Here is a 72089-nt window from a genome sequence, read left to right as displayed (position 1 = left end):
CAAACCACACAGAACTGAGAGATACTGTAGCCACAGATTTGTGTTGTAAAAAAAATAAAAGAAAGCACGGGAATAATAAACATTGCAGGAAAGTCGCTTCTTGAGGTAGAGAATAATGGGTTGGAAGAGGATTCAAAGCAAACATCAAAAGTTCAAGTGATGTTCTAGTGTTTAAGCTGACTGGTTGGTAATGTGGTGTATTTATTTTGTTGTTATTACTTTTAGCCAATACTTATGTTTATTATAGTATTATTTATGAATTCAATATTTAAAACAAATAACTTTCTTAAAAATAGAAAGATACACATAAGACGAAAGTCTTGACCCTTGTCAAATTACATGTTAATGTAGCTGGGACCTACATGAGTTGGACCATGTTCTACACATATGTACACACATATACACATACATAATCACAAGATAGAAAGCTACTTTTAGAAGTAAATATATTAAAATGGGAGTGTGTGTTGATAACAAAATAAGGGTCAGAGTTATGTGCTGGGTAGACAAGCTACAATTCACAGCAGCGATCTTTGGAACTATGCTGGCTTTCTTAGGGGACACCCTGAACTGCATTTGACATGGAACCCCTTCAACTAGGGTTGAGTGTTGGTTGGATCAAGGGGTCAGACAAGAGAAGAGACTCTGCTTGAGAGGGAGGAGTAGTTTTAGTGCCTTCCTGATAAAAGAAATAGGAAGAGTAAAAAAAGAGTGGGTGGGAGAGAGAAGAAGCCAGAGAATGGTAGAAAACCTACTTCTCAATAAATCCTTTCCCTGTGACCACTGAACCTTCAACAATAGCTTCCAAACTCCTGTGATACTTACTGTAATTTATTTTTTTAATAGAGAAATGAGTAAAGGGACTGAGTTTGTGTTTGTTTGACAGTGATAAAAACACATTCTACTGGAGCATAGATAGGATTTCAAGAGCATAAACCCAGAGATTAGTTAACAGAAATTGTGGGGAGGGCTGTGGACTTCCAAAGGCATGAAATTGGCAGTCTGAAATAAGTAACCATATATCTGAGGGGCAGGAAAGTTCCAGCTGGCATCCAGTGGGCAGGCATGTTACATGTTATTAAATGTTAATACGCAGTGAAATAGGCTTACATTGTGACACATTACTGAGATAAAAAGCTGAAATATTCAGCCAATTTAGTGGCATATTTAGATGCCCCACACTAATGATGCAGATTCCAGGGCCTCTCAGCTTGCTGACTTCAGTGCTGAATTTCCAGTGTGACTCCCCAAATCTTTTGTGAGTGTAGATTTGTTTGTGATCTACATGGCATCCCAGCCCGGTTCTTACTCACACAGAGGCAAATTATGAGTCTTAACAAAATTCACTATTTTTCCCTAACTGAGATTTGAGTGGCTGAAGGGCAGCCCAGTCCCAACACCAGTTATACATCCTCCAACCGTGAAGGCCATGGTGAGAATCCCACTCAGGCAGCAGGAGACAGAGTACCGGGCAGGGGGAATGGGTTGGTGTCTAGAGATAGGGCAGGACCAGCCACAGGGCACACAAATGGTCCTCTGATTCCTGGGATGGGGCTGTGTCAGAGGATGCAGGACAAAACTCAGACACTAGAGAAAAGGTTGCATCACAGGTCACGAGAGAAGATGTCAAAGGCACAATCACTAAAACTGGGTAAGAGGTCAGACCCAGCTAGGGTAAGATGAGCTAGCTGTCACTGAGCCTGGGCCCTCTTGTTCCTGGCATACTCTGTGCTCAAGTCCTGGAAGGCCCAGAATCTGAGGAACCCAGAGGTGCAGGTTAAGGGATCCAAATTTTGAAAGTCAGAAATTCCTGAAGACAAGCTGCCAGGTGAATCATCACAGGTGAGCAATTCAGTAAAGGCCAAGACAGCTGGCTCCTATCCAGTCCATGCAGAGAGAAATTAACACTGTCACAAATGTTTTAAAAATGCAAACACTACAGAATCTATCAAATTTCTAATTGAGGGAAAAAGTTATATTTTAACTCAAAGTGCAGCAGCTCACTGTGAAAGACTCAATTTATCAAGGACAAGACAAGGTCTCTGAGGTTGACACTATTTTTTGCTTTGAGCTAGTGTTCTTTTGCTAAGGTCAAGGTCAGATTTCAAAAATTAATTAAAAGTCCATATCAATAAGTCTCAAAATGAAGCTCTAAATCCCACTAATTAAGCTTGGAGAACACTTACAATACTCAGAGTCGGAGTTTTTCTCCAAAATTCTGGGAAGAAATTTAGACATTCAAATAATTAACTACTGGAGGTTTTATCATTGCAAAATTACATAAAAATGCTGTCCGTAAGAGCCTTTACACTAATTTGTGACAATTTAAACCAACTTCTACTGCGCTCAAATCAGTATTACTTTAAGCTCCTCTTATTAAGTCTAGCCAATGCTCAAAATTTTATCCTCACAATGTGGCAATGTTGACACATACTTTCCACTTCAAGAAAGAAATCTTTTTTCTTACCCCAGTTTTCCTTTCTTCTGTCTCTCAACTCAATTTTAATTCTGAAGTGTTGCATATTTAATCAGTCTTGTTATATTCTTCTGGGGCTCAGGATTTGGACTAAAAGCCAGGTAGTTAGGACTATAATCTGAACATTGTTTTATTCTCAAAATTGTCCAAAAATGTTAAACATACTTTAGGTTTCACAGGCTTCAGAAATCAAAAGTGTGCACTGAATGCACTTAAATATCAAGTCTTTTTTCATACTTTGGGCTAGCTAAAATAATGCCAGTGAGGATGCTAATGATGGATGATAGACAGATGAACAACTAGCTGCTTTCTACTCATCCCAACCATCCAACAATTATTTAGCACAATTATTCAGCCAGCATAAAGAAATGAAAAGTACTTTTTTCTTCGTGTTGACTTTTATTTGGTCTCCAAGGATCAGTTCCCTCATAATCGTAATTTCAGATATTCTTGTCTCAGGTACTTGGTTAAGTAAAGGCTGCATTGATTCCTCATAAGCATCTCATTAGCAAAGTTCATGCTTTCAGCTTCTCTGAGGGGGAAGGTGCTTCATTTAAAGGGAAATCTGAGAGATTCATAGAGAAACAGTGCTTCCCATTGCACAGCTGCTCTCAGAGACATTGGCTTCATCCATCCTAAGCACTATACTAATCTGTTATTATGTCCATGACAATCATGGGGCTATCTAATAAGATTCTCAGCAATGCCCTTTAGTTAGAAAAATTCAATTTAAAGACCAGAAAGATGTAAATTGTGAGAATTATATTTTGGCTAATAATTACATGTTTCAAAAAATGGGATGAAAATATTATAAACCAACATAAAAATGGTCAGTTTGTTACATCACTGTAGGATTATTCTGGTGCTATTTTTTGAACAAAACCAAGCAGGAAGGAAGAAGGAGGGAAGAGGAAGAGAAAGAAAAAAAAGGAAAGAAAAGATATGAATTCTTATGATGATATATATTCAAGTGAAAAATATTGTTTTCCACATGCTCAGAAATGGTTTATTTTTAGACTTGGGCACTGTTAATCCCTGCACCACTGTAAAGCTGTTCTTCCAAGTCACAGCTTACTGCAGGCACCCAGGTGGAAAGGAGACTGGCAACGCACTGAGTAATCCATGGCAACTTGGAGAAAGCCCATTTACTCTAATGGATTCTAAATGGAAACAAATATTGAGAATTACAAATCAGAAGCTGGCCTGGTGGCACAGTGGTTAAGTTCAGGTGCTCCACTTTGGTGGCCCAGGGTTCACAGGTTCGGATCCTTGGCACAGACCTAGCACCACTGGTCAAGCCACGCTGTGGTGGCATCCCACAGAAAATAGAGGAAGATTGGCACAGATGTTAGCTCAGCAACAGTCTTCCTCAAGTAAAAGAGGAAGGTTGGCAACAGATGGTAACTCAAGGCCAATCTTCCTCACAAAAAAATGAAAGAATTAGGCATCATTCTTTTATTCCTAGGTCTGTCAAATCTCTTTCTTTTATTACTTAAGGAAATCCTCAACTCCTATCTCCTTGGTGAAGGTTTATTTAAAGAGAAGTGATAACTGATACCACAACCAGACAAAGACATCTGAAGAAAAGAACACTACAAATATCTCTTATGAATATAGACATAAAAATCCTCAACAAATGCTAGCAACCAAATACAGCAACATAGAAAAAGTATTATGCACCATGACCAAGTGTGATTTATCCAAGGAAAGCAAGGTAGGTGTAACATCTAACAGTTAATTAATGTAATGTGTTATATCAATAGAAATACAGACAATAAAAACATGATCATATCCATTGATACAGAAAAATTATTTGATGTAATCCAACAGTCTTTCATGATAAAAACACTCAGCAAACTAGAAATAGAAGGAAACTTCCTCAATCTTATAAAGAGTATTTATGAAAAAAAAACAGATTAATATCAGATTTAATGGTGAAAGACTGATGTTTTCCCACTAAGATCAGGAACAAGACAAGGGTGTCTACACTCATTACCTTTACTCAGCATTGTAGTGGAGCTCTAGCAGGGCAATTAGATGGGAAAATTAAGTAAAAGTTGTCCAAACTGGAAAGGAAGGAGAAAAAATATCTCTGTTTGCAGATGACAGGATTTCATACATGGAAACCCCTAAAGCATTGACTAAAAAACTATTAGAACTAACAAAAGAGTTCAACATGTTTGCAGATACAAGCTCAAAATTATATTTCTATACATTTGCAATGAACAATCTGAAAATGAAATTGAGAAAAGTTCTATTTATAATAGCATCAAACAGTATAAAAGTCTTAGAAACAGGACAAAACCTACACTCTGCAAACTAGAAAATATTGTTGAAAGAAAACAAAGAAGATTCGAATAAATGGAAAGCTATCCCATGTTCACGGATCAGAAGACTTAATAACATTAAGATGCAATACTACCCAAACTGATCTGGAGAGTCAGTGCAATCCCTACCAAAATTCTAACTGAAATCTTTGCAGAAATTGATAAGCTGAACCTAAAATTCATATAGAAATGCACAGGACCCTGAACAGACAAATAATATTGAAAAAGAAGAGCAAAGTTGAAGGATTCACACTTTCCAATTTAAAAACTTACTATAAAGCTATATTAATCAAGATGGTGTGGCTTTGGCATAAGAATAGACATATAGATCAATGGTTAGAATTAAGAGAATAGAAATAAACTCTCAAAATCACACTCAATTTACTTTTTATAAAGGTGCCAAGACAATTCAAGAGGGAAAGAATAATATTTTCAACAAATGGTACTGAGACCTCTGCATATCCATATACAAAAGAATGAAGTTGGATCACTACCTCACATCATATTAAAAAATAACTTGAGGCTGGCCCGGCAGCAGAGTGGTTAAGTTCATGTGCTCTGTTTCAGTGGCCCAGGGTTCACTGGTTCAGATCCTGGGCATGGACCTATCCACCATTTATCAACCCATGATGTGGCAGGAGTCTCACATAGAAAATAGAGGAAGATGGATACAGACGTTAGCTCAGGGCTAATCTTCCTCAAAAAAAATAAATAACTCAAAATGGTGGATCAACCACCTAAATTAAGAGCTAAAAGTATAAAATTCTTAAAGAAAACAGGTATCAATTTTCATGACTTTGCACTAGGCAATGGTTTCTTAGGTATCACACTAGGTACAAGCAACTGAAGAAAAAATACGTATATTGGACATCATCAACAGTAATCATTTGCACTTCAAAGGACATCGTCGGAAAAATGAAAGACAACCCATAAATGGGAGAAAACATTTGCAGATCATTTATTTGATAAGGCACTTGTTTGATTTCATTTATGAGGAATGTCCAGAATAGGCAAATCTACAGAGACAAAATAGATTAGCAGTTGCCTAGGTCTGGGGAAGAGGGGTTGGGAGGAAACGCAGGCAGTTGCTAAAGGCTGTGGGGTTTCTTTTTGAGGTCATTAAATATTCTAAAATTGGTCCTGGTGATGATTGCACAACTCTGTGAACATATTTTAAAAAATTGAATTTTATACTTTAAATGAGTAAATTTGATGTTATTTAAATTATATTACAATAGTTTAAAAAAGTGCTAGATTTTTTCTCTTTTCACTGATTTCTGATGTGCACCATCTTCTAGAGGAAAGTTCATATTCAAGGTAATTGTTCTTTGTTTAAGGTGTATTATCACACGAGAGTCACAAAAAAGTGGGCAATAATTATTATTCCAGAAGAAATGCAGACACTGCTATCTCGGCCTTTAAATCATTGAGCCATTGCCACTGATGGCAACTGTCAAATACCTCAAATATGTTGTTTAAGAAGTGGACAATGGTTCAGTAAAAATGGAAATTTATACTGAAATTTAGGCTTTTAAAATTAGCTACTACTAATAATAACTTAGTAGCAGTTTTCGTGTTTGTATGTGTGTGTGCGTGTGGGTACTGCTAACTCTATATCAGACTCTGTTAAAAACATTTTTTTTTCCCTTTTTCCCACATATCTGCCCAAACTTCTTTCTAGTCTCTTTTTGATAATATTCATTCTAACAGGTGTGAGGTGGTATCTCATTGTGGTTTTGATTTGCATTTCCCTGATGATTAATGACGTAGGCATCTTTTCATGTACCTCTTGGCCATCCATATGTCTTCTTTGGAAAAATGTCTATTCAGATCTTCTGCCCATTTTCAATCAGATTCTTTGCTTTTTGCTATTAAGTTGTATGAGTTCTTTATATATCTTGGACATTAGCCCCTTATCAGATATATGATTTACAAATATTTTCTCCATTCAGTAGGCTGCCTTTTCATTTTGTTGATGGTTTCCTTTGCTTTGCAGAAGCTTTTTAGTTTAAGCCAGTCTCATTGTTTATTTTTGCTTGTATTTATTCATAAAACGCTCGCATTAACTCTAAGATGCAGATCCTGTTATTGCTAACCTCCTTTTTATAGATGAGAAAACCGAGCTTCAGGAAGCTTGTGTCATTTGCCCAAAGTAAAGATGCTAATAAGATGCAGGGCACAGGCTAAATATAGCCCTTGAAATTTTTAAAATATCAAGGCTAAGAAATGAGTGTTTGATGTGTTAAGGTTGTAGACTTTTACAGATGTGCTCGATCTAAAGTTAATAACAATGAGAACGATAAGAAGTTCCATTTCTACTCAGGCTCAGTGCTATATCACTTTTGGAAGTTGCTGACCCCACTCTTTCTCCATTTCTCCCAACATCCATGGAATAATCTATAAGAACAGGCTCTCTCTGATTCAAAGAACTGAGTCCATTATTTTTTAACGCAATGTCTCTGCCAACACTTAATACTCAGTTCTCAGCTACAGGCGGTAATGACAGTCACAGTCCAGTCCATGCTTACATGGGCCATTTCATGGGCAAGTCATCATTCTACACTAGCTGAGTTGGTTATGGGATGGAACACTTCTGTGCCTATAAATTTCAGCTAAAAAAGCAGCAAGAGGTTTTTTTTTAGACACATGAATAGTTTTATTTTCTCCTTCACTTACTAGTTTCAACTGGGGAGCAGCTGCCTTGCCCCACTAAAGTGTATATCGATATGTTAGCCACAATTTAGCTGAAATGCCTAGACAGAGAGATGAAACAGACCAGAGGGCTCATGGACACTTTGATGCTGTCCAGACCCTGTGGACTCCACGGTGTTGGCTGTAGAAATGCTCTGGGAGAGACTGAATGATTTGCAGGGAAGAAAACATTGACAAGAAACTGGCTATTCACTAGAAAAACACTGAGACTCAAATTTTGAAGTGTGTTATTTCTAGGTCTGTTTTGATGCTATTGTCCTTCCCAGAAAATGCTTGTCAGAGCCCCCACAACTCAGAGCCAATAGATTAATTATTAAAAATGTGGGAGAGGAAGAATAATTTTCCCTCTACCCCACTAGGTTCTTAGCTGAGGTACCCCCTGTAATAAAAGACACATTAACAGGAGAAAAACAAACAGAAGTTTAATAAGAGGAGCCAGCTTGGTGGTGTAGTGGTTAAGTTTGCACATTCTGCTTTGGTGGCCTGGGGTTCACCAGTTCTGATCCTGGGTAGGGACCAAGCACAGCTCATCAGGCCATGCTGAGGTGGTGTCCCACACAGAAGAACTAGAAGGACCTACAACTAGGATATACAACTATGTACTGGGAGGTTTGGGGGAGAAAAAAAAGAGGAAGATTGGGAACAGATGTTAGAGCCAATCTTCCTCACCAAAGAAAGAAAAAGAATCTGCATTAAAAAAAATAAAAGAAGAATTTTAATAACATGCATGCCTCCTGTACACAAGGGAGATACCCAGGAGAATTGAGTAACTCCCAAAATGGGTCAAGCCACCACCTTAAATACCATCTCAAACTAAAGACAAAAGAAAGATGTTTGGGGTGGGGTGCAGTTCAGGGAGATGACCAGGAAAAGCACAGGAAACAAGGGTAAGGTTCTTATTCAGATTTAGGTCATTGCCTTCTCCATTATTGATAAGAGTTTCTAGAGATTTAGTCATCCTTCTCTTCCTGTTACAGAGAGGGAGACACACTTGCAAAGGGAGATTTCCCTGATAAATGTAAATGTCTCTTACAAAAGGGTAACTTCTACTAGGTTTTCAGAGCTTGTGGGCTCTTTCTTAAAAATAACCAGCCTAAAACCATCTTTATGCCAAAGAGGCATATTTTGGGGTAGCAAATTCTACTCCCTTTCAAAAGTATATCAAATCATCACGTTGTACATCCTTGATGGTGTCTTCTAAATCATCAAAATGATGTTGAAATGATTTTCCCCAAAATCAAATAGAAGATACTTGGAGAAAGTGAAAATTAAGAGTAGTTTGATAAAAAAAAAAAAAGTTAATCTTCTTTCTTAGAAGTCACAGATGTTTTGTAAGGACAATAAAAGAAAACGATTTCACATGATTCAGGAGTTGATGTGGAGATAAAGCTAAGGAACAGTTCTTCTCCCTACCAAATTAGCCCTCATCAGTCACTTCTGGGTTGGGAGAGATGAGAGAGAGAACTGAAAGGAAGAAGTGACAGATATTTGACATTTTACACATTCCGGAGTTGGAGGTAATGAAATTAAAGATGGCAAAAGAGCCTCTGCACATTTCCACCTTGCTCTACTCTTCCAAGCTAAGTTCAAATAACCTCACCCCATTTAGTTTTCTGACAGCAGATATGCATCCTGAGCACTCAGAGTAGGGGAGACAGCCCTTGCCATTGAACAGTGCAAGGTGTACCCCTTCTATCTAGAGATGACAGGCCTCAGTAACACAAGCCTGTCTGCATTATCAGCATCCCCTCTGGCTGCCCTGCCTAGCTTTTAATGTGGGACAATTAACCACAGTGGTTAGGAACTGGAGCTGGGCAGTCCCATTGCTTGGTGTTGAGACTTGGCTTTGCCACTGACTAGCTGACCGATATTTGCAGGTAACTTAATCGCTTCTGGTCTCAGTTTCCTCACTTGTAACTTGGAGATTATAATAGTGCTGTAGGGAAGGAAGAACTATTCCTCTACCTTCTAGGTTCTTCTGAGTGGTCTAAGAATTAAATTCACATGAGACAGAATACCAGGAGAAAATCAAGCAAAGTTTAATAACATGTATCCCTGGGAGAAACCCAGGAAAACTGAGTAACTCTCATCGAAATGGCTGAAGCCACCTTGTATACTATCTTCAGCTAAAGACAAAAGAGGATGTTGGGGGTAGTGGATTGGAACTTTTCAAAGGGGAGGAAGACAATTTACATGGGGATGGAAAAGCAAATGCTTGGTAAACAAATGTTTATCATGCCTTGCACAGACAAAGGGACATGGAGAGGACTTGGATCAAATAGGTCTTGCTAGTTTTCTCCCTGTCTATCACACCTAAATCATTTAAACTATTGTTATCTATGATGATAGCTCCTCAATGAAACAGACCTCTATCTTAAATTCTTTTAGGCAGTTAGGGGGAAAGTCAAAGTTTCTTCCTGAGTCTTTTGTCTTTGAAAATCATCAAGACAAAGAGACATATTTTGGGCTAGCAAATTCTTCTCCCCTATATAAGTTGAGTAGCTTATAAGCTATTTTCTATTCCAAGTTGTGTCAGCTATTACACGCATTTAGAAAATGGAAGTGGCTCTCTATAATTTTAAATCTGTTAAAAAAATTAATGTGAATATATTTTTATGAATATGTCCAACTTTGTTTGACTCTTTCAACATGCCAAATTTAGTAATAAATCAGCCAAAATCACAGTGGGAAGGGTAATAGGTGAAGCAAATAATGGAACAAGCTACAATAAAAAAGAACTAATTTGATTTTCATTTAATGGTCAGGATATACATTTCCCCATTTCCTTCCATAGATTTCCCCAACTCTGCAGCATGTGAGAAGTCCTGAAGCCTATTTAATCTCAGCACTACAAAGTTCTAAACAGCAAAGAGAGTGATGAAATGATAAGGAAAGACTGTGCTCTTATTTCCAAGAAGTTTGCAGAGTCAAAGCTTTGCTGAGACTGATCAACACTCAAGCCCCCCGAGACATTTCATTTAAACCATGAATGGATGCCACCTCCCTCCCTCACTTCATGGCCTCATTTTATTTCTTTTGCTTTATTTTCCGTATGGTTTAACTAGCCTTCTGCATCATATTATTTTAAATTAACACAATGGAGTCCATCTCCTGATAGTTACGACAAAACCTTTAGACTGAAAGGATAGCCAGAGTTTCCAAGTGCACCACAACTTTAATTTAAACATTTATTGTATGCATAAAGTATGCTGCCACAGTGCAGAGACATGCATTCAGGGTCACTGCATAATTGTGACCTTTTTTACTCTATTAATTAAACTTCCTTCTGGAGTTCAGGCAACTACATCTTAGGCTAATCTCTACTGCAAAGTAAATGCTTCTGGACTGAAGTGTCCTTAGCAGCCAAAGTGTGGAATGGTAGAATTGAAAAAGCTTTATGATGTTATATTTTAAGATGTAGAACTTTGTGTGTCAAAGTAAAATAATATTGCATGATTATTTATTAAAGCTCTTCATATGAAGCAAAGTCTACCATAATTCATATCCTTTTTGATTGGGTATAATAGAGTTAAAAAAAAATGATTGTCCCTGTTCTTGAAGCTATCTATCCCAGCACAATCACATAATTATACTTACATCCAAATAGACATCAATATGGACAAGATGGCAATGAATGGTGAGTGGGGACAAAAGGCAACTTGGAATCTCTATTACTCACTGATATCTGGTTGCTGTCTGGTTGACAGGCAGTCAGATGAGGTTAAATCAGCAAAAGAATAACCACAGAGGTAGGAGAAGAGCCAGAAGACATGGTGTTCTGCAAGCCAGGTGAGGAAACAATTTCCAGAATACATGGATAGTCAATGGTCAGGGTGGGGGAAAATCCCCTTTCTTCCCTTCTTGTGTTCTTATGGCTGGACCAATAATAAAACTGACACGAGATCAGGTCAATAGGAGAAAAACCCAGTTTAATATGTACGTTTTGGAGATCATAAAGAAATGATGCTCGGAGAGTGAACAGAGCGGGCAGTATACAAATCTTTTACACAAAGAAACAAGAAATTTGTGCAGAATTGACAGGACAAAGAATCTTAGGTTTGGGGTAAGTAAATAGTGAGGAATTTAAGCAGAGTTTAGGCTTCAGGTGGCAAATGAGCAAGGTTTGTTTATGCAGGATTCTCGGCCCTGAATCCCCTAGCTCTGGTGATAAGATTGTGGGGAGAGCAGCTTTCACATGGGAGATGGATTTCCTGCTTTCAGGAGAACAGAGACAGGAGGGTCAGAATGGCCTTTTTGCTTCTCAAGTAATTTTAACTCAAAATAATCAATATGCTATTGTGGGATATTTTGGGGTGGCCTGCCCTGGGCCCCAACACAACACAACGTTAATTTTATGTTTGTAGAGAGGAACTGAGCAGCAATTTGGATACACAGCTCAGTCATTTATAGAACTGCAGTCATCAACATTCTAGAGGAGTTCCCATTTACTATTTTGCCTTAGTTCTAACTGAGAAGACCTTCAAAGCAGTTGCAAAAATATCTACACAGACAGGGCCCAGATAATGTGTCCAAACCTGGCTGGATTCCCAGCAGTAGAGAGACATGGGTGCAGCAAGACAATGGACCCAGAATGTACCAAGGAAAGACCATTCGACCCAGCCCAAGGGTCGGCAGTGGGGAAATGCCACATGAGCCACGAGATGCACTGTGAACTGCACTACAGCAGGGGTCTATTTCACTCCGACTGTTCAGTAATACTGACAAATAAAATAGACCAACTCTTTAAATGGCCATTGGTAAGTTTTCTCCAATTTGTGCTTGTTCAAGTAAAATCAAAGTGTGAGAAAATAAACTTATCTCCAAACCTGGATTCCTTTTCTAAAGTCCAAAACCAAGATTTCAAACTGATTCTTATAAAAGATGACATCTCCTTCAAAATGCATTAAAAATGCAATGATAATTCAAATGAAGATCCAGGACTTAGTTCAAACATGAAACTTGTAATTTATAGAGGTGATGTAGTTAGAATTGTCAACCTACTCTAAATTAAGGGCTGTCTGGGAATTCAGCTAGTAGAACTGTTTATGCACCTGGCCTGAACCGCTGCATATGGTCAGGAGCAGGGATCTAACTTGAGGACCCCGTGTATCCAGTGTTTTCCTGCTGGAAGGGACCTTCACCGACTGCAAATGCCTCTTCCCCTTGAATTGAACAAACAACCTGACCAGTGAGAAACAAACTGCAGAAGCGTTCCATGCATGCATAGGCATCTTCACTGACAAGCCTAACCTTCGAATTGGATTAGCAGCATCTTGGTTATGTGTGCCACACAATTTCAATTTGTAAATAGCTGTGAATTGAAAGCAAATAAACAAACAAAAACAAGCCTGGGGAAGAGTCCATTGCTGCCGCTGACATGATCAGACAGCCTGGGATCCTCACCACAGAGACCTGAGCTCATCCCCTCACTACAGTGTGCAGGAGGAAGAGTGGTCCAGTCAAGAAATCACTCAAAACGGACTCTGCAGTCAAGATTCTACATGGCTGTCCTGTTTAAAAAGCAACCAATATTGATGATAATTTCACTTAGGAGTCTATAATTTAGGTAAGTTGTTCTGTTTGACTAGATTTGGATTCTGTTCAAAAATATTATGTGGAATAAAAATCTTCATATAGGGGCTGGCCCCGTGGCCGAGCGGTTAAGTTCGCGCGCTCCGCTGCAGGCGGCCCAGTGTTTCGTTGGTTCGAATCCTGGGCGCGGACATGACACTGCTCATCCAACCACGCTGAGGCAGCGTCCCACATGCCACAACTAGAAGGACCCACAACGAAGAATATGCAACTATGTACCAGGGGGCTTTGGGGAGAAAAAGGAAAAAATAAAATCTTTAAAAAAAAAAAAATCTTCATATATATTACCTCGCTTATAGGGATGTTTTGAATAGAGATTGAACAAGTTGACTCTCCCAGAATTAGACTACAAACCCAGTTTCATTAGAAATCAGAAGTTTCCAAAATCATGTCATTATAAACACGATGGAAGCAAATATCGCCTTCAAATGGCCACTGTCAGGGAGAGTGTCATTGGTTGTTTATTATCTGCCATCCCCATTAGAAAGGAAGCTCCAGGGGAGCAGGGCACTGCTAGTCTGTTCACCATCTTACTCATCAGTGCTAGATGAACCATAAAATAGGAACAATTCAACAAACCTTAGTGACTTCATAAAAAAATAAACAAACTAATTAATGCACAACTACAAAATGAGAAGAAAATGTTAAGTTATTATTACGATAAATAATGGATACTTTGTCTCCTTCGAAAGTGCCAGTCATACTGAACCTGAAGAGTGAATAGGTTGTTTACTGGACAGAGAGCAGGTGGGGCTGGGAAGGGTGTCGGTACAACTGCAGGTCAGGAGTTCAGTATGGGAGGATCAGAGGCAGGGAAAAGCTGGACGAGAGTGTGGAATTGAAACGAGGCCCCTGAAGCTGACCTCCAGTACCCTGCGTGCATGTGCAATTAACAAAGAGATGGCACATTCCTGCATTACTTAATTATTACTTAATTAATTACTACTTAATGTGCTACTGAATTAAGTTACTTTGGAAATTGAACAGATCTAGTTGTCATATTCGATCAGTATTTTTCCCTAGATTTTTCATAAAATGTCTGTTATTTGTCCCTAAGGGAGTAGTTCTAAGAATGCTTCCATGTACCATCCTGCAACAAAAATATTTTGCTGTATTATCTTTGAACCAGTCCGAAATTACCAGGACAAACACAGGATTATATTCTGTTTAAAACTGTCATCTAACAAAATGCTCTATTGTCTTAAATTACTCAAATTAAAACAGTCCTGGCAAGAAACGTTATTATGAAAAGTTAGTACCTTACAATAGCAAAGGTACTAAGTATGTCTTTTCAATTATAGTGAACAAAGAATAAAAAAAAGAGAGAAAATTAAGAAGCACAAGATGACGACAAAGATAAGGGAGTATTGTGGGTTTTGCTTCTTGTGAGGAAAGTGACAGACCCAAAGCTTGACGTTGAAATTGCATGTTTAGAACTTAAAACACAAAAGCAGAAGATGGTAGAAAAGTCTTCAAGGAGAGTTCCTACCTGTGGCCTAATAGATGATGTGGACGAGCACGTCCCTGCCCTGCACCACGTCGATGGCCATGTGCGAAAAGCGGCTGTTGTCCTCCATGAAGGAGGGCACTGCAGTCACTGGCTGCACCACCTCATGCATCAGGATGAGCTTCTGAGCATCCTGCACGCTCCTTTCCGTCAGGTTCACGTACAGACCTTGGTCCAACGTGCCGCACTGCAAGGGAACAGAGGCCATTAATGGAACCAGCCATCTGGGCACCTACAGTTGATCCTGGCCACCCAGACGGAGGCAGACTTGGAAACTGAGTACCTGAAAGGTGCAAACATGCCAACTTCTCCATTTTCCTCAAAGTCCCCTCCTAGTGTCCCCCTCACTTTAAATTTGAACTCATCATATTTGGGGAGTCTCTCAGCTCCACCATAAAATGAATGATCAGAGTAGAAAAAGAGTGGAAGTTATTGCTGACTTTAATTTGAACAGCATAAGTATAAAAACTCCTCTGCACATTTTAAGTCACTTGGGAGCTGTCTGTCTAAGTACATATTATTATATCTGTCTGATAAAGCAGGTGCCCAAATTAAAAATGCAGTAATCAAGAACATCACACAGATTTATTACTTTCCCTGTTGGAGCAATGGGCCTATGAGGCCATGAAAAGAGAATTATGCCAGTTTCATCTGGAGAGCATATAATATTGTTGTAACATCATTCACACGGGCTATAAAAAAATCTATGCTTGCCTTATTGCCTTACACTGTTATTCCGAGTTATAAGAACTAAGAAACTCAGAGAATAATAAACTTACTAGAAATCTGAAAAATACGCCAAATTTTTCATAGTGAGAAGGAGGAGGGAAGGAGAGAGATAAGGGAGGGAAAAAGCAAGGAAGGAGGAAAAAGAGGAATAAAGGAAGAGAGAGATTTTCAAGTAGAGGAAAAACAAAAAATGATATGTATATGGGAAGGAAAGACCTGGAAATTGCTGAGATTAATTCAGAGCTGCATTGCAGAAAGGCTGGGAGCGTATCATGTGTGATGAGTATCCGCAAGGAGGGACTAAAACAGTACAGAGAAGAAGGTTAAGCTTTCCTGGAGCAGAGGACTGAATCAGGAAACCACAACAGTTTTTAAATTTGTTCTCATAAACTTTAAAACCTGACGTAAATACTGAGTGATACTCATCAGAATTTCATACAAGTTGGTTTGATAGAAATGAATTTCCTTGTCTATAACAATATGAAACTACTATTTATAACATGCCATTCTAATAGTTGCTTTTATAATACATTATAGGTACATGAGTATAATCCTTTTAAAAAATAAACAATATAGGGGCTGGCCCTGTAGCACAGTGGTTAAGTTCGCACGTTCCGCTTCGGTGGCCCGGGGTTCGCCAGTTCGGATCCTGGGTGCAGACATGGCACTGCTTGGCATGCCATGCTGTGGTAGGCGTCCCACATATAAAGTAGAGGAAGATAGGCATGGAAGTTAGCTCAGGGCCTGTCTTCCTCAGCAAAAAGAGGAGGATTGGCAGCAGTTAGCTCAGGGCCAATCTTCCTCAAAAACAAAACAAAACAAAACAAAAAACCCCCCAATATATATGTAGCATATGATACATTGTCCTGGGCTGTAAAATAACAGAAAAGAAACTGAAGAATTTTAAAATGTTGGAGCTGAATGGGTTTTACCTGCCAGGTCCAATAGCTGATTCAATTTCAAAACCTTCCTGTGGCATCCCACTGGTCAGGTGAAGAGGCTTCATGAGGTCAGATGAAAGGACCTGCCTTGGACATAGTTCTGCTGATCATCAAGCTACAGGTCATATTCTAGGGCACTCGGTTGTGTCTCAGGGATTATGTCCTAAGCAAAAGGACAAAAGAAACTCTTCAACAACTGCGCCCATGTTGCTTAAAACTCCTAATTGTTGATGTGATAACACCTCTTAAAGCAATAAAGTTGTTAATACCTAGTATTCACTGAATAAGGTAAGAGTTTTATTTAGTTCATTTGTTTCTACATACATAAGATGCATCCCGGTTCTAGTATTGCTAGATTTGGCAAAGTCCACGTTCCACTGAGTGAGTCCGCAATCACCCAACTCTATACTTCAGGATTGACCGATGTTAATCATACCCTTTGCTTACTGGCTTCCTTACTTCCTCCTCAAACATCTTGCCTCAATCATACACTGAGTCCTGATCAAAAACATCCACTCCCTTCTGTTAGACCCCCAACAATGGCCCACTCATATGCTTGATCCTTTCAGTTGCCTAATCGGGCCATGTCACCTCCATCACTTAGGATTTGTGATACCTAGGACTGCACAGACTATCCCACATGCAGGCATTCTATGGTTGGGTCTGAACTTTCAAACAATTTTTAAATTTGTAAAAACTTCTTTTTTCTGATATATTTTATAATGAAGCTCATTGTTTGTACTACTATTGTACTACTGCAGCCTCAAATTTGGCACAGTTTTAAGGTGCTGTCTACAATAATTCTTAACTTGCAACTGATACATAGGGGGAATAGTTCATAATGGTTTAATTGAGATGTCTGTACTTACATAACGAAAGAAAGTAAAGCATCTCCCCTAACTATTCTTTTTTTCTATACTTGAATCCCTTTTCTATGTCTCTAATGATTTTGGAAATTCTAGTGTATAAATGTTAGGAAATTTGGAAATTCTAGTGTATAAACAAAGGAGAAGAAAAATCTAATCACTTATTAATGCTGATTATTGCCAAAACAAGCACTTTATACATTTCTGATGGAGGGATCCTTAGATTAAAACTTATTACTATATATTAGTCAAGATGATATCCTGAATGTAAGTGCATGTACGTACATATTCTAACATAACTAGCACAGAGTGGTAAACCAAAAGAAAAGACTAGACACATTTTATATCGATTTTCCCACCAATAGCTGATACAAAATCCATCATAACCAATCTGTCTCTTATCAGAAATTGAGGTGATAATGTGGCCTTGACTTTTTAATTATATTTTTAATGTTCAGGTCATCATAAAACATGCAGTTCTAAGAAATAATACAGAGAGATTCCATGTACCTTTACCCAGTGGTAACATCTTGTGAAACTATAGTATGATGCCACTACCATAGTATTGATGTTGATACAGTCCAGACACAGAACAGTCCCATCACCACAAGAATCCCTCCATTTGACCTTTGATAGTCACGCCTATCTCCCTCCCTCTGCCTACCCCAATCCCTGGCAACACGAATCTGTTCTCCATTTCTATAATTTTGTCATTTCAAGAATGTTATATAAAAGGAACGGAGCAGTATATAACCTTCTGGGATTGGCTTTTTTCACTTAAGATAATTCCCTGCAGATCCATGTTGTCGAATATATCAGCAGTTCATGCCTTTTTATTGCAGAGTAGTATTCATGGGATAAATGCCCAAGCATGCAATTGCTGAGCTATACGAAAGTTAGATGTTTAGTTTCATATGAATCTGCCAAACTGCTTTCCAGAGTGACTACACTATTTTAGATTCCTACCAGCAAGGTATGTATGATTCAGCTTCTTTGCATCCTCGTAAACATTTGATCTTGTCATTGCTTTTCATTTTAGCCATTCTGATAGGTGTGTAGCATTATTCATTGTGGTTTTAATTTGCATTTCCCTAACAGCTAAAGATGTTGGACATCATTTTGTGTACTTATTTGCCGTTGGTTTAGCCTCTTTGGTGAAATATCTCTTCATGACTTTTGTCCATTTGCAAATTGAATTCTTTTTTGCTTTTGTGTCTTTTTGAACTGTTGCATATTGAAACTTGTGTATACATTCTACATACTAGTCCTTTATTGGATGCGTGGTTCATGAATATTTTCTCCTTTCATTCTCTTAATGGGTCTTTTGAGAGTAAACATTTTTAATTTTGATGAAGTACAATTTTCAATTTTTCCTCTTATGGATTATGTTTTTAATGTCAAGTCTAAGAAGTTTTTGCCTAGCCCTATATCATGAAACTTTTCTGTTCTTTTTTTTTACTAAAAGTTTTATAGTTTTACATTTAAGTATGTGATCCATTTCAAGTTCATTTTTGTATAAGGTGTGAAATCTAGGTTGAGGATGTCTTTTTTTGTTTGCTTTTTGTGTTTTTTTGCCTATGGATGTCAATTGCTCCAGGAACATTTGTTGAAAATGTTATCCTTCCTCCACTCAATTGCTTTTGTACCTTTGTCAAAATTCAGTTGGGTAAATGGAGACTTTTGATTTAGACAAGATGTTGTAGACCCATTTATCCCTGTTCCACCTCACCAAACACAACTGTAAACCCTGAGAGTAGTGCAAGAGACAACCAGAGGAGAACTCTGAAAGGTGGCAAGAAGATGAACTGATCTGGGACACCAGGACTGGAGAAAAGCACTGTGGCAAGATTCTTACAACCTTCCATTCAACAGAAGAAGGCAATTCAGGCTTGGCATTTCCTCCCCTCTAACCAAGCAACAGAAGGTCCATTCCTCCCCCAGATTGAATAGGAGTCGCCCTGGCAAGATCAGGTGCGTTCAATACCACTGGCAATAGGGTGATAAGGACCCTCACCGACAGTAAGCAGTCAGGGGAAGCTCTCTTCTGCTGTGAGTGAGATTCCTCTCCTCTACTGAGAATACTGAGGTGTGCAGGCAGAATCAGAAAGGGGAACCCGGCCACAACAAGAAGCCTGGCCCAGGAAAACTCTTTGATTCTACTGAATTGAGACCCCACCCCTACACCAGAGACACTGGGGCAACAAGGAACACCAGTAAGGGGATCCCAGCACAATTACTACCCAGCTTGTGAAGCCCTCTCCACCCCCAAGAGGTTGTGGCAACTTTCCACAGCAAGTGCCTACCCAGGCAAGCCTCCTGGTCCCTGCGGGCCTGAGACTCCTCTCCCCCATGGAAAGACATCCTATGTCTGGTCTGAGGAAACCCCTTACACGTCATCAGGCAGCACTAGCAAGGAATAGGGGGGCTCAGATAGCACCACATAAATCAAACAGATCAAAGTAACACCATTAGTACAATAAAAAGTAAACTATCATTGGAAACTCAACCCTCAAAAGTAGTTCAGGACCTGTGTGCTACATCTAAACAGAGTGACTGCCTACCAAACTAAAAAATCTAACCGGAGTCTCCTCACATGACAGGCAAAATGTCTAGGATACAATCAAAATTCACCTGGCAAACAAGAACCAAGAAAATCACAACTTGAATGGAAAAAATCCATCAGCTAACAGCACTAAGGTAAACACATGACGGAATTATCCAACAAGGATTTTAAAGCAGCCATCATAACAATACTTCCAAAATCTATTATACATTCTCTGGAAATGATGGAAAAGATAGAAATCTCATCAAAGAAATAGAAGTCATAAAAAAGAAGAAAATGGAAACTATAGAACTGAAAAACGCAATAACATAAATTAAGAAAACAACTCACTGGATGGGGTCAATAGAATAGAGATGACAGAGAATGAACTTGAGGACAGATCAATAGAATTCATCCAATCAGAACAACAGAAGAAAACAGACTGAAAAAAAAAAAGGGAACAGAGCCTCAGGGACCTGTGGGACAATAACAAAAGACCCAACACATTTATTTTCCGAACCTCTGAAAGAAAGCGGAAGGACGGTGAGACTAACAGAGTATTTGAAGAAACAATGGCTGAAATCTTCCCAAATACGTCAACAAATATGCAATCACAGATTCAAGAAGTTGAGAAAATCCAAATAGCAAAAACCCAAAGAAATCTAGACCAAGACACACCATAACCAAACTTCGGAAAACTAAAGACAAAGAAAAATTTTGAAAGCAGTCAGAGGCTTTTCCCCAAAAGTGGGAAGAAAGAGCCGAAAAAATTGTGTCAAGTGTTTACCTTAATCGAGAAAACTCAAGAGGAATTTGGGAATTAAATAGACCTCCAATCAAATTTTATTTTTAACATTTAAACAAAGCCAAATATTACCAGGAACACATGTGTAGTTGAATAAGTTGTGTTTATTGCTTGTTGCAGCAAGGGCCAGCACATACACTCGAGAATGGTGGGTGGCTCAGTAAGAAACTATTAAAATGAGGCTCTTACAATATGACAGTATATAGCTATTGGTTAAGTAATTCAAGGTAGAGTCTAAAGGCTTTACGATAGAGTGGATGCTGTCAGAAAGCTGGGGCAATTTTATGATTAAGTAAAGAAGTAACAGTCACTCAGCAAGAAGGGGTAGTGTTTGGTATTCTGTGACTGTCTTTGTCAGTTCTGGCTACTATAATAGAATACCACAGACATGGTGGCTTATAAATAGTAGAAATTTATTTCTCACAGTTCTAGAGGCTGGGAGTCCAAGATTAGGGTGTCAGAATGGTTGGGATCTGGTGAGAGCCCTCTTCTGGGTTGTAGACTGCCAACTTCTCATTGTGTCCACACGTGGTGGAAAGAGATTGAGAGCTCTCTTGAGGTCTCCTTGTAAGGGCATTAATCCCATTCATGAGGGCTCTACTCTCATGCCCTAAAAATCTCCCAAAGACCCACCTCCTAGTACCATCACACTGGGGATTAGAATTCAACATATGAATTTTTGCGGCGGGGGGAAACATAAACATTCAGTACATAACAGGGACCTTGTTTTTGTCTGTGTTTAGACAAAATTATAAAGTGGCCTTGCTTTGTCTCATTTCATCACAGCTTCAGAGTAAGTCAGTTCCTTATGAGATCATGTATATCCAACAGGAGAATAACATGGCCTAGCTGTGAGTGCCAGGCCAGCTTCCAGATGTCAGAGGCTGCTCTTTTTCTTTCTTTCTTTCTTTCTCAAATGTTATTTGCATAATATTATGTTGGATAGGATATGCATGGAACCTATCTATGCCATTACAAGCACAGTTGTTTCTTAGATTTTTGAAAATTGTAACAACTAGATTTGATTCTTATTGTTTTCTCTATTTCTAAGAGCTTTCCATTTAATAAGCAACTGATTGAATTTTACAGGGCAATTAGGATAATTATAGCAACAACCTTTTGTTTTCAAAATGACTGGAAAGGTGCAGACAACAACTATATCTGTTAGAGCATATTTTCAGGGATAATTAGATGTCTGTTGGGGCAATTGAATTAGCCATCTGCTCTGGTAGGTTGTAGTGAATTATACCAATTGATATATAATTAATAGAACAATTAAAACACATTGGACTGCAAAAAAAGCCTGCAATGTTAGAGTAAGACACTCAGAAATACTCACCTAAAGACTGAAACACAGAACTGGGCTTCACCATTGTCTGAATCCACACCATCTGACCCAGAGCCCCTGCATCTAAAAACGCTCAGAAAAGCCTCTCAAACAAAGAGGATTTCAATATGCTAACAATACTCAAGGACAGATGTGGATTTCTTTCCAACGGCTTACGTCACCAAATTGGCAAGTTCTAAGATGAGGAGTCCCTAAATTACACGTGGTGTGGTGAGCAGGTTTTTATAGGGATCAGCTGTGAAGATTTGTAGGACACCCCCACCCCCAACTGCAGAGGGATAAAAATGTGCAGATAGAACTGAATCTCACTGCTCTAAGGGCTCCAGGGAATGCCACAGAAAAATCTAGGGGGGAGGAAGGAGCAATCACTCAAGACCTTATTAAACAAGAATATTGTTGGAGAGCGTGTGACTTGGCTCCAGGCAAGGTGTTCCAAATGACGCCCACTGTGACCTCGGTATGATGAGTATTTCATGTGTCTGTGCACTTTTGTCATCCACTATGCTAAACAATCTCTCAGATTTTGCTGGTAGCTTTGCCCCACATTATCCTCCTTCCATAGCAAAGCTTCTTCTGACAGTTCCAAACCTCCCTGATCTTGCTGTCTCCAGAAATTGTTTTTATGATGTTGTAACTAAGGATGTTTTTAACAGAAATACTCAAATAAATTTAAACCTACTAAGTAAACAAAAAAAGAGTTTGTTTTAGTATATACTGGCCATTTAGTCAAGGAGCCAAATGATATTTGGGAAGGCCTATGCTGCCCTGCATCGTGAGCTTGCAGGACAGGGATGGGCCTCTGACTGCATGATCTGCTGTGGAATTGGGAAGCCCCCCTTCTTAGAAGCAGAACCTCCTGAAACTAAGCCAGCAGCATCTTATCCTTTTTCAAAGACATCAAGGAAGAGGAGCAATATTTAAAGCCACCACTGTACCATGGAGCCTTCAGATAGCAAGCATCTCCAGAGGCCTACATTTACAGATACAATCTGGTGGGGGGGTGGAAGGTGAGGGGGCACGTTGATGCACGTTGTTTCCCCCATTTATTTAAATATTCAATCTGTTTCTTGCTAAAGTGCAATTTGCCACAAATCTAATTTGTGTCACTTCTGAGTTAATCAAAGAAATCATAAAGCAGGCATCACCTAATTTACAACGAATGTGAGTGAAAAATCTGAGGGGACTTTGTACATAATTCTTATGGCTATTCATGAATAGATGGGCAAACTAAGCAAGGCTGAAAATAGGCATGAGAATATGGCAGCCTGCAGGATGGTTTCATGTGCTTGTGTGAGCCTGGATATATGGATGGAAATGCGGATTTTATCACACGACCTTGGATAGCAAATTTACATACAAATTAAACAGTTTCCTATAAAAATTCATTTCCTATAAAAATTCATGTGCAGAAAAGGAATTATATATAATTTAAGAATTTGTTTTACTGCTTTGTTTCCAAAATGGTCATATAAAATAAGGTCTATGAGATTACTCAAAAAATATCACAAATTTACAGAAATATGTGGCATTGAGAAGATGAACAAACATACAAAACATGGAAGAGAATCCAGTATTATTTGCTGCCTGGTTATATATGTAAGTTTCTCTGCAACGTGCATTTATGAATATTTTATAAATTCATTTTATTTAGTATGACCTAAATTTCCTGATTTTATTTTTAAAATTATAAATGAATGTTGTTGTTGTCATTGTTTTTTATAAGTTAACCTGCAGGATCATAAACAACAGCACTTAAAAATATAGAAAACATTTATAAGTGAAAGATTACAAAAAATAATTTTGAAAACATTAACTTAGATTCAAGGGTTCTGAAAGTATTTTGTAAATATCATTATAGTTCAAAAGTCTAAATTTTTTTAAAAAGTAAAGTTTAACTGAAAGAATATATTGGACAACAACATTATTTGGTTTTTATCAAATGCCCTCTTCAGCATTCAACAAGAAAATAATCCATTTCATCGCTCAGGCCTTGATTCCTAGCTCTTTGAGAAAGAAACTGATTTTGAGAAACTAGGTGGTTGATCTAGGCCAGGGTAAAGAGAAGGTAGAAGCAGGTAGAGATACTTTCCCCAAATACAAGGTTGAATGGTTGTTTCATGACGTTTACTAGAAAACAAATACTGAAACAATTTGGAAGAATTTTACTGAAACACTTACATCTTAACATTTATAAGTAGAGTGAAAGCATAATATATGATCCAAACTGGCACACTTTTGAGAGGGAAACAAGATGCTGTAATTATGCCAGGACAATTAAAAGCATAAACTAGACCTATTATTTTTATGACCTATTGTTTAAAATAGATTAATCTGTTATTTCATTCTTGGACATAAGTAATGGAGCTTTTTCCTATTCTTGTTTAACAACATTTTTACTATTTCTGTTGATTCTCAAGATAATTTGTTTCTCTCTTACTTATTCAAAAGTTATTGATTGACTCTGGACTATGTTTTAGGCTATGAGTAAGGTGTGGGCACGGAAATGAATAAGATGTCACCCTGGACCTCAAGGAGTTCATAAAACAGTCATTAATTAATTAATTCAAAAATTAGGGCCAAAAAGTAGACAACTCTTACTTTTACCATCTTTTGTACCCTTGTTTTAATCAGTTATTTACTGAAGGCAGTAGAATTATCCAGATAAATCACTAAGGAAAACAAGAACATCAAGTTATTTGTTTGGTAATAAATCTGAATCTCAAAACCAGATCCCTTCTCTTTACCAAAATCACTCTTAAAATCAGATGTATGTGCTTAAGGACTTACCTACACGGCTTCAATGCCTTAAAATATTGATCAGTTAATAACCCTCTTTAAACGATTCTGTAAGGCAGGATTACTAAAAAGAAGTCAATGTTTAATGAGTAATACCTAAAATTGAGATGCTGTAGAACTTGCCTTCAAGTAAACGGGAATTGAGGAACCAAGAATGGCATTTCCAAGTCAGAATGTAAAGTTGAGCTCCTGAGTTCAGAATGAACTACATGCTTGTCAACAGAGTGAAAAATCAGTGGAAACTTAGAAAAACTGCTTCACAAGTCTGTAATAGCTCAACATGGACATCAGTTTTGTCTGCGCTAAATGATCCTAATTTGTCTTCCATTTGTGGAAAAATCATTATTATTCTGTCCACAGTAGTCACAATGAACTCCACTGTTTTCTTCCTTCTTAGGGTCATGATCTCATACGGAAATGATCTTATGTGAAATCCACTTCCTTATTACCTATCTACAAGCATTCTTATTTTGACAAGATCGTGTTTTAGTTTGGTTTTGATTCATTGCCATAGTTAACAGGCTCAATCTAGATCTTCTGGTGCTGAGACAATCTTCTTTCCACAACTGTGAAGGGTAGGACAAACTGAATGTATTTGTTTGCTACAGTTGCCAAAATAGAGTGCCACAGAATGGGTGGCTTGAACAATAGAGATTTATTTGTTCACAATTTTGGAGGCTGTAAGTCTGAGATCAAAGTGTCGGCAAGGTTGCTTTTCACTGAGGCCTCTCTCCTTGGCTTATAGATGGCCGTCTTCTTTCTGTTTCTTCACATGGTCTTCCCTCTGTGTGTATCTGTATCCTAATTTCCTCTTCTTATAAGGACACCATATTGGATTAGAGCCTACCCTAATAACCTCATTTGTACCTTAATTACCTCTTTTAAGGCCCTAACCCCAAATCAAGTCACAGTCTGAGCTATTGGGGATTAGGACTTAAATGTATGAATATGAGGGAACACATTTCAGCATATAACACTGGATAATTCCCAAGACAAGGAATTTTGTTCCTCACAATTTATAATCAGCCATTACGATGATGAGTGATAGCCTCCCAGAGGCTCTGAGTTCTGCTAAAAGTCTAGACAAGGGTGAGCAGTGATGCGCATTGTGCTAAATGCGATTTGTGGGGGCCTGGGTGTGGCTCACAACAGGCCAGGAAAGCCAGGAGAAGTCAGCACCCAAGGCCGCTTAGCCAGAGAGGCAGCAAATCACACAGCAGGGAGAGCACAACAGCATGCAGAGAGGAGACCCTAAGTGTCAGTAATTCAGGAACCAGAGCTCAGGATGGTCATTCGCTCACCCATTGAACAAATGCTTATTAACTGCCTACTATGCATCAAAAATTGCATCAGATATCGGGCAATTGATAATCACCTTCATTTAATGAGTACCTACTGTGTGCGAACCACTGCATATACACTCTCTTAGTATTTATCACTGAAGTAAAGATGAGGAAACTGAGACTCAGTGAGCAAATCACCTTATCTAAGTGGCTGCGGTGATTAAACTCCAAAGACTCTATTTTTTACCTCTAAGCTGTGCTGTCCCCAAAGAGAACTCAATTCCTGGAATAAGTGGTCTATGCGATACAAGTGATGGAGAGGTGGGATAAAAGCTAAAGAGAGAGATGGACAAGGAGTTACGGAATCGATGAGGAGAAAAGACACAAAGAGGTTTAGGAAGCTTTCTCACAAGCGTCATTTGCATTTTGAAGGCTGTGAAGGGATTAAAAGAAGGATAGAGGAAGGAGACAGGCAGGGTGCATAGTAGAAGAGGCTGTAACTTTGAGTCACCTACAACCAAAAGCATTTTAACAGATATGACAGTATCTACAAATTTCATTAAAAACGTTGCTTATTTTCCTTCCCTGAGATGAAACAAGGGGGAGAAAGGGACATAGATAAACAGATGATAGATATCCTTGGCACAACCTTGAATTTCACATGCTTCAAGATATATATGTATTATATAAGAGTTTAAAAGATGAGACCTGTGTAGGAAGAAATAGAACTTTAATCTATGATTAACATTTAAACTCTAACCCATTAAAATTTCCAATGCCTTCAGTTCTATGCTATTGGACATTGGACATAGGTTGTATTCCTTCTGCAAAAGAGCCATACATAACTTCCCAGTATTAAATATGTAACACTTTGATTTCTTTAGTCTTTTTTTCTTTAGAAATTTGAAAATCTGCCTCTAAGCACTAGGAGCTGGCATCATAGAAAAATAGGAGGGGTAACTGGAAAAGTCTTATTATTGAGTCATTGTGCAGTTGTGTTGCATGGTGCAGAAAGGTGGTAAGGTGCCCAGAATTCAGGAAATGTAGGAGCTTGTGCCAGGAAATCCAGGGCCTTTGAAGCATAGAGCTCCCTGCTCAACATAAGGAGAGCCATGGAATTGTAGCGGGCATCTCGGTCAAGTTACTCAACTGCAGAATGGGATAAGAAACCAAAAATTTATTCCTCACTGGAAACCCCTTTAATGATGTTAGTAAGTTACATCTATCAGTATCCTAATTGAAGAATTTACAATAAGCTCTCCAGAGGTCATGAAATAAGTGAAAGACATTTTTTACTCTCACTTTGATGGAAATAATTGCTTATAGTCATGGATAGACAATGACCCTCTCTGTGTGTGCATGTGTATGGGAATCTTTTTGCAGTTACTGAACTCCATGGCATTAAACTGCATAATACCCACACAACATGAAACTAATACCATTCACTGAAATAAGATTATTGTATATGCTTTTCGATTACAAAGGCCCAAATTATCATTATAGATTTTTCTTCTTTAATAAAGAAATCAACTTAAATATTAACAGAAATAAAAACCAATATAGAGGATTGGTATTATTATTTTCTGTTAAAATAAATCTCAAATATAGTAAGTAGTCCAAAATAATGTGTGTTATGTGAAAATATATGGATATTTTAGAACTATGTGATCTAAGTATTTTCAGGCAGACATCTTGGTGTCATGTAGATATCTGTTGTGAATCCAGCATCCCAAACACAACCTGTCATTGAGCTGGAAAAGCTCTTTTGAGGGGCAGGAAAATCTTTATTAGTTATGTCACCAATAGGTAATATGGCATTGTGGTTAGAACCAAAAACTTCAGGAAATTTCAGAACCAAATTGTTTGAGTTTATGCCTTGGATCTACCACTTACTATATATGTAAACTTAAGCAACTCACTTTCCTGTGTTTCTGGGTTTCTTTTGTAAAGTGGGGCTAATAGTATTATCTATGAATCAATAAACTTAAAGTACTTGAAACAGTGCCTGGCAAATAATAAATGTTCCATAAGAGTTAGCTACTATCATTATAATTATTAATTTCCAATAACTGAATATTAATTTGAAAATAATAAACAGAAAACAGCAGTTCATAAATAATAGATCCGAGATTAGTTGAATAATCAGGAATTTTACAATATTTCTTTATTATGTTTATCTAAAAAAATCAATTAGTACTATTGAGTTACTTTCCCAGGGGTGCTGTAACATATCACAGACTGGGTGTCTTAAGCGACAGAAGTTTATTGTCTCGTAGTTCTAGAAGCTAGGGTTCCAAGATCAACATGTTGGCAGGGTTGGTTCTTTCTGAGGGCTGTGAAGAAGAATCTCTTCCATGCTTCTCTCCTAGCTCCTTGTGATTCTTGACAATCTTTGGCATTCCTTGGCTTGTAGAAGTGTCATCCTGATCTCTGCTTTTATTTTAGGGTGTCTATATGCATGTCTGTCTCCAATGTGTGTCTGCCTTTTCATAAGGAAATAATCTCCAAGGTTACATTCTGAAGTACTCTGGCTAGGATTTCAACATGTGAATTTTTATGGGACACAATTTGATCCATAACGACTATAAATTTGTATAATTATACGTTTTGTTATGATAATACTACCTTATTTTTGCAATATATGTATTCCATATTATTATTCATAGTCTGCGTCCCCAATTTGAAGAAAGTTTCTTCTCTTGTATGATTATTTGCTATTTTAATACTTATTAGTACCTCAAAAATAAAGTAAATTAGGAGAAAATCAATTTGCTATTGCCTCCATATTTTCCATTGGTCAAATTTAATGGACATAATTAAATTCTCATTGTATGTCTCTATTTTGATGAATGTAGGTTAATTTTTATCAGCCTAATTTATTTATAAGCCTAAATTATCTTTATAAAACACAGGCACAATTTCTGGGTTAAAGATTGTTTTTAAAAAGTCACATCTAGCCTCATCTCCTGTAACTACCCTGCATGCATTAAATCACGTCTTCCAGTCGTGGTAAACTACTCGCAGTTTGCCAAATGAGTAATATCTGAAACGCTGCCTGAAATGTTCCCCTCTTGCCCCCATCACCTTTCCTCCTTCTAAAATTCAGCTCATAAATCACTCACTAACCATCCTTGTCTAATTCCCCTGGAGTCCTAAATTCTTCTTCTGTACTACCACAGTGTTTTGCACAAAGCTGTGGGAATAGGCACATCCCATTAAACTGTAATCAAATGCACACTTATTTATCTCTTGCTGGACTGTGCTGTTTCAACTTGGCTAAGGTGGTGAATTACATTTCCCAGAATCCCATTACTTGAGTAGCTCAGTTAGAGTCCAAAGGAAGAACTTGAGAAAGATTTGGAAAATGGAAGCCTACTAAATTCTTAACTTATTTTTTATGTCTAGTGAATAGATGTTTCACTTGAATCACCACAATATAGAGTCCACAGCCCCTCCACTGGTTCTAGAATCGAGTCAGTTCACAGACCTCGGGCCTTTCGAATGAAACAGAGGCCTGATCTTGAGGAGGGACTGTGCAACACTGCTAGAAACTAGTCCTGTAACTCTTCCTCTTCCTCATCTCCAAAGGGACCTGCAGCTATTACCAGAGTGACTGTGCATTATGGAAGGGAAATTACACTTTCTAGAGATTAATGGACACTGGTTCTAAAGTGATACTCATTCCTGGGGATGTATAATATCATTATGGTCCACTAGTCAAAGGAGTTTATAGATGTGATTAATGTAGTTTTGGCTCAGTTCCATTTCACAGTGAGCCTACTGGGTCCCCAAATTTATTCTATGGTTGTTTTTCCGATTCCAAAATGCAAAGTTAGAAGAAAAATACTCAAGTTCTGGTAGTATTTCTATATTGGTTCCTGACCTGTGGAGTGAGGACTATTATAGTAGGAAAGCTAAAGTTGAACTGGCTCTACCTCCAAAATAATAAACTAAAAGCAATATAACACTCTTGGAGGAAATGCGAAATTTAGGGCCTCCACCAAGGACCTAAAGGATGTAGTGGTTGTACAGGACAGTTGAATCTTGCAAAATGACAATGGAGTACCATAAACTTAATCATATGGTAACTCCAATTGCAGATGCCAATCCAGTTGTGGGTTTTTTCACTGAAGCAATGAACACATGCCTTGTTAAAAGGTATTAATGTGGTGAATGCTTTTATGGCTGTGCCTTTTAATAAAGGATGCTAAAAGCAGTTTGCTTTCACCTGGCAAGATCAGCAAAACTGTATCAACTCTCCAGCCTTATGTAATAATCTAGTTCACAGGGGTCTTGATAGCCTCTATATTCCACGATATATCATGCTGGCCTTTTACATTGATGATATCATGCTGATCTTATCTGGTGAGCAAAAAAATAGCAGATATCCTAGATACCTTGACTAGATACATACATGCCAGAGATGAGAAACAAACACCTCAAAACACAAGGCCCTACTATTTTGGTAAAATGTCTAGGGTCCAATGTTCTGGAGGTATGTTGAGATATATTTTCCAAGGTGAAGGGTTCTTCGGATTTGCAGTGTGCAGCTTTGGCTTATTTAATAAGAGACCTAAAGCCTATCAGTTTTGAATGAGGACCAGATCAAAACAATGCTCTGTAATAGGTCCAAGCTGCCGTACAAATTGATCTGCCACTGGAGCCTGATAACCCAGGAGATCCAAAACTGTTTGAAGTGGTTGCAGCAGATGGAAATGCTGTACAAAGCCTTTGACAACTCTTTATAGAATCACATTGCAAACCTTCAGAATTTTGGAGCAAAGCTCAGTCATCATCTGAAGATGTGTTCTCTTTTGATAGCTTCTGGCTCGCTACTGCACCCCAATAAAGACAGAACATCTGACTATGAGCCACTAGGTAACCATTCAACTTGATCTGCCCTCGAAGAACTGGGAGACGTCTAAGCCACCAAGTAATAAAGTTGTGTGTGCATAGCAGCACTCTATCATCCAGGTGAAGTTTTATATACGAGATTTACCTGGAGGTAAAATTAAGATAACACAAGCAACTTAGACTTGCATGGCTCCTTCTCCTGCGGCATTGCCTCTGTTCTCTCAACCCGAACATGGCTACATAGGGACTTTCTTGACAGAGGAAGAAAAATTCTAGTCTAGTTTATAGATAGTTCTGCATAATATACTGGCATCACCTGAAAGTAGACAGCTACAGCACTACATCCCTACTCTAGGGGACCCTTCGGCAGCGCCATTTTTCAGGAACCATGAAGGACTGTGATGAAGGGAAACCCTTTCAGTGGGCAAAACTTCAAGCGATGCCCTAGTTGTTCATTTTACCTGGAGGCGGAGATGATCAGAAGCACATATCCATACTGACTCATAAGCAGTGGCCAATAGATTGGCTGGGTGATTATGAACTTCAAAGGAACAGAATTGGAAAATGGGTGACAAAGAGGTCTGGGGAAGAGGTGTGTGGTCAGAACTCTCTGACTGGTCACAGTATGAAGATATTTTTGTCCCATCGTAAATGCTAAGAAAGAAATGCAGGAGGATAGGATGGAATATGTAGAAGGGTTTAAATCAGTAATTCTCAGGTTTTAAGGGGTAGTCACAGACGCTTTTAAAAACTTCATGGTAGACAGATCTTCTCTCCAGAAAAAAACACATACAGTACATACTGTACACTTTCTGGAGGTTCGTAAATCTTCTAAACATATCTACAACCTTCTTTGACTCAAGGTCAAGAAAATCTCTTTTAAATAATACAGATATATGAACAATTGGAAATCAACTAATTACAAGATTTCAAACGGAAGTTAAAATCCTTTGAAGCCTAGCCCCCAAATAAGCAGCATGTTAACTGGATACATTTACAAACCAGAATCTATTCAGTCTCTTTCCCACTCAGTCTCTTTATTTTATTCTCTTTGCCTTGTTCACTCTCTTTAACTAAACAACCACAAAATTTTGTAAATGCTCTTAGAGATCAACTAACCTAACTTCCTTTGCCTTGGGTTTTATTGATGAAGAAACAAATCCAAAAGGTGAGTTACAAGCATGATACGATAGAAAATAAGACATAAAAATAAAAATTATGACTAATATTTACAGTGCACTTACTTTCTTTGTGCCAGACACTGTTCTAAGTGCTTTACAAGTATTGTCATTTAATTCTCACCCAACCCTGTCATTATCATCTAAGCAAACTGAAGCTTGAGAAGTAAATTAATTTGTCACAAGTCACACGGCTGGGATGTGATGAAAGTTGATACAGGGTCTGACATAGATAGAAGTTAGGTGCATAATTAATAGCAGTTTCTTTTCTTTTTCTTTCTCAATAGAACTGTTTCATGAAGGAGGGACTAGAACTCAATTTTCCCAACTCCAAAGCCTTTTCTACTCATAAGCCCTCAGTCTTGCCTTCTCCTCTACTGCCCTCAACCTGAACATAGTTAATAAAGCATCTATATTTGACTAAATGAAATTTGCTTCCTTTTTTTGACTTAAAAGTCAGAAGTTTCCCTTGAGTCCACCCCTACAAAAAAAGCTTAACTGAATCAAGTTGCTTTCTCCTTCTTTGTATTTTTTATCTGCCCTTCCTCATATTTCACAATAATATGAAAATTCTTCTGGTACTAGTGAAAAGAACTTTCTGAATATTTCAATAATCATAAATATTAACTCACATATTTTTATAAATTTATATTAATATACATACAAACCTCCAAATTATTATAGTCTGTTTTTATTATCACTATACACACCCCTTACCTGAGATCTAGCCATCTGACATATTTGGGTAGACTTGAGTTGATAAGAAAAAATAAACTAATCCTCTCAAAAAAAAAAAAAAGTGGTATTTGCTCTTTCACCAGATTCTAACATCTGTTACTGAGGTTAATATCACCACCACCATCCCTAAGACAATACTGCAATTCTTCAACTAGGTCAGTTAAGAGCCTGCCCTTCCACAAGCTGCCAGATTCCCTTTCTATGAGATGGTTTAGTTTGCCAAACCATTTTCTTATACCTCAAGCAATGTGCCTCTTCATGATCTCTTCCTTAAATCATTATGGAAAAGAGGCAAAACATCGCTCAACATAAAGACTTCCTAGACCCTCAAACATCAAAATTTCACATGTTTTTCTAGTCTTAGAAATTACAACCAGCTCACCTAATGAAGAAAATAAGGGATAAATATGTTTAGCAAAAAGTCAAATAGATGGCATGTGATCAGCAAATATGAATTAAGAAATTTCAATAATGCCCGGGCAAAAAAAGAATTGAAATGAGGAAATAACAAGTTTTCTAGTTTTCCAAACAAAGTACTCCTCTTGGTAGCGAGTAACTGACTTTTCCAAGTGGTTTGATTAACTCAGAAACCTGACTGGGTGAAAGTTTTTGTTTGGCAAGGGAGAAAAACAACTTCCTGCTATTGCATCCAAAATGGGTTTTGAAGGAATGTTTCCTACCGGAGTATCACATGACTCTGCTCACCACATACAGCAACATGTTGCTCTTGGACTTTGTAAGGAAATGATTCTTGTGTCCAAAGTATCTGAAAGATTCTGAACTACACTGTTGGGTGTAGTTCTTCATTTCTGAAGGACCCTGTCGGGCATAGTTCTTCATTAGAAAAAATGAGGGACTTGCTTTATAGCACATTTACACATTTTTATAATCACAGGGAGTGCCTGATCAAGAACCACTGGGACATTGCACTCTTGGCTTTTTAATTTAGGACTCAGGTTAGAACTTATCAACTGAGACATTTATCTTATTTAAAAAAGTCGATTGTATATCCATTTTTTCAGCCCAGAATATTCTATAAAATCTTTTGTGGCAAATTCTTCAATTTTTCACCTTGTATTCCCAGTGCTGCACTACTAGACCTTGGGAGTTTAATCATACTTTCTCCTGTACGAAGATTGTGAATATCCACGAGTCCTTTTAAGACAATTTTGGGATTCGGTCATCAGGCTTATTAACAAGTTACTTTAGGGATCCACAAGCAACAGAGGTAAAGCTTACAAAACAGTCACCAATCCAGTATTTGACAGTTTTTAGGATTCAAAATGAGATGACAATGCACCAAAGATGTTACTCAGTAGTAGCTCTTTTTCTTCCATTTCAAAGATTTGTTGCAAAACTCCTGCTGCAGGATATCAGGCAGTTCCTCTGAGGAAATGATTGTTTTTTAGTGTACAGTAAAACATCTATTCATCCACGTCTTCCTTCTGTTGTTCACTATATCCCAATCGTGTACTTGTGCAAAAGTAGCACACTAACTAGAAAAGCTCATTTCCATTTTCCGGACTTGAACTTTTCACAGCAGGGATGAAAAACCTGAGCCTGACAGATGTTGTGGGTGTAGAGAAAATAACCACTGACACAGGTGTGCCTTTCGAATAGGATTCATTGGTTGATTTTTTCAGAGCAGCCAGAGGTCCACATGTGGCAAGACCAGAAGAATGAAAACGATTTCTCTGTAACGTTATCGAAACCATGTCATTCTCACTTTGCCTTGAACAGTACCTAAATTTAAAAAAGAATACAAGTGTGGTTAAATACTGGGAAAGATCCTCATTTGAGAGCATACCTGACTCAACAAAAATTATCAGTGCTTACAAAAGCGTAACTTAAAAACGTGTCAGTGTCCACAGTATATTATAAGCAGCAGGACAGGACACCAGGGAGTTTTGATCCCTATACCCTAAAGCCTAGAAAAGGGGCTGGTACCTGATAATGATGCTACCTTCCGAGCATTTACAACGTGCCAGACACGTTGTAATTCTTTGGAGAAAATTTTGGCTAAGTCAAGGCAGGGGTGGCCTCTGAGGTACCGTAGAAATTAGGGGTCATGTTCGAGGAAGAACGAGGTCTGCCTTCGTAAATAGGAAAAAGAGACAGAAAGAAAAGCAAAAATAGATGGGCAAAGAGTGGGGAAGAGGCAGCGGCCCTTCCAGGCCCAAACGCCCGCTGGGGGATGTGGAGCACGACGCCGAGTTCCACGTGGAGGGAGCCCCAGCGGCCGCACCCCTGGCTGGAAGGAAGGGACCCGGACACCACTGGGACCTGCCTTCGCCCTCCTGGGCGAGGACGCCCGGGCCTGAGGAACAGACGACGCCACTCTTCAAGTGCGGAAGCGGGACGGCCGCCGTCCCAGGAACGCGGCGGACAGGGCTGCCGCCCAGGCACCGCCCACTTGCCACGCGTGTTGTGATTGGCCCCAGCTCCCCTCTGGGGCCACGGCCCGAGCTTCCTATTGGTCACGACACCGAGCACGCGCCCTCCGACGTGCGCGCGGGCGCAGGGTTGGCGGAGTTGGCGTTCTCGGGGAGCATCCTCGGCCAGGTACCCGCAGGTGAGGATGCGGCTGGGGCTTTCCCGGGTTTGGGCCGCCTGGCCAGCACAGGCCCGAGGGGAGACGGGCCGGAGGGGAGGCGGCCCAGGGTCGGCGAGGGCACCGGCCTCCGCGCTCCTGCGTCCCTCCCCGGGCCGGGGCTGGGAGCGCGCGGCTGGGTCAGGAGCCCGGCCCCGCGGGGCTGCGGGCGGAGGGCGGGTGCGCCGGGCACTCGGGCGGGGCCTCCCGCAGCGGGTCCGCGGCGGCGCCGGTCCCGCAGGCCGCTGTGGGCCCCTCCTTCGTCGGCGTGTGTGTTCCAAACACTCTTGTAGACGGGGTTAAAGGGCACATCGGGGCGCGGGGAAGCGTGGGGTGTCGGGAAGGGGCTGGAAACGCGGGAGTGTTCGGAGCGTGCGCGGGGGTCCTGCCCCAGCGCTTCTCCGCCTGACCTTGGCCCTGCGGTGTCGGGGAACCGCCTCTGGGAAACGTGGGGCAGCAGTACCTGCTTTGTAAGGTGGTGGTGGGACTAAGGGGTCGGTCCTCTGAAGCACCGAGAGCTGTGCATGGCTCCCAGAAGGGATGTAATTGTTAGCTGTGATAAGAAAGGTTGTCATCATTAGTTTCAAAATACTGGGTCATGCCTAATTGTATATTGGCTTTTCTATATTATTTTTGGGAGTTAGAGCGTCATTTATGCATTTAAGAAATATGTGTTGACATTTAACGTCACTCATTCATTTAAGAAACATGTACCTGCTGTTGGCCAGGTGCTGGTCTGATGCCTAAGAATAGAGTTGAATTAGATATATTCAGTGAATTTATTTTTTAATGTGTTGGCTAACGTGGTTATTTTACGTTTGTTTAAGGCTTAATTTGCTTTTAGTCGGGTGTAATTGTCTAGAGGAGCATAAACTTAATTTTAACTCTTAGTCGCAGTCCAAAAGCCTAAATTATGGTTTGAGTTTCATTTTAAATCCCTCTTTACAAATCTTTGCTGCCTGTTCCCCTAGATTTAGACAGTGTAATGAGTATGAAAATTCCGTGAATGAGTTTATTTTACTCTTGATCTGTGGAAAAGCATAAATTTTGAGAGTTTTTGAAATGTTTTTCAATGATAATATACTCTTTTTCAGAGTACAGGCAAGTTCACTTGTGTACTATGGGTACTTTGCTCAGCATTAGAATGAAAGATCCATCAAGAAACATGCAATTGTAATTGAATTTTTTTCGTTCCTGAAAAGAGCAACAACAACAAAAAAGCCCCTTTTGTGAGTGCTGCTGTCTTTCAGTCACTGTCTAATTGCATTTTTTGGATAGATATTCTTAATATCTCCACTTTAGAGGTAAAGAATCCAAAATCAGGTCAGTTTAGTAGCTTGCTCAAAGTTACACATCTCATAAATGGCACATTTCGGGATTCCGACCTATGTAGTCTGACTCTAGATTCTGACTTTGAACTGCTGTTTTTCTGAATTAGGGATTGACTTCTCTATTACCCCTAGTTTAATTGTGAATATTCTCTCTTTTTTAAGTACATTGAGTGTTAATGCCATTAACTCCAGTCCAAAAGCTAATTTAGCCTATCTCTGGTAGAGTAGGTACAGATTCATCCTCCTCTAGAATTTTTGTGCTATATTATCTGTCTTCTTTAGTAAATGAGGGACATTTTCCTGTTAGCATAGGAGTGTATTGTAGAATCTTTGAAGGGCCAAAAGCATTTCAGAGAAGAGATAGATAAATCTAGTATTTTTATTAAAACAATTTTTTGTTTGTATTTTTGTGTGGATGTTGTTGCGGTCTTAAAGATTTGAGGGACTTGGTATCTTGCAAGTCTGTTACTGTGTAATATATATTTTTTCTATTTTCAATACTGTGTGGCTTATAGCAATCAAAGTTTCCTCGTCATTGTACAGACATGCTACAACTATGGCAGTTTTAAACCTTTCTTGAAGGAATGGCCATATGTGGTTTTGTGTTTACAGGCACACCTTGTTTTATGGCACTTTGTTTTATTGCTCTTTGCAGATATTACATTTCTTACAAGAACTTCCACCAGCAAAGAGGTTATGACTCGCTGAAGGCTCAGATGATAGTTAGCCTTTTTTTAGCAATAAAGTATTTTTTGGTTAAGATGTGTATGTTGTTTTTTTAGACATAACGCTATTGCCCACTTAATAGACTATGGTATACTGTAAACGTAACTTTTATATGTACTGGGAAACCAAAACATTTGTATGACTTTGTTGCGATATTTGCTTTGTTGCCGTGGTCTGGATCAAACCTGCAATATCTCTGAGGCATGCCTGTATATCCATTCCTGGAGAGGAATTGTTTTTCCAGTCCTTGGAACACCCTCACCTAGCCCAGTGTAGAATCACAGACACCTTCATCTGATGCCTGGTTCTTAACTAGGGCAACTCATCAGAATCTCCGTGGGAGTCTTTACAGACTGTCTGTGTCTAAGTCTTACCTTCCTAGAGAGTCTGATTCGGTAACTTTACTGAGAGACTCAAGCCCCCTGGCTTAATTTGATAAGGATTTTGGGTTGAGGACCGTTGGTGTGAGTTGGCACAGGGAATTTGCCTCATCCTCTTTCTTGCTAATCACGTAACTTTGAATCCATGCTTAAGTTTGCATGTGATATAAGGTGGCATTAATAAGATACTGGCCCATTAGGGATCATCAGAGTGGGAGCTAGTATTGTTTATGAATTTACAAGGTTATTGCTGAAGGAGTTAGTGTTAAAATGCTCTGAAGGAGAGAGAGAATGGTAGTAAATTCAGGTTTGAAAGTAGATGTACATGTACTACTGTGGTGGTCTGGTGGCCCCCCTACACTATGGGCCCGTCAAGCCTCTGCAAAAGTTACTACCCAGGACTACATAGGACCTGTAGCAGTTTCATGGTCTAAGTTGAGCTATTTCTCTTTAGACCTCCATGTTAAATACTGTTTCAGACAGTTCAGGCTGCAATAGGCTTTTATCCCACAAGACGTGAGCCACTAGATTATCAACCATGGTACTTCAAAACTCATCCCACTAGTACTCCTACAACGTGGAATCTACGAGAAGCATGCCTCAGAAGGAGGAGAGTGGTCAGGTGGGTTGCATGCTGCCAAGACATTGGATTTGGCAACGGGGAGGCACTGGTGACCTTGAGAAGGCCAGTTTCAGTGGAGCAGGGATAGAACCTCAGAGGGGCTGAGGAGAAGGTGAACAATACAAAGAACTTCTTCAGAGTATTTGGTGAGAGGTGCCAGGCTGAAATCAAATCCATTTATTCATTGCGTACAAATGTGAGGTACCCTTAGGATGTGGGGAGATACAGGGATAAACGTGATACATGCCCTACCCTCAGGGAGTTTACTACCTATTGGGAAAGTCACAGAAGCACTTAGATAGTAAGTGTTTTGTATGGGGCTGCCAGAGCGCACAGGATGGGCACTTCACCATGCCTTAGGTTAGATGACTTAAGACATATAAAAGCACCAGAAAGGGGCCAGCACACAGTGAGTGCTCAAAATGTCTGTTAGTAATAATAGCAACATTTACATAGCACATGTTATATAGTAAGCATAATTTAACTCATTTAATTTTTACACCATTAGTGACTAGTTATTATTGCCACTTACAGATGAAGAAACTGAGGCATACAGGGTAATGTGCCACCAGAGGTCTCACAGCCCTTAAGTGGCAAAGCCAGGATTTGTATCCATGCAGTCTGGTTTACCTGTAAGCTATATCGGCTCTTTTTTTATGTGAAAGTGTGTGTGTAAAGGTAATAGCTAATGGCTTTTCTTTGAGATGTGTCCAAGCTGAGAGCTAAAGCCAGGGCAAATGGCTGAGGCTGGGAGATGTTCCAAGCTGAGGGGCAAGAGTGAAAAAAGGCTTAGAGGTGTAAAAAAGAGCTTGGCGCTTTGAGGATATGTCCCAAAGTGTGCCTTGAGAGACGAGAGACAAAGATGCGCTGACAGGTTAACAGGACCCAGGTCCTGGAATCCCTTAGACTCTTATTAAAGAATTTACTTTCACCCTGTGGGCAGTAAGTAGGAAGCTTTTTTTTTTTAATTTATTTTTTTGAGGAAGACTAGCCCTGAGCTAACATCTATGCTTATCTTCCTCTGTTATGTGGGACACCTGCCACAGCATGGCTTGACAAGTGGTGCATAGGTCCTCACCTGGGATCCGAAACAGTGAACCCCAGGCCGCCAAAGCGGAACCTGCGAACTTAACTGCTGGACCACCAGGCTGGCCCCAATAGGAAGCTTTTGAAAGACTTTAAGTACTAGAGGAACAGCATCAGCTTTGCGTTTTAGAACCATCTCTGTGACTGCAGGCCTAAGGGTAAGTGGGGAGGGTGAGTGGGGTCATCAGTTAGGAGACAGATCTGTTTTCCAAAGAAAACATGGAAAGTGGTGATCTTGGAGTCAGAACAAGGGAGTTTAGTGAATTAAGGAGGATTTGGTCAGAGATTTGTTGTAAAAATCCATGCATCCTAAAATAGTAATGTTTCTTTTTTTCTTTTCTAGAGATGATAAATAGCCAAGCATTTAAGTGATGGATAGTCAGAGCTGAAAAACTAGATGCATTGAAAATGTTGACTACTTAAAGCAAAGAGAAATAGTATCTTCAGGATGTTAGGTTACAAAACTAGAAATTAAAGGACAAGAAGAAGACCTTTTTGGCTGAAGACTCTGAAACACTATTCCTCTGAAGCTAAGACTTTTTCTTTTAACATTTCCTGGAGGGTGTATTGGTATGGAGTTGGGTGGGTAAGCACGTAACAGTGAAAAAGAAACCCTCCTGCTATTACATAATTCGCCATCTGCCATCACCTCCCTTCTTGTGCCTATGACCCTCCCCAAACTGCCCTGTTGCTTGTAGGTAGCTTGCTGAGCTGAGAGGCAGCCCTCACTCCATCAGCACCTCCTGGAGATGCCTTTGCATCCTGGAGAACTTTGCAGAGTTCTTGACCAGTTTGCAGAAATCTGTGTCTGTATCTATATGCAAAGGCTTCCTGATACGATACACAGGCATACCTCGTTTTATTGCGCCTCACTTTATTGCACTTCACAGATACTGCATTTTTTACAAATTGAAGGTTTGTGGCAACCCTGCGTTGAGCAAGTCTGTCTACACCATTTTTCCAACAGCATTTGCTCACTTCATGTCTCTATGTCACATTTTTGGTAATTCTTGCAATATTTCAAACTTTTCATTATTATTATATTTATTATGGTGATGAGTGATCTTTAATGTTACTATTGTAATTGTTTGTGGGTACCAGGAACCACATCCATATAACACGGCAAACTTAATCGGTAAATGTTGTGTGTGCTGGCTGCTCCACTGACTGTTCTCCTGTCTCTCCCTCTCCTTGGGCCTCCCTGTTTCCTGAGCAACAGTTTTGAAATTAGGCCAATTAATAACCCTGCAATGGCCTCCAAGTGTTCCAGTGAAAGGAAGAGTCGCACATCTCTCACTTTAAATCAAAAGCTGGAAATGATTAAGCTTAGTGAGGAAGGCATGTCGAAAGCTGAGATAGGCAGAAGGCTAGGCCTCTTGCGCCAAACAGTCAGCCAAGTTGTGAATGCAAAGGAAAAGTTCTTGAAGGAAATTAAAAGTGCTACTCCAGTGAACACACGAATGATAAGAAAGCGAAACAGCCTTATTGCTGATATGGAGAAAGTTTTAGTGGTCTGGATAGAAGATCAAACCAGCCACAACATTCCCTTAAGCCAAAGCCTAATCCAGAGCAAGGCCCTAACTCTCTTCAATTCTATGAAGGCTGAGAGAGGTAAGGAAGTCGCAGAACAGAAGTTTGAAGCCAGCAGAGGTTGGTTCATGAGGTTTAAGGAAAGAAGCCGTCTCCGTAACATGAGAGTGCGAGGTGAAGCAGCAAGTGCTGATACAGAAGCTGCAGCGAGTTATCCTGCAGATGTGGCTGGGTTGCTACAATCTCACGATAAAACGTTAGCGGATAAGGAGTTGCTTCTTGTGGATGAGCAAAGAAAGTGGCTTCTTGAGATGAAATCTGCTCCTGGTGAAGATGCTGTGAAGATTGTTGAAATGACGACAAAGGATTTAGAATATTACATAAACTTAGTTGATAAAGCGGCGGCAGGGTTTGAGAGAATTGACTCCGATTTCGAAAGAAGTTCTGCTGTGGGTAAAATGCTATCAAACAGCATTGCATGCTACAGAAAAATCGTTTCTGAGAGGAAGAATCAGTCAATGCGGCGACAAACTTCTTTGCTGTCTTATTTTAAGAAATTGCAGCAGCCACCTCAACTTTCAGCAGCCACCACGCTTATCAGTCAGCAGCCATCAACATCGAGGCAAGACCCTCCACCAGCAAAAAGATTACGACTTGCTGAAGGCGCAGATGATGGTTAGCATTTTTTAGCAATAAAGTATTTTTTAATTAAGGTATGTACTTTTTTTTTTAGACATAATGCTATATTGCACACTTACAGACTACAAAATACTGTAAGCATAACTTATATGTGCTGGGAAACCAAAAAATATTTGTGCAACTTGCTTTATTGCGATACTCACTTTATTGCAGTAGTCTGGAACCAAACCCACAGTATCGCTGAGGTCTGTCTAGATACTAGGGTTGATCAGGTGGATATTTAACTCTTGTGAATTTATGCTGCCAAAATTATTTTGATGATGTAAAAATAATTTAGAATTCTTAGGAGGTATCCCTTTCGTAATATACTGAATTTTTGGCTTGTTAGATTTAAGTGCACATGTACAGCATACCTGATTATGTATTAATAAAACTTCCTCAAAAGATTATTATCAAAGCTGTATTTCTGCTAATATTTGAAAGTGCTTATAAAGTTCATGTTTTGGAGCCTGAAAGTGTAAAGTGTATTTTGAAATTTTATTTTGGTATTTTTTAATATTCATTTCTAACATTGGTTTTGGTTGATGAGGTTAACATTGTCAAATTTCAAACTTTTTATGTATACAATTTCAGGGCATGTGTGAAGTAACCTGTGAAACATACACACATGCTTGATAATAAATGCATTTTCTCACATTGATTACATAAAACAACCTTTAAAATAGTGGGATGGGTATGATGCCTGTATTACAGGCAAAGAGACTAGTGCATAACAAAATGAAGTAACTTGTCTGAGCACACAGTGCTGGTTATGGAAGAAGGTGGAAGGCAAATTAGTTCCACTCTGCTCTGCTGTGCTGCCTGGGGGAGGAGGTTTCCTGAGAGTTTGTGCTACTTAAACACAAGGGTTTATGAATGTTTTCTAAGCCTGTTGGTATTCAAAATAGGCTTACTTCATTTCTTCCTGAAGTGAAGACAATTACACGTAGTATATAACTTATTAATAGGTGTAAGAAATAATATATTAATTGTTGTGTATTGATTTAATATGTTTCCTGATCCACTTGTTTATGACTTAAGTGAAGTTGTCTTAATCCACTTGTTTATAATGAAGACAAAACAAAAGTTGTTTTGATATAAGAATGAAGTGAGTTGTGTCAGGATGTCATCTCATCTGTTGTCTGTGGTAAGAACTCAGTAGCCCAGCTGCTGAGGGGCCTCGCTGAGGGCTGATCAGTAAGAACGTGTCTCCATATGTTCTTGGCTATGGGCATTGCCCCAACTGTGGCAAGGGGATGTTTAGACTATAAATACCAAGAGTTAGTGAGGATTATTCCAGAGTTTTGGTCTGGGCAAGACACCACTTTTCTGACCTAAATAAACTCTCCAAAGACCTTGGGGCATTAGCTCCTATGATGGTAAAGGCGACTCCCTCGTCGGTAGTAGTGACAAACCAACCGCACAGTGGCTCCATGAAGGAGATTAGTCTGCCCACCAACACCAGTGCTGTCATTCCCTAGCAACATGCCCTGGAACAATAGTATGATTAATCTGTCATTGGTTCGGAGCATGGTATGTTATGTTAGTTACGTCTTTGTTGGCTTGTTAAGAGACATTGTCCTGTCTGCTGTTGGCTTGTGAAACTATTATAAGTCCCACAGTGAACCTGTGTTCAATAAACTGTTGGCAAGAATAGTCTCAGTCTCTGAGCATAATTTTGCCCCCAAAATGAAACAATTGGCATAGTTGGCAAAACTGACCCAAAAGTAATAATAATTAAAATTGGTCGGTGCTGTGGGATATGTCATACTCTATTACAAATTTGAAATGTAGATTCATAAATTATGTTAAATTTATAACTTACCAAATTCTAGTAAAGCCCATTACTGGATTGACAAATTTTAAACTTAATGTACTACTTAACCATCTATGGCATCCTGCTAAAATTATAAATAAGCTGTGAATGGACAAACTGATGGAGCTGTTCAGATACTAACATTGGCCATAATAATTACTACATAATTACTGCTACTTTACTGTGTTATAAACCATTTGGAATGCTCTATTAAGCGTCTATAATAAAACATACTTTGAGCACAATTGTGGAAGGCAGAAGGACGTAGCAAACATGCCTTGCTCGTTAACCATACCAGCATTACTCGAGAGCTGCTTTAGGGGTGGAATGGATTATATATTAACTTCTGAGGACCCCTGGAGACCTCTTGAAGACTTAGTCCAGACAAAAGTTGAAATTAAGGAAACTCCAGGTCGGCCTGATCACCCAACGCAGTGAGTTATATCCTATATTAAAAAGAGCAATAAGGAAGAAATTCCAGCACTCTTATTAGGAACATTACTAACATAGATGTTGACAGGCAGAAAGGAAAAGTGCTAGCACAAACAGTGATCTCCAGAGTAGGAAGAAACTCAGACCCTTTTGCTCCTAAGGGCAAAAGTCTACGCCCTGAGCACTATGATTTTTATTACCCTTTTGACCCCCGTAACTTTAACCTACTAGAAGCTAGACCCATGTAAATAGACAAAACTACAACAAATGATAATATGGAACTAATCAGAGTTATTAAAGGGAGAGCTTATACTAGACAAGAAATTACAAAAATTAGAATGAAATTCCAACAAACTGATTGGGACACAGAACCCGGTGGATATTAGATTTATTGTCCAGAGGAGGACACAGCCTGAATCTCATAGGAGCAGAGCTTGTACAACTTGAACCCATTACCACTGATGCTTAATTTAATCAACACTTTTGAGCATTTGGAAAACATAATACTAGTTTACAAAGATCTTTGTTTGGGGAGCAGCAACCTGGAGATTAAGATGGCCTACCTAATATATTATCCTTTAAAACATCTCCATGGAGGGGCTGACCCCGTGGCTGAGTGGTTAAGTTCACGAGCTGCGCTGCAGGCGGCCCAGTGTTTTGTCGGTTCGAATCCTGGGCGCAGACATGGCACCGCTCCTCGAGCCACACTGAGGCGGCATCCCACATGCCACAACTAGAAGGACCCACAACTAAGAATATACAACTATGTACCAGGGGGTTTTGGGGAGAAAAAGGAAAAAAATAAAATCTTTAAAAAAAAAAATCTCCATGGAAAACAGCAAAGGAAGCTACTAATATAATAATGAAATTAGGACTATTGACTATAATTTATGCCGGAGACAGACGCCTTCACTGCTACAACCAGAAACAACCAAACAAATTTAAAAAGTCATCCTGAAGGCTGCATCCACTGCTACAACCAGAAACAACCAAACAAATTGAAAAAGTCCTCCTAAAAGCTGTATCACCACAGGACAGAACATCATTATTTACAGTATTTGCAGGCACCAGGAACACAGCAGAGCTGATTGGCTTGCTGAGAACAGCTGAGGAGGAGCAAAGTCAAGATCAAATCAATAGCTTTAACACTAATATATAGAGACAAAACAGGCGTACGCCTTATGTAAACAGATCCAATCAAAATAAACCATATAGACCTAAATCTATGAGGCCCCTTTGGCCACCTAAACTATTTGGGTCACCACCCTTTAATCCAAATTATAAAAACAGAAACTCAGTAGAAACCCCAGAAACTACTTATAGTGTCAGACAAATGGAAGTAATCTACCTTTTAAAGGAAATACACCTACGGAAAATAGGTCCACTAATGCATTTACTGTAAATAATAGCTCCTTTATTAAACCCAATTCCATTAATAAACAAGCCACTGATAGGGGAAGGAGAGAAAACCCAATGAACCCCCATAGGGATTCAGCATTCTCCATCTCATGGCCCATGCGACCGTCATTTGTTGCAGGGGCCATGTAAATAGAAACCCCATTTGTAACCCTACATATAGTACTATGTTATTAGATACAGGGTCTCAGTAACAATGATAGAAGGATATTCTACTAATTTAGAATACTTTAACAATAAAAAGGGACTCACTGAAAGATTAAGAGGAAAACTAATACGTGGGTACATAGATTCCTAACAATTGGTGATAGATCACCCATTAAGGCTAAATGCCTGTAGGTCCCAATTTAGAAAACATTCTTGGAATGGATGTAATAGGACACCATATAACAAGGATATAACAATTCCTAAAACTAATTTGGCTATGGCAAAATGAACTGCAATTAAGCTGCCTGTCCCATCTGAAATAATAAATATACCCCAATGCAATCTTAAGGGAGGACATACTCAAGGAAAAAATTCAGGAACTCCTAAAGAAACAAATTATTGTGCTTACTATTTTCACCATATGATAACCCAGTCTGGCCTGTTAAAAAGCCAGATGGATCATATAAATTTATATTAATTATAGGATTTAAACACTCTCCAAAAATTGAGGGAGCACTCCCAGATACAGGCACGATCATAAACAATATCACCACTGGATCCAGAAGTTATACAGTAATGGATTTATCTGAGCTGTTCTTTGCTGTTCCATTTGATGAGAAGAGGCAACCCATGACTGTATTAACATGGGAAGGTAGACAGTATCAGTTTACTAAGTTATCACAAGGGTATCTTACCAACCCAGTGACAGCACACAACCTAGTAACACAAGACACACAAGCCTTTCAGGAAAACACAAAACACACAAACCATTATTTCTTATATTAATGACATCCTTATTTATGGTGATAACTTAGAACAGGCTAGGGTCAAGATAGAGTTCACTGAATTCCATACGCTCAGGATGGACAACCAACTCATGTACTAAGTCCAAGGACCCCAAACTGCAAGAAAATTTCTAGGCATAATTTGGTCCTCTGAAGGTAGGAAAATAGCAGACCTAGTCGTAAACAAGATAGATTGCATACCAACTCCTACCACAAAAGAAGAATCTCAGAAACTGATAGGACTGTTTGAATATTGGAAAACAGTACATACCACACGGATAATATTGAAACCCATCTATGAAATAGCTAGGAAGAGTAGGAAATTGAGATGGACAGAGACTCAAGAGGCAGTCTACTTATTTGAAAAATGCTGTAAGAACTTTTAACGCTTTGGCACCAGCTAATGAAGACTAAATATAAACTAGAGTGCCTGTAGTCACAAGGACTAAAACACTAGAACCCCAAATTTTACCCAGTTGAGTTTTGGACGAAGAAGTTCCCATGGTTCGAGAATAGATGCCAACCAATTGAAAAGCTCACTTGGATACTCTTTGAGGTACTACAAAATACAGAACCATTAACAGAAAGTAAACCAATTATGCTTAAACTCTTACAGCCTATTCTGGAGTGGGTGAAACAGACTTCTGACAGGGGGACTACCCCTGACTGTAAAGTCCTAACATGGAAATGGTATATTTCCTAGCGGACCATACGAATGGATGGTTGACCATCTGCATTAACTGAGGAAATCTGAGCAATGCCAGTAGTGGACTTGCCAGAATTTCTGAGGAGTGAGCCTATCCAAGCTCAAGCACTTGGACAGCAGGGACCACCATGGTCCACAGCACTCAACAGTGCGTGGTTTACAGATGGGTCAGCCTCCATGACACCATCCCATGCTGACAGGCCACAGCCTTGAGGGCTAGTGACAGTGTAACCGTGACAGAACCAGGCTCAGGAGAATCAGCACAATACACTGAACTAATAGCCGTAAAATTGGCACTTGAACAATCTGTTAAGGAAACTCAAAATGAGGTATATCTTTTTTCAGACTCGTGAGCTGTAGCTAATGGACTAGTTCTTGTTCAGGAATGTGGCAGGAAAATGACTGGAAAATAGGAAATAAGAACATAAGGGGTAAAAACATGGCAGAAAATAGCACTGGCTGACATCTCCATCTTTATCACATGTCTCTGCACATCGGAAGGACAACTCTGAAATAACTAATAACCCTGTAGACAAACTCAATAGGAAAACTAATGAGGATTTCTAAGATCCTTTCTCAAGAAGCACAATGATTCATGGCTAAGGAGGAAACCAATTCAAAGCACAATGATACATAAACGAGAAGGACAATGGAATGTAAAACCTGAACACATAGATATGCCAGTCGATAAGATCATTGCATGGGCACATCACAAAACATGTCATGCTACCATACACAGCACTAGAACGTGGTTAGAGAAAAGAAACATCTATATACCTACCAAATACCTCCAATTTCAACTTAAGATGTGAGAATTGTCAAAAGTTTAAAGCTTGAGGGTCATTAATGAATATTCCAGATAAGGTTAAAGCTGACAGAACCCTGCAAATAATACAAATTGATTATATAGGACCCTTGCTTCTATCAGCGAATAAACTGCATGCACCATTGTGGGCATATGCTCAGGAATGGGATTACCCTATCCTTCAAGAAAAGTGATCAAAAATTCTCTCTCAGAGCACTGGAATTTGGATTGCTTGCTACAGTATCCCAACGATCATAGAATCAGACCAGGGCACCCATTTTATAGGAAAGCTAACTCAAGATTGGGCCAAAAACCAGGGCATAATAGGGAACTTCCAGTTATCCCACAGCCCAGCTGCCTCTGGATCAATTGGAAGGTATAATTGCTTGCTCAGGCAAAAGCTTAGGTTGCTTACTAACAATCCAGATATGAAAGCTTGGACTAAAGCCGTCTGGGAAACAGCAACATGTCTAAACCATAGATGTAAAAGGAATGGAAAAACTCCTATTGAACTAATATTGCAGGCACCCACAAAGATACGAATTAGCACTATTAACACCCTCGAATCTAAATTAAAAGAAATATTAATTTAAAAACATAATGATATATATAGTACTAGGGAAACTATAGTATCTGCCATTAATAAAACCTACTGGGTGACCGAAGGAAAAGATGTATCAAATTAAAAAAAAAATTAAAAAGACATATGAAATTAAAACAAAATTGAAAAAGCAAATTAAAAAGACATAGCAAATTAAAGAAAACAATATGCCTCTATAAAATTTTCCAGCATGAATAGCATCATCTTCAATTGTATCAGCACGGGATGCTGGTGCTAAAAAGATATTTACTCTTTATATGATGATGCACTTTAAGTGCACTTAATAGTAGACGCATTTTTGTATCAGATGCCTAATATTTAGCCTATCATGATGCAAGGTGATTATGCTCAAGGTGGTATTGGCAGTAATGACCATAACAGCTATAGATTTTCTTGAGTAGCAAGAACAACAAGGAAGAAGTAGAAATTTATAGTACACTATTTTTATTTTGCAGACATGAATCTGCTCTGCATCTTGAACCCTATAAATATGGCTAAGTGGGTCAGTGTGGCATGCTACCTACTGGCCATACTATTTTGCTCATTGTTCATTATGGGATATCATACTCATGCAGCTATGCATGTTCCTCCAACAGCTCCAGAAATAGCAGTTGTGCCACCATTCCAAAATGGAATGCCACCTCTGGTCCAGAGACAACTCCACAGTCTGTGACATCCTCTACTTCCTCCACAGAACACCATCCTGTCACCTTATTGCATCTGAGGACTCACCTGCATCACCAAGCCCATCCTTTCCACCCCATCTTTCACCATCAGCACCATCTACTGGCTGGGGAACCTTCAGTCAGCGAAGAAAGCAAATACTGAGGGAAGCCAAGGAAGCAGTAGAAACCTCCACTTCAATCTCCACAAGCCTCAACGAGGATCCTGAAGAACACCCCCCATTAGACACAGGCTCGGAGGGTGAAGATTGACCTGATCTTCTAACTGACTCTTAGTATTATACCCCAGCACGTATACCAATACAACCAGGTACTGGCTTTTGTACTCTTCCCTTCCCTTCCCTTTGTGAAGTAGGATCAGCACTGATACATTTTAAGGACTGACTAAAAACAACCCACATCTGATTCGGATCTACTAAGTGTTTTAGCATACTATTGCACTAGAGCAGCTGCACAATATACAGAATGGGCGCTTGGGTGCCCACAGCCAAGACCCATTTCAAATATTATGGCCACTCAAATACTAGGCCATCTTGCTGCTCTTGCTCATTTCAGAATTTGGAGACTAGTTACCCACCCATTTGGCATCCCTAGGCATTGTATGTTGCTTAAATTGCTTATTATCTTATGTTTAATGGGAAAAAGCTTATATGCACCCAGTTCCAGCACAGCTACATTTCTTGTGCATATCAACACTACCACTGATCCTTACCCAGTAGATCAAAATCTTGTGCGATATAAAGGCAAATATTTGGCTTTAGCAATAGACCAAACTTGGCTACAAGAAATTACCAAATTGCCTGCATACACACATACTAATAAGGATGTATTAGAAAAGATAATTAAACCATTATGTATAAACACCAGTTTAATATCCCATGCTATGATAGAATTAAACATGCAGTAGGAAGAAAATTTCATATACCATGTTGGTTGAATATGATCAAATATACTAAAAGAAATACAATGGAGAGATTCTATGTGCTCTCTACACACAGACCTCAAAAGATTCATTTGTAGAAATGTGGCAATGCTACACCCTTGCACAATGCTCTTTGAGTACATTTCATCAATTGGCAGGGTAGAAAATGACAATGCTAGTGACAGAGAACCACAACTAGATACTCACAGGACATGTGACTGATATTCAGAGACATCACTCAAAGGCCTGTATCACTTAGCTATGTGGCAATGGGTATCTGCATGGGATAAGGTGGAGAACCATGATTATTATTTTTTTATTATGAAAATAACAGAGAAAATACCACTCACGCCACTCAGACACCCACCATACCAATTTATATAGTCAATAAGGTACTTATTGATTCCACCAAAACGATACCCGAAATAAATGACAAACTATCTCTACTTCCATACAAACAGTGTCTATATTTAGGAGTCCCATGGGAATGCAATACCACTGATGGCAGAAGTTAGACTTTGTGTCACAGAATGGCCTAACCTGTTCCGCTATGGCAATCTAACCATACATGAAACACCTCTTGCCACATCCCTAGCAGAATTCTTTAACCCTTACACATTTTTTACAACATACAGTGATTCTCTTACATATTCTTAACTCAAGTGGCAACAGAATTTTTCCATTGGTACTAACAAATCTAATTTATGAAACATGTAAACGTGGCTTATCTCATGTATTTAAGTACCCAACAGCTTACTCAAACAGTAAGGTAATGTTACAGTGTATAACAGAAAGATCCTTTCTGTTTAACAAATGCTATAGAGATGACTGTAGGCCAGGAAACATGATCAAAGCAAAACAGTCTGGAAACCAAGACAGAAGAGTATTGTACATGCACAGACAAATATTAACAGAGTAATGAAGATTGGGGAAAATAGAGCAAGTTGCTATACACAGTTCCTCTGTGTGCTCTGATGCTGTATTAAATACTTTTGCAGGACCAGACAGTATCACCCTTTTCATACTCATACCGAAGGATTATAAATTATTAATTTGGTGTTGTAACAAAACACATATAAATATTTTGGTGCCATCTTTTACCTTGCAAAATATTTCTAAATCTTCATGTGGGGATGTACCAAACAATGCAACTGTGAACCAAACATTAATGGTGATCCATGCCTAAGGTCAACTATTCAACTTTAAATTTTACAAACAATATATCCTTGAATAGAACATATGAATGACATACAAATCTCGTGAGTATGAGCCACAGGCAGATTGCTCCTTTAGTGATGAGACAAGAATCTCGGAACCAGTTTCTGGGATGCACACTGGGATGTACCATGACTAATGTAGAGATAAATACTGCTAGATGGGAAGCAGGAGCATGCTCATGTCAGTGTAAAAAAACTGTATGATAATAATATGTCAAAAATTGCCAATTGGAGTAAAATCGTGCTCTATGGAACAGACCACATGAAAAATTAATAGGTGACTGGTGAAAAATGAGAGTGAGAAGTAAAATATTAAACTAGAAGATTTGAACCAACCTAGAAAAACTGTTAAAAACTAATAGAGATGAGTTTATGGAATATGGAATGTGTAGTTCCAGCCATGGGTCGTGATGATACTCTAGGGATAGACATTGTCACAGCGCATCCACATGAAGACAATTGGGCAGTTATATCTTTAATTATAAATATGACAAAATTTTGTCATTTCCTACACTCCCAACTTACGCTGTTTAATCTGTATTCGCCTATTAGAATAGATCCATGGACACTATGTCCAACTTTAAAAGAACAGAGACACCTTATAAAGTGTGTAGAGTTCACAGAGGAAACCTAGCTATAATACATGCCGTTCATTAGACTCAGGGGTATACCTCTGCCTTCTAGCTCACACCACAGATTTCTACCTCAAGAACTTGGGAACCTGTGTTAGTAAAACCTCTCACGGTCATGTTGGAGCCCACAGTAGTGACCTATACCTTGAAATTTAATATACAAGTCTTTCAAGCGGGATGTGGATCCCCAAATTGTGCTCAGTTTTATCTGTCTTCATTTATGCCTGATTTACAACCTATGCCAAAAACAGATGTGCTGAAAGGAAGAAAAGCCTTACAGTTCCTTATTGGACTCTTAGGAGGTTTAATTGGAGGAGCAATGGCAGCTGCTTTTTCTCAGTTCCAAATTGATCAAATCACATTAGATTTTAAAAACTTTGAAACCAAACAATCTCAATTTAACACACGTGCAATGGCAGCGTTAGCATAGTTGGGTACACAGATGGATACAATTAGCAATTTATTATAAAACAAATGAATTTCATAGGGAAGTAAATATAGCAATAGAGAGTCTACATAAAACAACTGGAGAAAATGCTAAAAATAACAAAATACTATAAAAACAACATAAAAAATGTTTCTCTCAGTGTAGATTATCAATTACTGCGGTTAAGATTGGTTGATATGTGGAAGACTTGGAACAGCTGTAATCTCAGGGCAGTACTGGTCACCTGAGATAAGACAGTCCAACCAGCAGTAGAGTAGATACCACACATCCTAATGGTCGTGATTCCTTGGGCATCTGTGAAATGAGAATATTGGCACTAAAGGAGGAAACATGACATTGAGTTACCCCACTTTTGCAGTTCCCAATTTCAAAAGGGAGACTGGAGCCTACAGGCCACAGAAAGCCCCTGTATGATAGAAGGAAAATGTGTTCCTAAGGATGTGTTAGTGGAACGGAATCAAAATGTCCTTCTTATTGCTAGACCTTTGGATATACCTGTGGTACAAGTACCCATGACTATGGCCTTGATGCCTCCTCAACCAGTTAAATATAGTATGGGAAACTGGGCCATGATAGTATACTCTAAGCCAAACCTTACCCTAACCTGCTGGATTCGGGGGGAACATAACACAAAATAATGGGATGTGTAGAAATAGAACAGGTAATGAATGTAACAGTAGGAGAAAAAAGATATTATTTAAGGTCATCAGAAGATAAAGGAACCATAAAATAACCAGAGAAATGTTTCACATTGGACCTCCTAAAATTAATTTAATAATTTTAAATGGTATATTAGAAAACTTAAGACAAAGAACATCTAGAAGATGAGACTAATAAAGTCAAAATAACTTTGCAGAAATTGAAAACAGAACAAAAATATGCTTTTCCCAAAGTTATGACAGCTTTAGATTCTGATGTAATGACAGTTGAGCGTGTGCCTAATGATGCTATGCAAGCTTGTACCCCCTGCAGCTTTATAAAAATGGCTTTTACATGGAAGTGCAATGGTCAAGGAAGCTTGTGAGTGGTTGAAGAAACTTAATATTTGATCTTTTGGTGATTGGATATGGCATCATGTTAAAGAGTTCTTTACTATACTTTATTGATAATATTGGGAATATGGTTCCTTAAAGTGATCATGAAACTATAGTGTAAAAGAATGTGTGTCAAAGGAAAAAAATACCCACAAAATATGATTGCTTGTGATTAAGATTGTAAGTGATTTAGAATCACAGGGCGGATTGATATTTTTGTGAATTTAAATTTCTACAGGGCATTAGGCCTTGATAATTAATTGGTGTGTGAATGATTTAAAATCACAGGGTGGATTGTTGTGTACTGGTTTAATATGATTTCAAATCCACTAGTTTATGACTTATGTTGTTTTAATCCACTTGTTTGTGACAAAGACAAAAAGAACATTATTGTTTTGATCTAAGAATGAAGTAAGTTGTGTCAGGATGTCATCATTTCATCTGTTGTCCATGATAAGAACTCAGTAGCCCAGCTGCTGAGGGGCCCCGCTGGGGGCTGATCAGTAAGAACATGTGGAGAAGCAACTATCACAAGGGGGCATTCAGACTATAAATACCCAGAGTTTGTGAGGATTATTTGAGAGTTTGTGTCTGGGCAAGGCACCACTTTGCTGACCTAAATAAATTCTCTAAGGACATTGGGGCATTAGCTCCTACTGTGGTAAGGGTGACTCCCTTATCAGTGGTGGTAACAAACTGCACAGTGGCCCCATGCAGGAGATCAGCCTGCCTACCAACGCTGGTGCTGTCGTTCCTTTGCAATGTGCTCTGGCAACAAGGGACTTGTTTTTGTGTTGGCAGGTGGACATCCCCTCTTGGTTGGTCAAGCCATCTCTCCTGAGTGCCTCCTCGTATGAAAAGGTACACCTCAAACTAAATTTGGACTTTATTCGTTTCATCTCTTCTTGCCTTTGTGTGATTAATCTGTCATTGGTTTGGAGTGTGGCGTGTTATTTTTTTCATGGACTTATTAAGAGACATTATCCTGTATGCTATTGGCTTGCAAAACTATTATAGACCCCACAGTGAACCTGTGTTAAATAAACTATTGACAAAGACAGTCTTAGTCTCTGAGCATAATTTTGCCCCCAAAACAAAACAATGTTTGTAAAATGTTTATGGGACTCTTTATTTTAAAGTGCTATTGTATAAACATTAATTTTTTAAGTGAACTTTTTTCAGTCTTTTCACTCTGACTTTATTCTAGGAGTCCTTGGAGTAATGTTTAAAGCCTTGTGCATTATCTGTAATGCTAAATTTTAAATAGGTAATAAGTGAGCAATAGAGTCTAAATATATGGAAGACTATTGAATGAGGAGGCTGGGGATGTGGGTTACTGTCGATCAGGAGTGTGCCTGTCAGTCCTTGAATTACGATTTTATCCTGAAGGTGATGTTCCTAAAGGATGTAAAGCAGGGCAGTGATGTTCCATGGTAGGTAGGGCTGTTATAGTAATCAAGGTCTGATGTTACTGCTTGGATGAGCAGTGATGAGAGAGAAAGGAACAGGTTGTTGAGATAGTTAGTTATACCCATCAGAATATCTAGTTTAAAGATTTGGGGTGGCTGCTCACTAGAAACAAATAGCAGGAAGCGTATATTTGTTGGAGTCATAAATGACAATAATTGTCTCCAAACATCTGTACAGCTTCTTCCTTTGTAAAGTTCCCACTCAAATTTCACTGTGTCAGAGGAGACTCCTTTGAGCATCAGTGATAGAGTTGTTTATTGCTCATGGAACACCCGTGATCTCCCCTCAATTTCTCAGCCTCCCTGCAGTAGGTAGGACCATGAGACCGGTCTGGCCAATTGGATGTGTACACTCAAGGGCCCTGCATGACCCTCCGGTTGGTGTCCACTGCTGCAGCCGCTGTGGAGGGACTCTGGAGGCACCCCCTGTCCCAGATGGTGCAGGCTTCATCATTTGTGTCCCTGAGTGACTGGAGCAGAGCCCACTGCTGACCTGTGGTGGACATATAATGTGAGTAAGAAATAAACTTGTGCTCAGCCACTGAGCTTCAGGGGTTAATTCCAACCTAACACACCGTTCTCTGTAAATGAGCAGGCCTCCCCTCACTGCCACTGTCCCTTCACCCTCTATAGTCTTATTGCACTCATCACCACCGGACAGATGTGTTTGTTTTACTATCTTCCTTCATCACTTCTCCCCATCCCCATACACACACACTGAAACTTAAGCTCCATGCCAGGCCAAAATAATCTTAAATGAATCAAGTCAGCCACTTCTATTTGCACTTTAATAGAAACAAGGAAGGAAATAATATATCAAGTCTTATCTGGGTTTTGACAATTCTCATTTGGGCTGAGTTTGTACTTTTAAAAAATGGCTTTGTATTCATTAAAATGATGAGGATAAAGTACTTAGCATAAATGGCTTTTATTAAAATCACTGAGTTTGTGGAAAGTGTGTAGCAGCGTGTGTGAAATGCAATACAGGAAAGTCATCTGGCCAGATGTAATCTTCATTGTATTGAACCCTTAAGGACTCTAAGGGAGATTCATGCAGAGGTGCGAAACAGGACCTCTCTTTCTGCTTAAGAATGTTCCAAGGGTTACTTGCTCTGTCCCCTCCGTATATTTGGCCCTCCCTTAACCCTGCGAGTCCCCTGTGTTTCCTTTCACAAGGACTTACATGGTATGAGAGATTTATGGTTTCCTGGGTTCATGGGAAAGAACTGAAGGCAAAAGGAGCAGTCATTTTAAGTTGAAAATATCCAGGTAAACCATATTAAATGATAAGTGAGCACTTAGTTTTTGTATAACTTCCCGTGGCCATTCCAACGGCGTGATATTTGAAGAAAATCTCGTGAATGCACTGGTCTAAGGTTCAGTGACTGAAAGGAATGTATCTCCTGACTGTGGTGGTGGGGAGATCACAGTGACTGTAGACACAAACTGGATAGCAAGCACTTTGATTCTGTCTTTCTGTGTGACAACTTAAAGTTTTTAAGTTTTAAAACAGTATGAATTGCAACTTGTAGAGTTTTGTTTGGAAAGTACAAATTCAGTGCAAACATGAAATACTTTTTTGAATTTCAATAAAAACTTTAAACGAACTTACTTCTCCTTTTTATTTTATACACTAATAAATGAATCAAGAAAGTAATGATTATCACCAGTTACTACATGATTATTACTGATTTTTATGTGATTATACTTTTGTTGTATACTGAAAGGCGTGTTAAATGACATGCTCCGGAGACCAAATGTGTTTGGTTTTTGGTTAAGAGGCTTAGGGGAGGAGAAAGTAGCAAATGAGATTGAGATTAATGACTAGTTAGGAAATTCAGGAAGTGGTGCACTAGAGAACTATCAATATATTGTTTCAAGGAGAATGTAGGAGACAACTGGGTCCATCACTGTTGATAGATAGGTGGAATAAGGGTTGAACTGAGAAGTATCTGTGAGATTTCACAACACGCAGGTCATGATGACTGATGAGTAATCTTGGTGGAGTAGAAGGCACAGAAGCCTGACTAGAGTGGTTGGAAAAAAGAATGCCAGGGGGAGAATGGGAGTCCCCAGTTACTAACATCCAACAGACTTAAATGTGTGAATTCAAGTTCAAGACGTTGAAAAAGTAAATAAGCAAGATCTCTAAATTTAGAGAGCTTGGTAAAGAAAGAATGAAATAAAGCAAGTAGAAGGAAGGAAATAATAAGGAAAGATTAGGCAATGAGACTGGAAAAGAAAGCTAATCAGTAAAGCCCCAATCCATGTTCTTCGAAATGCCTGATAGAGACAAGGAAGAAAATGAGGAGAAATAAGCATCATGATCGAAAAGGAGTTGTAACTATAGATACAAGGGATTTTTTTTTTTTTTTAATCTAAAAGAATATGCAGTACTAGATATGATCTCTTGGCCCTGTTTCTACATCCTCATGACATAGAGGAAAAAGCATGGGGTCCACAGTCAGGAACCTTAGGAGCTGCAGCTCCTCGGAGAGGCAGCAGAGTGTCATGGTTAAAAGCGTAGACTCGAGAGTGTGTGAAAGTACACGGCAAAGTGGCTTATTACCTCAAAACCATAAAACAAATAATTTAAATGTGTTTCAAATACTTCAACTAATCAAATACTGCCAGCCAGAATAGAAACATTAGCACAAATGCTTATAAAAGTCCTGTTAAGAATGTATGCTGATATTAGATCAATTGCAGATTTTCATCCACATTTATTTAATGCTAACATTATCCAAATACTATCTTTGACATCTTGTAGATTTTCATGGCTAGAGGATATGATGTGTTTTCTTAGGATAGGAAATACTTTGTTTTTAAAATAATTTATCAGAGGGGTCAGCCAGGTGGCATAGCAGTTAAATCTGCACACTCAGCTTTCGGTGGCCCTGGGTTGGTTTGTTCAGATCCCAGGTGCAGACCTATGCATGCTTCTCAAGCCATGCTGTGGTAGTGTCCACATATAAAATAGAGGAAGATGGGCACAGATGTTGGCTCAGGGCCAATCTTCCTCAGCAAAAAGAGGAGGATTGGCAGTGGATGTTGGCTCAGGGCTAATCTTCCTCAAAAAAAAAAAAAAAAAGAATTATCAGAGAGAGAATGTTAAAGGAGATGAGTTTGATTATGTCTGACCAATCTACCCTTAGTATTACGTTAGTGTGATCACATTGGTGTGATCAGCAGCAAAGCCAAGGAGGAAAAGACCCAGTTCAGATTCTGTTAGGGGGTGCAGTGACTGATGTTTGCTTGATCTGCCCGGTTGAGGAATGCTGCTGATCAGGAGAGATAAAGTACTGTGCCAAATACTTAGGTTGAAAACAACAAACGAAAACAGCCCCTGATGTCTGGAACTGATCTGAAGTTCACAGTTAGACCTCAGTATTATAACGAGCTGCTCTGATGCTCAAGTCTAGACCGCTGTGTTCTACCTGGGGACGTGAACAGTCTCAGAGAATGTCAAACAAGGTCACTTCCACACAAAACACCAAACATTCCTCTCACTGAATGAGCGCTGGCTGCTTTACCAATTAGAGCTTTATCCTTGTGCTAATCTATCCTCCCTCTAGATAAGATTTACTGAGATACCCACTTATAGAATCACCCCAGCTTTGGGACACCATCCAATCTAGAGCAAACCCCACTTCCTCGGGTACTCTGCCAAATCACCCAAGCAAAGCACAAATCCGATGATAGGTTCTTTCTGACACCCTCTTACTGAGACACCCCCATAGTTCCCTACGATACACAGTCTCCCTCATTACGAGGAGTAATACATTGTACCTATTTAAATACAGGCGTATTCCTGGTGGGCTTTGACTAAAGGGCATTGACAATGTATACTGTCTATTGAGTCTTCATAGCAGTTTTGTGAATAGTTGTCATTATTCTCATTCTCCAGATAAGAAATCTTAAGCTCAGAAAGCTTAAGTAACTTGCCCAAGTTCATGTGGGTAGAAAATGACACAGCCGGGCTTCAAAGTTAGGTCTGCTGTGCTCTCAATCCTATGGTCTTTAAAACATACATTTTTTAAATCATTATAATATTTTATACATACAAAAGGTTAAATGTAACATGTATGTAAGTTACAACGCCTAATAAAAGGAACACCCATGAAGTCACTACCCAATTTAAGAATAGACAGGGCTGTTAGATTGATCCTGTGGCTCTCTTAAGGTTTCCCCATCCTTCCCCCTACTTCATCCCTAGAGGAAATCAGTAACCTATATATTATGTTTATCATTACCTTCCCTCTTTTCTTTCTTTCTTTTTTAATTTTGAAGGTATTTCAAATTTACAGCAAAATCGCAAGTACAGTACAAAGAACTTTTTTTCTGAACCCTTTGCGAATGTTACCAACCCAATACCCATAACCTCTGAAATTTTAGTGTGTATTTCCTATAAGCAACAACATTCTCCTCCTAACTGTAATGCCACCATCAAAATCATGAAATTAGTGTTGATGCATTACTCTCTTTTAATCCTCAATCTCCATTCATTCTTTACAAATTGTCCCAATAACACTCTTTATAGAGAAAGGGATCAGTTCAGAGCCATACATTGCATTTAGTTGTCATATCTCTTTAGTCTCCTTCAGTCTGAAATAGTTCCACTGTCTTGACTTTCAAGATGACATTTTTGAAGATTCCAGACCAGTTATTTTGTAAAGCTTCCTCAGTTTCACTTTGTCTGATGTTTCCTCAAGATTAAGTTCAAGTTTTTTATCTTTGACAGGAATGTCACAAAATGATTACTGTATTCTCATTGCATTCTATCACATAGTGAGCAATTGCAATTTGTCCCAGTCCTGGTGATGTTCGTTTTGATCACTTGATTAAGGGGATGATCAAAGGATTAGGCTTCTCCACTACAAAATTATTCCTAAGTATTTTGTGAAGAATATCTTTGAAACTATGCACATATCACACTCCTCATGAAACTAGTTAATTATTTATCTCAATACGGACTCATGTTTGGTTTATTTGATTCATTGGGTTATAATCCTCTACTATCATTATCTGTTTTGATGCTCGAATTATCTCAGATTTTGCCAGTGGAAGGCCATTCATGCTGGCTCCATTATCTTTGTGACATGTCACCATCATCCTTTCATCCCTTCTTTGTTTCTTGGCCCAAGATGTTCCAAACTCATCTTGTACTGGTTCCCTACTCCTGCCCTGGTAGGGCCATTTCTCCAGGGAGCCCTGGTTCCTTTTAGTGGAGAATGATATTCTAAACGAGTATCTGGGTTCTAGGTGTGTTCCTAGCCATTGAGGTGTCACTGCTCCAGGCGATCTCACTGAACAGAGCTACGGAATATGGAAAAGCCTTCCTTATGATGCTCAGGCTTTGATAGGCTAAACCCATCTATGTACACTTCCCCCTTGAATTCTGGCATCCTATGCCAGCTGATCGTTCACATGAATGCCCTGCTCACTTACTCAGTCTTTGACATTTCTCTTTGGGCTGACCCCCTTCCCTGTGTGGACATCTCTACCCACCTAGGGCTTTGACACTCCAAGCCAAGCTGGTTCTTCTCATGGACACCCTGACACCCTTCTCACCCTATTTGGCTCCGTCATCTTGCAGTAGGTTTGGATGCTCCCCAAGAATGGACTTTGCACACTGGGCTTCCCTGCAAGTTCATTCTCCCCTCCATGGGACTCTTCCATGTTGTTGTTGCCTATAAAAGTTATTTAATTCATTGTTACTGCTCTATGATTCCGAGGCATAAATACAGACAAATTTAACCATCTTTTCAATATTATGGTAGAATACCTTATTTTTATTTTTTCAAGAGTATCTTGGTAATTCTTGGGTCTTTTTTCTTCCATATGCAACTAAGAACTAGCTTGTCAAGTTTCTCAAAAAACACTTCTGGAATTTTGATTGGTATTGTATTGAATCAAGGAGTCAGCTTTTGAAGAACTGAAATCTTTATCGTCTTACAGCTTCCATTCTTGAACAGGTTATAACTCTCCATTTGTACAGGTCTTTATTGACTTTCAATAGTTGTACATTTTTTTCTTATAGGTTTCAGACATCTTTCTAAATTTTGTTCTTAGATATAAAATGCCTTCCATTGTTTTTTAAATCGTGTCTCTTGAAAAGTTATTGTTTTGTTTCTGAGGGTGGCAAATTAATGCTCAGAGACTGAGATTGTCTTTGCCAATAGTTTATTGAACACAGGTTCACTGTGGGATTTATAATAATTTCACAAGCCAATAGCAGACAGGATAATGTCTCTTAATAAGCCAATAAAGAAAGAAAACACCATACTCCAAACCGGTGATAGATTAATCACACTCTGATTCCAGACAAGGGGAGCTATAAGGAATAAGGTCCAAATTCAGTTCGAGGTGTACTTTTTTATATGAAGAAGCACTCGGGAGAGATGGCTTGACCAACCAAGAGCTGATGTCCAGCTGCCAGCTCAAATAGAAGTCCCTTGTTGCTAGAGCACCTTGCTAGGGAATGGCAGAGCTAGATTTGATGGACAGGCTGATCTCCTTCATGGGGCCACTGCACGGTTTGTCACCACTACTAATAAGGGAGTCGCCTTTACCATGGTAAGAGCTAATGCCCCAAGGTCTTAGGAGAGTTCATTTAGGTCAGTAAAGCATTGCCTTTCCCACACTGACACTCTTGAATCATCCTCACAAACTCTGGGTATTTATAGTCTAAATGCCCCCTTGTGATAGTTGCTTCTCCATGTGTTCTTACTGATCAGCTCCAGCGGGGTCCTCCAGCAGCGGGCCTACTGAGTTCTTATCATGGAAAACAGATGCGATGATGACATCTTGACACAGCTTACTTTATTCTTATATCTAAACAACTTTTGTTGGTCTGTGTTACAAACAAGTGGATTAAAATGACTTCACTTAAGGCATAAACCAGTGGATTTGAAATCATGTCAAACCAACACACAACAGTTCCATATTCTCAGTCATAATTACTGGTGTACATAAATATGATGGGCTTTTCTGAATTAAGCTTGTATATCTAGCAAAGTTGCTCCACTTGCTCATCAATTCTAATACTTTATCTATAGACTACTTAGGTTTAATCCACAGAAAATATATCGTATGTACAGGCATACCCTGTTTCATTGCACTTCACCTTATTGCCATTTGCAGATACTGTGTTTTTTACGAGACCCTCCACCAGCAAAAAGACGAAGCCTCTCTAAAGGCTCAGATGCTTGTTAGCATTTGTTAGCAAGAAAGTATTTCTTAATTAAAGTGTATACATTGGTTTTTTTAGACATAACGCCATTGTACACTTGTTAGACTACAGTATAGTGTCAACATAACTTTTATATGCACTGGGAAACCAAAAGATTCCTGTAACTCAATCTATTGTGTGTGATATTTGCTTAATTGAGGTGGTCTGGAACTGAACCTGCAATATCTCTGAGGTATGCCTGTAAATATGTTCTGTTTTCCTTACCAGTACTCATATACATTATATTTCTTTATTTTAGTTTTTGTTTTTAATCTTACAGCATCGTGTATATCTCCAGTATAACGTTGAATGTAACTGATGGTGATAGGCATGCATATCTTATTTCTGATTTTAAATCCATTTTCTAATGTTATACAATTAAGAATGATGCTTTCAATATATGCTTGATAGATAGATTTTAACAGGTAAATAGATTCCATTCAACTCCTAGACTTCTAAAATTATTTATTTTAACAAATCACGAATAGGTATCAAATATCATTTTTTCATCTGTGGAAATAATCATGTTCTTTCTACTTTAATTGGTTCATGTGGGAATGACATTTATAGATGTTTCTAGTTACAGATTCTCATTGCAAGTAAAGAAATTCAGTTTAGTTATGTTCTTTTAATATATTGAAAGACTCATTTTGATAATTTTTGTATTGAATGCTTACATCTTTAAGAATGAGGTTGATCTGTATTTTTTTCCTCATCCTATCATTGCTTGATATAAAGCTTGTTGCCTAACATATGAGCTGATTTGAGGAGTATAACCTCTTATTTAAAATTTCGGAAGAGTTTGTATAAGATTTGAATGATATATTCTTTGAAATTTTGAAACTCACCATAAAATTTCCTTGACCTGGTATTTCCTCTGTGAAAATACTTGGAACCACTGATCCAGTTTTTTCAATGATTATATAGCTATTCATGCTTCCTCTTCCTTTTGAGTTAGTTTTGGGATATAATTCATTGAAAAAGTTAACATAGCAGGCCTGAGATTGCTATCCTTACAAAGGCCTGCTGTCAAGATTGGCCCTGGCTGGCATCTGGGAACATAGATTTTGGGAGGGTTTCCTCCATTCCCCAAACTGTTTTAAGTGGCTCATTGTGCCTAAGCTGTTTGTAGAAACCACGTGCTTGGAGCTGAACACCTGCTTTCCTTCTGGGAGTCTGGAATTTTGGTACTTGCTGGTCAGAGAGTACCTACATGACCAGCCCCCAATGAAAACCTTGGGCACTGGGTCTCTCCTGAGCTTCTCTGGTACTCAGCACTTGACTCGTGTTGTCACAGCTCATTCCTGGAGGAATGAAACGTGTTCCGTGTGACCCACTGGGAGAGGACTCGTGGAAGGTTGCGCCTGGTCGTCTCCTGACTTCACCCCATGAGCCTTCTCCTTCTGCTGACTAGGCTTTGCCTCTTTCTGCTGTAATAAATCATAGCTAGGAGTATGACTGTACGCTGAGTCCTATAAGTCCTCCTAGCAAATCATCAAATCTGGGAGCAGTCTTGGGGGCCCCCAGCAAAGTACTATTTTCCTAGAAAATTTTCCATTTAATCTACAGTTTCTAATTTACTGTCGTAAATGTGTTCACAGTACTCATGTATTATCTTTTTAATTCCTCTTTTACAAGTAAATATTGTTCCTTTTGTATTGAATGTTTCATATATACTATTATTTATTTGGGCGTATGTTTTTTTTTTCCTAGTCTGCAACAGTTTATCTGTTTCTTTTGTCTTTTATAAAGAAACTTCTTTCGGATGTGTTGATCTTCTCTATTATATTTTTGTTTCCTATTTCATTGCTGTTTGCTCTTATTTTCATTATCTTCCATTTTCCTTGGCCTTTTTCTTTTGTTTTTGTTTTTTTTACCTAACTTGACTTATACTTAACTCATTCATTATCAGCCTTTTCTAACACGAGTATTTTAAATATGCATTTGCCTCTAAGTTTTGGCTTCCACCAATTTTGATTTGTGAAATTTTCATTACTGTTGAGTTATAATTATATTAGAGTTTTCATTATTATTTCTTCCTGGACCCATTAAATATTTAGAAGTGTGTGTTTTAGTTTCTACATATATGAGATATTTTTGTATGTTATTAACCACTAATTTAATTTTTAAAATTTCTTCAAAGAATACAGTGTATATAATACCAATTCTCTGAAATTTTCTGTAACTTTATTTAGGTCTAGTCATGTTCAATCTTTTTAAAATTTTCAAGTGTGTTTATGAAGAATATTTATTCACTATTTTTCAGGTGGGCAATTCTATATATACCTATGAAGTCAAACATTAATTATGTTTTTGAAATCTGTAGTTTGTCTAAATTTTGGACTACGTAACCTAGCAAATCATTAGAAATATGTTTTATCTAGGGTGTAGATATTTTGGTAAGGAAGGAGACTTCACGATATCTGCTAGAAACAGAAAAACAACTTTATGTTACCTGATCCTGCGTCCTGCAATGATGTGTGCTCCTTCATTAATATAACAAACATGTTAGCTGGAAAAGCCTTAATCTACTCATCAAACTATGCAACAAACTATTAATGATTTATGTAATGATATCTTTGGCAAATTGCAAATAACACAGAGCATGGATGCAATGCATTTCTGGCGTCAACCACCAAGCATCCCAGCCTGACCAGGTGTTAGATGCTGCTTTGGGCCGTCTTGACACTCATTGTTCTGTGTGCCTGGACAGGCCATGCTTCTCCGGACAGAGTGAACTATGGTTATCCAGGTCAATTTTAGTGATGCTGCTACCCCTGCCAGAGACTGATTTATAAATGGACACGTCCTAATTCTCGCCCATCACACAGTAACTAATATTTGCTGAGCATTTACCAGCTGCCAGGCACTACGCTAAGGACGTTTCATGGATTAATCCAGTCTCCAAAGCAAACCTTTGAGATTGGCACTGGTCTTAGCCCATTGCCTTGGGTTATATAGCAGTAAATGGCAGGGATAGGATATAAACCTAGGCTGCTTCCAGGGTCTGCACTAGTAACCATGACTCTCTTTTGCTATCTCCATTTCATTCACCCAACCAACAGACTGATGTTCATGGAGATCCTGCCTGCAGTATAAGCAATGGGAATGGGAGAGTAAGAGCACAAGGTCCCCACCTTCCTGAAATTTGCATTTTGGTCAGGGGGAAAAGCATGGGAACAGTAAACAAGTTGTGCGTATAATATAAAAATGGAGGAGAGAGAGAGTCTGGGGGTGATGAGTCTGGAGTTTATTTTAAACAAGGTTATTAGGGAAGACTTCTTTGAGAAAATGCCATTTGAGCAAAGATTAGAGTAAGAGTGAGCCTTGTCAAGATCTTGAGGAAGAGCATTTCAGAGGTTTTCCGTGTTGTACTGTTGCTTCCTAGCAGCAGGTGATACTCATGATTACACAGATTTTTTGAAACTTCATTGCATAGATGACTACTGCAAATTCTCACTTTTGATGCAACTGGCTATCGCACACAGTTTTCCTTAAGTGCACTTCCAATTCCAGCTGTATTTGTGACTACTGGGTAGGGTTTTACCAGCTTCCGTGACTTTTGGCAGGCAAAAGATTACTTCCTTTCTGAGGCATGATTTAAACACTCTCTGTTCCTCTTTATTCAAAGGATGAAACTAATGCCAGAAAAAAATACACATTCACACAAATTTTGCTTCAAATTCCAGGTCCTCTCCTAAACAATTTTTTGAATTATCTAACTTATCCCTCACAACCACCCTGTGATGCATCTACTGTGAAAACCCTTGAGATTTGGCTATTTCCTCTCACTGTTAGACAGGACTCTGGTCATAGAGAGCCGTGATTAAAAGACATCTTTTTATTGGCTTTCCTCTTTCAGTGTTCACGCCTACTCTCTGTGGATTTTAGGGATGGCTGACACATCTGTTATGGATGTACTTTAGAATGCAAAAGTGAAACAGATGTGCTCGCGAGAGATTGTGGTTCAGGAGAACAGGATTTTGGCAAAATTAGTACCTCTAGCCGTCACTCTTAAGGTAGATGAATAGAAAATGTCTGGCCAGAAGAAATTGTCACCAATGCTGACTTTATATAGATTTTTGAGTAAACCATAAATTCGTTTGGCATGAATAGATATATTTATACAGTCAGAGAATCTGCTTATCAAGTAAATTGCCACATTTAAGTTAAAATGGACTCAATTCCACTTCCTTTACCTGGTCAACCTTGATAACTCATGGTAATGGCAAATGATAGAAGTATTGATAGTGGTTACGTTTAAGATTTTGATAAATTTGTTTAATTAATTCAGTTTCGTGTAGTGGTAAGAAAGCGTGTCACCCTTGGAATCGCGTGACCTGTGTTCAAATCCTGGCTGGTAAATGCTTGCATCTTCTGCAACATTGGACAAGAGTTTTTGTTTTTTTTAAATTCTCCAGGCTTCAATTTGCTCGTTTGTGAAACGAATGTCTGGACTCTCTTCCAGCACCACTAACTCGATGGCCAGCTTTCCCCCAAGATGATGCTGCCTCACTCAGTGACTCAGTTGTCCTGTAAAAATCACATCCACCTCACTCCCAAAATCATTTGAGGACACCTTTGAGGGATGCTGAGAAACCAGTTACACAAGTTGTCTTCAGGGAAAGGAACATCAAGGCTGGGAAATAAGAGCAGAAGCGAGATTTTTCTTTTTTTTTTTTTCCTTATTTTTTTGGTGAAGAAGATTGGCCCTGAGCTAACATCTCCTGCCATCTTTTTTTTTTCCCCTGAGGAACATTGGCCCTGAGCTAACACCTGTGCCAGTCTTCCTCTATTTTGTATGTAGGAGGCCACCACAGCATGACTTGATGAGCAGTATGTAGGTCCACACCCAGGATTGGAACCTGCGAACCCCAGGCCACCAAAGCAGAGCACACAAATTTAACCATTACGCCACTGGGCCAACCCCAACAAGTGAGATTTTTCACTGCACCCAGTATCTTATGAATTGTGTCCATATAAACTTACCACCTATTGTAACAAACAAACAGAAAGCAAAATAATAAATAGGAAGAGTGACCTGAGGGGAAAAATACCTCTGTTTTTTTCTATTCTGATTACAGTGAGTCAAAACAACACTTTACTAAAGCATAAGGGTAGAAAAAAATCATTAGGATTTTCTTTTTTCTTTACGATTCTACCAGTAGGAAGAAGAGCTAACGAGTAATGACAGAGCCAGAAGGAAGACCCACAAAGTTGAATAATGTGTGTGGAGCCTCTCAGCATGAGAGGCTTACATTTACTCAATGTTCATTGGGTCTACAGTTTATATTTCGGGTGAGAACACTGAACTCTAGAGATAAGAGTTGAGATCCTAACATTCTTGGCACGCGCACCTGAGGAAGATGTTCCACGAAATCTGTACTCCCCCAGGAGTGGTGGTAGACCCCAGACACTGCCAGGTTACTATATGCCAGGCTGCTCTACTCTGTCGGCAGAGACATTTCCAAACATTCACTTATACAAAGATTTAAGGCGGAAAATGAGAGAACTTGTCTCCTGCTCTTGAGAAACAGAATCCAACTCAACACTAACTTTTTTGATTGCTTTGAGTGAATAGACATTTTTTAAGCATTTTATGTTTTTAACAAATAATCGTAAATTTTTCCCAAAGTATTTTGGAGGAAAGTGGTGCTTGAGCACCTGTTCAGTAGAATTAACAGATTGTGATATAGAGAGAATAGCGTCTATTCTGCTCATTACTTATTCTGGCACTATATATGCATGGAAACATTTTCTTTCATTAGGGCTAATTAATCGGTACTAATACTTCTCAGAGAAGTAAGCATAAAGAATAGTATTTTAAAATGTACTTTAATTCTGGAAAAAAATATCTTTTGCTATATACTGTTAGGAATGTGTTTATGTAAATATAAATAGCACAAAAGTTGCAATACATGAATTATATTCCATGAGGATTTCTTAAGCTACCTATACTGAGATTTGAAATTAAAAACAAAAAACCTCATTATGACAGGTAAATTGAACTCCATGGTTTCCACCCAGACTCAGCATCCTCAAGACCTCCCACTGATTTCTGAGGGCTCTCCATCCCTTTGGAAGAGAAAAAAGTATTGGCATAGTTCAGGCTCAGACAAGACAAAGTGAAGTGGACCATTTAGCTTTTGAAGAGAAGATAATCACAGATTTACATTTTAGATAAGATTGCTAAGAGAATGATTTAAAAATGGATTTTTAGTGAGAAAATCTTAATGAATGATCACTCTTCTTTTTGACCCTGGCTGATGCCCACGCCCAGCTGGGGACACTCATTTTACTGAGGCAATATTGTATTTCCAAGCAGCAGACCCTGCTTTGAAACAGTTCTGTTCTCTTCTAAAAGCTCAAAGCTGCTTTCATGCAAGTACTATTAATTGTGAAATTCTTCCTTCAAATGAAGGTAGAAAAAGTTCCACACGGGGCTTAGCATTGAGAAAGTTTCATTTTAAAAGAACAAATCCTCCTCCTCTCTAATCTTCCTCGATGTGCTGACTTTTAAGGTATTTCCAGTAATGGTAACCATTGTTCTGTACTTTATTTTCAGTCACTGTCATATTTTTTCTGAATCTGTAATTTGCATTTCATAAACCTAACAGGCAAAGGGCACTGCTGGCCTTCTGAATAATAAATCATAACTTTCTAGCGGTGCATTTCAAAGCCCGTGGGGAATCAGTATTCACAGTAACAGCTGAAGAGCAGGGATGTGACTTGAGCTCAGTTACTCAAACAAATTCACGGATACCCTAAACTTGGAAGTTCACCTAATCCTTACCCTAATATGAACCCAAACAGAATTCAGTTTCACGGTTTTGAGCTTGAATTACAGATGTCTTTCGTATCTGCTTGACAGAGGGATTGTTTAAGAGTTCTTTTGTATGCTTTTTATAGTATAATATTTTATTGGTCAGGTATTAGTGGTTGATTCGTAGAATGGCCCCGTCAAAAATGGGCTCAGTCTGTTCAAGATCTGCTCTACTCTAGTACTTTCCATTATAATTATTTTCAGACTCTGGAAACAAATAAATTGTATGCTATTTATTTTTGAAACTTCTACAAGAGCAAGCAGTAGATCTTAAATATATGAAATGTATAAAAGACTTGGTTCCAATTTAACTTTTAAACACTCTTAAAATATGTTTGTTGAACTGTTGTCCCTACCACTCCCTCAATGTAAGGGCAGTACAAATTAAAGATAAGAGGCTTAATTCTCCCTGTTGAAAACAAGGAAAAAGATATCCCCCTCACCCCCTTTTCTTAGAGCTTTTACTTAAGAAAACGTGTTGCTGTAAATTCTTTCTCTGTCTCTTTGAAACTTATGTAAACCTTTTTTTTTTTTTTTTAAATTTTATTTTTTCATTTTTCTCCCTAAAGCCCCCCGGTACATAGTTGTGTATTCTTCGTTGTGGGTTCTTCTAGCTGTGGCATGTGGGACGCTGCCTCAGCGTGGTCCGACGAGCAGTGCCATGTCTGCGCCCAGGATTCGAACTAACGAAACACTGGGCCGCCTGCAGTGGAGCACGCGAACTTAACCACTCAGCCACGGGGCCAGCCCCTTATGTAAACCTTTTTACAAGCTAAATAAGTCTCTTGCCAGCTTTCCAACCCTGCAATGTCATTCGCTGGACCTGGGAGCCATCTCGTGGAAATGTAATCATCTTGGAAGATATGTCCCAGCTTCAGTGCAAGGACAGGAACCTAACTTTGGTGGGCGCCTGGCTGCAAGTTACAAAAATGCCTCTTGTCATAAAGATACGAGGAGTTTATTTTTCCTTTAGACAAAGCCAATTAGCTAACACAGATGGTCACTCCTATCACCAAGTGGATTTAGGATGAGCTATGTGTGACAAACAGTGCTGTGATTTGAGGGCTAGTTATTGTTTATCTTGACAACACGTATGTAATGGATTGTATCTGCTCAGTTGTATAAAAGGGTGAGATTTCTTTTCTTTCTTTGCAATCTCTTAGCAGATTGGTCATGGTATACATCACATTCTAGTTTAATGCTAATTTCCTTCCCCTGCTACCTCGATGAAGAGGTTTTCTGGGTTGGGAGAAGATTTTGTTTTTAATTATACTCCCCAACACCAAGGGTAATCCTCCCTCATTACTCTCCTCCCTACCCCCTACATAAAATTCACACAATTCCTACAGAAACAGCCTGCAACAAACCTGGGGAACAAGGAGGCAGGAACTCGAGTATTGGGTCCCTAAATTCTGCAGTGTAACTTTTATTATCCCTCAGCTCATATGACGGGGAGGAGGAGAGTGACAATAGGTAAAAAATGTGCACCAAGAACATGCACATGTGGCCATGATTTCTCCCGGAGGTTGACTGCACGTTGGTGACGAGATTTGTTCCTTCCCTCCATTTCTCGGACACTAAAAAGGAGCACAGCTACCCAGAGCCGCAAAGAATGAGTTAAATGTGTATGATTTTATGTACGTATTTTTTCTTAAATGTGTTGACCTTTTTCTTCCCTACAATATAATGTTCCTGCCTCTTCTCAATAATAATAGTAATAAAAAGACAAAACAGAGAAGCCCAAATGCATTTTCATCCCAACAGTTATTTTGGCAAATGTGTCCCTTTGAACATCTATTCCTTGTGAAATCCCAACAAAGGTATTCTGTGTGCACCTTAGAGATCAGGGTAGTTCCTGATCTGTAAGTGGAAGTAATAATGATCCCTGCCTATAAGCTGGGTGTGGGTGTGTTAGGAGGCGTGCAGCCAGGGTCTTTGTCTCACCGAGAATAGAAGGGAGAAAAATGTTCCAAGTCATTATTCTAGGCAGTGTTGGGAAAGCAAGCAAAGTCATTAAGCACGGTTAGCGACTCTTTTCCTTTATTCAGTACCTAATAGATTTGTTTTCTTTCTGTTTCTTTTCACGGAAGTCAATAGCCTTGATAGTTCTGCTTTTGGATTCAATTTCAAAGAACTTGTGTCTGCTTTTAAACATTTTAAGTCAGGCTTAATTATTAAAGCAGATGCTGACCACTCTGTGAGCCTGTCAGATGGAAACTACTTACAGAAAAACTACTCACCCCATCGTGAGCTCAAGTCCTCCAGAGATGAAAATCTCTGGAACAATGGCTGGCACTAGCCGCTAATGTGCACTGTTAAAATGCTAAATAAAAGTCATATATTTTTCTTAGGTTTAAGTTTCACATATCAACTCACAGATGCGGGTCGTTCTGAAATGTGTGGTCAGGTAGGAACGTTTGTAATGAAATACATTATGGAGAGAATCCAATTAGCTTTTGTTTGGTTTTTAAATACCACAGTCATAATAAATCCTAACGTACATACTCGTGGAAGAATAAGGCTTTTTAGAACTTCCCTACCTTTACAAAGCCATCTGGATCTGGTTTCCCCGTAGAATTTCAGTATAAAAAGAAGTCTGAATAGTATATCAAATCTGAGCAACTCCGCTTACTCAAACTTGTAGAGACGTTATCAGGAGCTCCAGTCCCTTAAAAATAAAAGAAAAACGGTTACATACCCATTCCAGCTCAAAAATAACTTCTCAGCAACGTTGCATACAAATCTGTCCTTAACTGAAGCTCTGATTTAGTGTTGTGATTATACTTTGGAATAAATTTATCAGTGATCATTTCTGATAAAATGATGAGGTTCAATTTAAACTTTGTAATTACAAGTTCAAAATTAGCTTCGTTGCCAGGGTCTTGACTGTGTTCTGTTCTAATGAAAAGATAAGAGGATAAAGTTCTGATCCATCTGTCTCTATTTCTTCCAAGGGCCAGAGCGCATGTTGTGGAAACCCCATTACATTGGAAGAGCAACATGCCCCTTCATCAATAGCTGTGAATTCATCTGTCCATTCCACAAGCAACTAGGGGCTTGGGTCAAATGTCCTGTACTAGCCAAGGATACAGAGATGGCATATAGATCTTTGACCTTGACAGTCTGGTGAGGGACATAGAAGCACAGGGCTGTGGAGACCCAGAGGAATGGTGTATGGCAGGGGCTGCACAAGGTCAGGGAGGTCCCGGGAAACAGGCAATGAGAGGACACAGGGCCCCTGTCAGGCAAAGGGGAGCAGAAGTGCAGAGCTGGGGAGCACGACAT

At 39.0% G+C, this 72089-nt stretch overlaps 1 protein-coding gene and 1 long non-coding RNA gene across 7 annotated transcripts; one reads left to right on the top strand and one right to left on the bottom strand.

The window, feature by feature from the left end:
* Positions 1-31459: 31459 nt before the first annotated feature.
* LOC111769845 (uncharacterized) lies at positions 31460-35109 on the bottom strand. Its single transcript, XR_011430273.1, has 2 exons — positions 34982-35109; positions 31460-34437 (listed from the first exon to the last, which is right to left on the bottom strand). It is a non-coding gene; the product is annotated as an uncharacterized lncRNA (long non-coding RNA).
* Positions 35110-35169: 60 nt separating this feature from the next.
* LOC106782351 (tigger transposable element-derived protein 1) lies at positions 35170-54341 on the top strand. Of its 6 annotated transcripts, none has more exons than XR_002802664.2 (4): positions 35178-35266; positions 39773-41672; positions 48942-49338; positions 54083-54341. XR_002802664.2 is itself a non-coding variant. In XM_023625856.2 (3 exons), the coding sequence occupies exon 2, from the start codon at positions 40569-40571 to the stop codon at positions 41637-41639; it is 1071 nt and encodes a 356-aa protein (XP_023481624.1). In that variant the 5' UTR covers positions 35170-35266; positions 39773-40568; the 3' UTR covers positions 41640-41672; positions 48942-54341. The 6 variants fall into 6 exon arrangements, 4 of the variants coding, with proteins under 4 accessions (XP_023481624.1, XP_023481625.1, XP_023481626.1 ...); XR_011430272.1 differs by having other exon boundaries at positions 48801-49338; XM_023625856.2 differs by having other exon boundaries at positions 35170-35266; positions 48942-54341.
* Positions 54342-72089: the final 17748 nt, after the last annotated feature.

Source organism: Equus caballus, chromosome 21 (assembly GCF_041296265.1).
Source record: "Equus caballus isolate H_3958 breed thoroughbred chromosome 21, TB-T2T, whole genome shotgun sequence".
Classification (NCBI taxonomy): Eukaryota; Metazoa; Chordata; class Mammalia; order Perissodactyla; family Equidae; genus Equus; species Equus caballus.
Note: the sequence above shows the minus strand (reverse complement) of the source record. Positions and strands in the feature narration are given on the sequence as shown.

Coding starts and splice junctions, on each gene's coding strand:
- LOC106782351 (XM_023625856.2), top strand. CDS start 40,569: ATGTTGTGTGTGCTGGCTGCTCCACTGACTGTTCTCCTGTCTCTCCCT.